The sequence below is a fragment of the Grampus griseus genome (genome assembly GCF_964374135.1).
Source record: "Grampus griseus genome assembly, chromosome: 3".
NCBI lineage: Eukaryota > Metazoa > Chordata > Mammalia > Artiodactyla > Delphinidae > Grampus > Grampus griseus.
Window position 1 is genome coordinate 109,008,522 of NC_139019.1, and position 72,089 is coordinate 109,080,610.

The window sequence follows — 72,089 nt, forward strand, 5'->3', positions numbered from 1 at the left end:
CAATAAAAACCTTGTATCCAGAATATATGAAGTATTCCTACAAATGAGTAAGAAAAACTACTCAATGTTAAGTTGGGCTAGAGACTCAAAAAGAACTCATAAAAGGAGATATCCATATGGCCAATAAAAATATGAAAAGTGTTCAGTACCATTCATAATCAGAGAAATGCAAAATAAAACTACACGATACAACTACACACCACCAGAAGGTCTGAAATTTAAGAGTCTTACAAATACAAAATATTGGTAAGGATTGCAGTGCAATCACATGCCTGGTGAAGTGAAAATACAACTGTTCTGAGAAAGTGGCATAATCTAACAAATTTCAATGACCCAGTAATTCCATTTCCATGAAATAAATAGTAATTTCATTCCCATGAACTGAATAGGAATTTGTGTACAAGAAACAAGTACAAGAATATTCACCAGAGTCAAAGCAATCCTGAGAAAGAAAAATGGAGCTGGAGGAATCAGGCTCCCTGACTTCAGACTATACTACAAAGCTACAGTCATCAAAACAGTATGGTACTGGCACAGAGACAGAAATATAGATCAATGGAACAGAATAGAAAGCCCAGAAATAAACCCACACACATACGGTCACCTAATTTATGACAAAGGAGGCAAGACTATACAATGGAGAAAAGACAGTCTCTTCAATAAGTGGTGCTTGGAAAACCAAACAGCTACATGTAAAAGAATGAAATTAGAACATTCTCTAACACCATACACAAAAATAAACTCAAAATGGATCAAGGACCTAAATGTAAGGCCGGATACTATAAAACTCTTAGAGGAAAACATAGGCAGAACACTCTCTGACCTAAATCGCAGCAATATCTTTTTTGATCCACCTCCTAGAGTAATGAAAACAAAAACAAAAAAAAACAAATGGGACCTAATTGAACTTAAAAGCTTTTACACAGCAAAGGAAACCATAAACAAAAGGAAAGACAACCCACAGAATGGGAGAAAATATTTGCAAATAAAGTGACTGACAAGGGATTAATCTCCAAAATATAGAGACAGCTCATACAGCTCAATATCAAAAAAACAAAAAACCCAATCAAAAAATGGGCAGAAGACCTAAAGAGACATTTCTCCAAAGAAGACATACTGGTAGCCAAAAAGCACATGAGAAGATGCTCAATATCGCTAATTATTAGAGAAATGCAAATCAAAACTACAATGAGGTATCACCTCACACTGGTTAGAATGGCCATCATCAAAAAGTCTATAAACAGCTACCAAATGTAAAATGGATGGCTAGTGGGAACCTGCAGCATAGCACAAGGAGATCAATTTGATGCTTTGTGATGACCTAGAGGGATGGAACAGGGAGGTTGGGAGGGAGGCTCAACAGGGAGGGGATGTGGGGATATATGTATATATATAACTGATTTCACTTTGTTGTACACCAGAAACTAACACAACATTATAAAGCATTTATACTCCAATAAAGATGTGAAAAAAACCCCTACAATCAATAAATGCTGGACAGGGTGTGGAGAAAAGGGAACCCTCCTACACTGTTGGTGGGAATATAAATTGGTACAGCCACTATGGAGAACAGCATGGAGGTTCCTTAAAAAACTAAAAATAGAGGGACTTCCCTGCGGTCCAGTGGTTAATACTCCACACTTCCACCGCAGGGGGCACTGGTCCAATCCCTGGTCAGGGAACTAGGATTCTGCATGCCGTGCAGTGCAGCCATAAATAAATAAATAATTAATAAATAAATAAAGTGTTCCCATATGATCCAGCAATCCCACTCCTGGGCATCTACCCAGGAAAAAAAATATAATTCAAAAAGATACATGCAGGACTTCCCAGGTGTCCCAGTGGATAAGACTCCACGCTCCCAATGCAGGGGGTGCAGGTTCAATCCCTGGTCAGGAAACTAGATCCCACATACATGCTGCAACTAACAGTTTGCATGCCACAACTAAGGAGCCCACGTGCCACAACTAAGGAGCCCACCTGCCTCAACTAAGACCTGGCGCAACCAAATAAATAAATAAATAAATTTAAGACAAAACAAAAAAAACATACACACACCCCAATGTTCATTGCAGCACTATGTACAACAGCCAAGATATGGAAGCAACCTAAATGTCCATTGACAGAGAAATGGATAAAGATGTGGCATATATATATGTAGAGAGAGACAGAGAGAGAATGGAATGTTGCTCACCCATAAAAATAAACAATAAAATAATGCTATTTGCAACAACATGGACAGACCTAGAGACTATCATACTAAGTGAAGTCAGACAATGACAAATAACATATGATATCACTTATATGTGGAATCTGAAAAATGATATAAATGAACTTCTTTACAAAACAGAAACAGACTCACAGACGTCGAAAACAAACTTATGGTTACCAAAGGGGAAAGGTGGGGGGGAGGGATAAATTAGGAGTTTGGGATTAACATATATGCACTACTATATATAAAAGAGATAATCAACAAGGACATACTGTTTAGCAAAGGAAACTCTACTCAATATTCTGTCATAACCTATATGGGAAATGAATCTGAGAAAGAATGGGTATATGTATATGTATAACAGAATCACTTTGCCGTACACCTGAAACTAACACAACACTGTAAATCAACTATACTCCAATATAAAGTAAAAATTAAATTAAAAATAAAAAAGAACTTCATTTAAAAAAAAAAAGAACATTCATACCAGAGTTCATCATATCCCTAAAGTAGAAGAAACTCAAATGTCCATCAACAGTAGCACAGATAAAGAAAGTATGGTATACCACAGTTTCTATCCAATTGAATACCACAGAGTACTTAAAAGGAATGAACTACACATATTACACAAGACACACAAAAATAACATGGATATATCTTAAAAATGTAACACTGAATAAAATAAACTAGACCTAATAGAACAGTGTATGAGTTCATGAACATAAGCTTTTAAAAAGGTAAAATTATATTGCTAAATTATAAAATTGAATTATCTCACAAGACCATTACATTTAAATATTTAGTTGTATATACAAAGAACAGAAAAATCTTGGATTTCTCTGGTGGTGCAGTGGTTAAGAATCCGCCTGCCAATGCAGGGGACACGGGTTGGAGCCCTGGTCTGGGAAGATCCCACAAGCCGTGGACCAACTAAGCCTGTGTGCCACAACTACTGAGCCTGTGCTCTAGAGCCCACGAGCCACAACTACTGAGCCCACAGGCCACAACTACTGAAGCCCACATGCCTAGAGCCTATGCTCCGCAACAAGAGAAGCCACCGCAATGAGAAGCCCACACAGCACAATGAAAAGTAGCCCCCACTCGCCACAACTAGAGGAAGCCCATGCGCAGCAACAAAGACCCAACGCAGCCATAAATAAATAGATAAATAAAAATCTTCAAGACATATTACTAACAAAAGTAAACTGCAGAACAATATGTTTAATATGATTCTATTTATATAAAACATAATTTATTTGCATGATATATACCTGAGGCATTGTTCAATAAAACTTATTGCAATAATGGAAATGTTCTATAATCTACTGTTCAATTCAGTAGCCACATGTGGCTGTTGAACACTTAAAATGTAGCTAATACAACTGAGGAACTGAAGTTTTAATTTAATTTGAACTACTTTCAATTTAAACAGCCTCATGTGGCTAGTGTCTACAGTTTGGACAGTGTAGTTATAGATAAATATATAATGATTACCTCTAGAACAGTGTCTCTCAACCTCGGCACCGTTGACATTTGGGACCCAATAATTCTTTACTGTTGGGGTTACACACTGCAGATATTTAGAAGCATCCCTAGCTTTTATCCTCTAGATGCCGATAGTATCCTCTCAGTAATGATAATCAAAATTATCTTCAGACCTTGCCAAATGTTCCCTGTGGGGCAAATAGTGTCCAACTGAAAGAGAACCCTTTTGCATTGTTAGTGGGAATGTAAATTGATACAGCCACTATGGAGAACAGTATGGAGGTTCCTTAAAAAACTAAAAACAGAACTACCATATGACCCAGCAATCCCACTACTGGGCAAATACCCTGAGAAAACCATAATTCAAAATGACACATGAACCCCAATGTTCATTGCAGCACTATTTACAATAGCCAGGACATGGAAACAACCTAAATGTCCAACAGATGAATGGATAAAAAAGATGTGGTATATATATACAATGGAATATTACTCAACCATAAAAAGGAATGAAATTGGGTCATTTGTAGAGATGTGGATGGACCTAGAGTCTACCATACAGAGTGAAGTAAGCCAGAAAGAGAAAAACAAGTATCGTATATTAATGCATATACGTGGAATCTAGAAAAGTGGTACAGATGAACCTATTTGCATGACAGGAATAGAGACGTAGATGTAGAGAAAGGCTATGTGGACACAGGGGGGAAGGGGAGGGTAGGATGAACTGGGAGATTAGATTTGACATAAATACACTACCATGTGTAAAATAGAAAGCTACTGAGAACCTGCTTTATAGCACAGGGAGCTCAGCTCGGTGCTCTGAGCCGACCAAGATGGGTGGGATGGGGGGTGGAGGTGGGAGGGAGGTCCAAGAGGGAGGGGATATAGGTATACATATAGCTGATTCACTTCATTGTACAGCAGAAACTAACACAACATTGTAAGGCAATTATACTCCAATAAAATAAAAAAATAAAATAACTGTAAAAAAAAAAAAGAAAAAGAAAAACAAGTTACTGTGGACCACACTGTAAGAACCCTGGGAGAGACTTCAGAGTGATCAATAGAATAAGCCAATAAATACTAAAAAAAAAACGAAAAAAAAACCCCACTGTATTAAAGATAGGAGGAAAATGGGGGGAGGAAACATTGTAACTTTTTTTTTTTTTTTTTTTTTTTTTTGCGGTACGTGGGCCTCTCACTGTTGTGGCCTCTCCCGTTGCGGAGCACAGGCCCCGGACACGCAGGCTCAGCGGCCGTGGCTCACGGGCCCAGCCGCTCCGTGGCATGTGGGATCTTCCCGGACCGGGGCACGAACCTGTGTCCCCTGCATCGGCAGGTGGACTCTCAACCACTGCGCCACCAGGGAAGCCCCATTGTAACATTTTGCTCTATTTCTGTTTTGCCTAAATTGTTTAGCAGTAATATGTACATACATGTTCTTTATGTAATTAATAATCTAAAAACTAAGGCTATTTTCCCATGGGTAAAAATGGAAAGTACATACCTAAACTCCAAGGTTACTGTAAATACTAAAAACAAAATGGAAACAAATCATCAATTTCCTGGTGCAGTAAAAAAAAAAAAAAAATGAAAGTTAGAAAGTTCACATGATTAGTTATGAAGAGCAGTGGAGAGAGAAGATGGAATCTGGGATCTCACAGGAGTTTGTAGCTAGAGAAGTGATCAGTTATTTTTGCCATTCACAGAGACAGGCAAAACAGAAACAGGAACCACTTAAAGGAAGTATAATGAATCTGGTTTGGGATATATTAACATGGAAGAACTTGTGGGCCCTTTAAGCAGAGCTATAGCTGCTAGCTGGAAAGCAATAAAAGCTACAATTAAAGATTCAAGAGTTGTCAATACATAGGCAGTATTTGGAAATCATGACCCTTCAGGGGAAAGCAAAAGTGGCATAAAGAAACTCTGGGCCATAACTAAGGATTGACAAGGAAGGGCCAGGGGAGAGTCGAGTAGTTGTAGTCAAAGAGATAGAAGAAAAAAGCAGAAGACAACTGGTTTGGCTTCCCATGGAAGCCAAGAGAACGTTTTTGTTTTTGTTTTAAAGTAGCTAATGTTTCCTTAGATCTCATCTCTATTAAAAAAAAACATATTCCGTAGACTATTGCCACAAGAACGAAAGAGATGAAATAGATTTAATTCAGGAGAGAGTGGGGTCAGTCTCAAAGTAGCACTCACTGACCATCAAGGGAATAACTCTGGAACTGAGAAACCATTTATCACTGGCCCTATGAATCATCAAAGGAAGGTTCTGCTAAAACAACAACAACAAACCTGAACTCTCATGCACCTCTATCATTCTTGCCTCCTTACTCAAGGGCTTTTGCCAAGCACCAGGCCTCAGACCTGTACTCAGAGGAGAGGAGCAGGCTACACTCTCACTAGCAAGCACTTTCTGAAAGGTCTGCAGCAGACCCTGATCTCTGACCAGGCTAAGGTAGATCCCATTTGGACTGTGATACACAAAATCTACATAATTAATCAGAAATACTCTTCTTTGGGCTCCTGGCTTTTCATTCTTGATTCTACTTCTAAAGACCAAGTTTCTATAAATAAGTCTGATGGATTAATTTGAGTTATTGGTCAATGGAGAATGGAATACAATGTATTCTCATGGAAAAGCTCTAAATCCGATGTATATCTATGAAAACACACTTTCTCATTTTATCATCACTTGAGGAAACCCTAACTCAGAATCTGAGATCTGGAACTGTAGCAGGTCTGGCAAGTTCTGAAGCCACAGGCAAAAATTAGTGTGCACCTTTTTAGGGAGAAAGTCCTCAATTTCATAATATTCGCAAGAGGGTCTGTCACCCCAAAAGTTAATAGTCACTATAACTGTATTTTTTTTCCACCTTAGGCCCTATTTATGATGATTCACTGCATAATTTGTGACATCCATTCCAGACTTATGTGCGAGGTCCAGGTAGATATGTCCACTAGGAAGCTGGACATAAGGGTCTAGAACAGAATTCAAGAGAAAGATTTGAGAGCAGTTTAATAAGTCATAAGCACATAAACGACTGTTACAGCACTGAGAGTAAATAAGATCCCTCCTCCTACAGAATAGTATTGCGAAAAGGAAACATGGACTGGGGAACATACACAGGAGAAATGTGGCCCAATGAAGAGAAGCGAGCAAGGGAGGCTGGGAGAGAAAGAAAAATCAAGAATCATGAAGCTATTTTTCCTTCACTTAAAAAAAGTCCAAAGTGTCTACTGAGTTTGGCCACTAGGAGGACCCTGAATACTTCAACAGACAATTTCAGGGAATTAGTTGTGGTAGATTTACTATGCCAAAAAATAAAGAATGGGAGGTGAAAAGACAGTATACTATATAGTTTTAAGTAGCTTGCCAATGAATCAGGAAGACAGACAAGAGGACATCTGTGATCCCATCAGAGGTTTTGGTTATGATTTCAGCGAGGCTCAGTGGCTGCAAATTCATGAAACAAGGGAAAGAAAGAGGCTGACTTTTCAGAGAAGAGAGTATTGTCAGGGACAAGAGACCACCTGGGGGTTTGCTGATCCCCTATATTATAAAAGCACTTTCAGAAACACACCGAAAAGTTACTTTAAAACACGAAGCTTCGGGTTTGCCAAATACCCGTGGCCTTTTCCTTCCACTTATTCTCTTAACTCCCAAACACTTCACACACAAAAAAATTTCCCCGAGTTTAGAGGAATAAAAAAATCTTCACAAAAGTTTAAAAAACCTCTTCAAAGTGGCCTCAGCCTCGTAAATGATGTCTCATAGAGCGCTGGGCACTCCCCAGCCCTCCCTCAGGGCGCGCACTCCACGCCACCTGCACTGTGAGCGCCCCCTCACAGGGACACAGCCCCACAGGCCCACTCAGGACCAACCTGGCCCTAAGAGCCTGCTCCGACAGGACTGGCCTGAACAGACGGGCGGGCCAGAAGCCCTAAAACAGAGTGGCTACACAGACTGCCTTACCCTCGAGGCCCGCAGAACCAGCTCGCACCGCCTCACCTCTGGGATCACGCGCCACACGCCCAAATCCTTTCGGAAAACCCCTAGCCCCGCCCTTCCTGCAGACTGCCACAACAAGCCCCACCCCTTCCCAAGGCTGCTCACAGGCCCCTCCCCATCCAGGTACTTAGCCTCATCCGGGTACTTATTTCCCTCCGGATGGCCGCGCTTTATCGACTCTTGAGGGAGGGCTGCAGGTAGTCAAGCGCCGTTTGGGGCGCTGGCGATAGAGAAGTGGGAAGACAAAGCTCCTTCCCTTAGGGGGTTCCTGTTCGAGTTGGGTTAAAACCTAATGCACAAATAAGTTTGTCATTTAACGGTGGCGGTGTGTGCTATGAAGAAAGCAGAGCGGGATAGGGAAATGACGCAGATCTTCACGGAAGTCTTGAAAGGCCTGTCTGATGAGATGCCTGAGAAGGTGGAACTTGGTCAGTCGGAAGGGAATGAGGACAGAAACTCTCTGACTACCTGCGGGAAGAACATTCCAGGCAGAGGGACCAGCAAGCACAAAGGCCTGAGGAGGCCAGTGTGCTGGAGCGCAGGCATAGGGGAGGGAGGGTGGTGGGAACGGAAGGTGCTCTCCGCCTTCGCCAGCCGCTCGCCCTCCGTGAGGGTGAGGGCGCGGGGGTCCCTCTACCTGGAAGGATTGGACGTGCCTATAGGCCGCTCAGCGTGACTCGAAGCCAGGCAACTGCCCCTACGAGCCCCAGTCACCTCTGCATAACCAGCGGTCAGGGTGACGAGGCGGCCATGGTGGACCCAGAAACAGGCAGGCAGCTTTCTCGCCCATGTAGAATAATGATGTTTAGGGTGGGAAGATAATATACAGGATGCCCAATTAAATTTGAAGTTTGGATACGCAACGAATAATTTTTTAATACCTCTCATGCAAAATTATTCGTTGTTTATCTGAAATTAAAGTTTAACTGGGTGCCCTGTATTTTTGTTTGTTAAACCTGGCAATCCTAATGTTGAAGTTCAGATGCTAGGTTTGGAAACTTAAGCACGGTGCTATGCCAAGCCATATTAGAACCTGAGACAGAAGAAATCGCGTGCCCCTCATATACATGTTTTTGTGTAGTTTTGTTAGTGTTCCCAACGTAGTAAATTAGTTGAAAATATTGCAAAATTGAAAAATTGGTATATTAAAATTCACATTATTTTTAAGTATTTTATTTATACCAAAAATAAAAATTACTATGTTCTATTTTCCTGGTTTTAGTGGAGGCAGACTCGTCAGTAAAAATTACAAAATTTACCTCTCTTGACCAAATGCAATCTTAAGTCATCTTAAATTAGCTTCAGTTTACTGAAACTTTTTTTTTAGATACATATATTTTTTAATGCTTTTCTCTTTTTTTCAATTTATTTATTTTATTATTATTATTTTTTTTTTGGCTGCATTGGGTCTTTGAAGCTGTGTGCGTGCTTTCTCCAGTTGGGGAGAGCGGGGGACCACTCCTCCCTGCGGAGCGTGGGCCTCCCACCGCGGTGGCCTCTCTTTTTGAGGAGCACGGGCTCCAGAGCGCAGGCTCAGCAGCTGTGGCGCACAGGCTCAGTCGCTCCGCGGCATGTGGGATCCTCCCGGAACAGGGCTCGAACCCACGTCCCCTGCACTGGCAGGCGGACTCCCAACCACTGCGGCTCCAGGGAAGCCCTGAAACTTCTTTTGTAGGATGCCACTGTGACTGGTATTTAGAATAAAATTCCCTAGACCACTTCCAAGTTTATATAAGATTGCGCTAAGAAAAATTCGTGAATCAGTTTTAGAGGATCCAAACACAATGCTGATTTGATATTACAAATCATTAAAACTACTTCAGGTGAAATGTCCATAGTATTTAAATTATCAGACTATTTAACAGGCTGCTTTTTGTAAATCAGATGTATTCATAGAAAGTAACTTTTCTCCAGGTAAAAATTCAGAATATCTGAAGACACTTCACTTGGTAAGTCCACATCTAGGATATCTGTAATCTCTTTAATTTCTATTTGATAAACACTTTTTTATAATAATTGATAGACTCATTCAATAATTTTTACATTCCTAATTTCTTTTCATTTTCAAATTCAGGAAGTATATTCATACCTCTTGCTAAAGTTTAACATTAATCAAACATACTTTCAGTTACTTGCTCTCATTTGTTATAAGCAAAGGGATAGAACTTCTATTAAGCATGCAGCTTTGTATATAGTCGTGATTTTTTAAAAACTATTTTTAGTTCAAAATATCATCCCAAACATATAAGTTGCATAAAAATTTGTAATCTATTTGCACAATGATGCTTTATGTTTCAGCATGTTGTATTTTGTCGTTTGATGTTATATCTTTTAACATTTGACAAACATCTTTAATTTGTGTGAAGTGCCTTGATTGCATTTGATCTTGATGCCCCTCAGGATTAGCATTTGTATTTTAATGTAGTTTTTAGAACAGTCATAATATTCTAACTGCTCAATGAATTTTATATATATCTATCTATATCTATCAGTATATCTGTATCTTCTGTACAGTACTGAAAAGGTTATATTTGAAGTCACTGAAAGCAGTCTTTTTGCACATTAAATTATGAGCTGAGCAAGGCACAAATTTGGCATAATCATTTTTGGGGGAAATAGTGGCTTGTATACCCTATATACACACCTGCAATATATGTTCCATTAACATAACTCTGGCCTCAAAGATATTTTATTAAAAGTTTCATTTCATAAGATAGCTCATATCCCTTAATCTCTTAATCTCTTCAGTAAAATCAAAATTTCTTCTGTTATATTCTTTCTTATTAATATTTATTTATTTATTTGGCTGCGTCAGGTCTTACTTGTGGCACACAGGATCATCGTTGTGGCATGTGGCATCTTTCGTTGCGATACACGGGCTTCTCTCTATTTGTGGCACACGGGCTCCAGAGCACGTGCGGGCTTAGTAGTTGCAGCGCACAGGCTCTCTAGTTGTGGTGCATGGGCTCTAGAGTGTGCGGGCTTGGTTGCCCTGGGGCATGTGGGATCTTAGTTCCCCGACCAGGGATCGAACCTGCATCCCCTGCATTGGAAGTCAGATTCCTAACCACTGGACCACCAGGGAAGTCCCTGTTATGATATTCTTAATGCAGACATACTGAAAAATCTGACACACTTGTTCATGATGGGCTACATCTGATATACAAAAAGTAAGGGAAAGTATTTTGCCTCTTTTATTCCCAATAATGTTGCAGATCTAATATGATTTCCTAGCAGCATTATGTACCTCCCCGAAATTCATACGTTCAAGTCCTGACACCTAGTACCTTGAAATGCAACTGTATATGGAATTAGGGCCTTAAAGAGGTAATTAAGGTAAGATGAGGTCATATGGGTGGGCCCTAATCCAATATAACTGGTGTCCTTATAAGAGGAGATTTGGACACAGACACATCGAGGGGTGACCATGTGAAGATACAGTGAGAAAGTGACTATCTGCAAGCCAAGGAGAAAGGCCTCAGAAGAAACCAAACTTCCTGACACCTTCATCTTGGACTTCTAGCCTCCAGAACTGTGAGAAAATAAATTTGTTTTAAACAACCCAGTCTGTGATATTTTGTTTTGACAGCCCTAGCAAACTCACACACATTGTAAATTTGTTTTGAATTTTATTAGACAAATAAGGCACAGATTCCTTTTTACGATAGCTACATCAACATCATAATGACTTAAACTAAGATACATACGTAGTTTTTGTTTTCCAACTTTTAAACTCAACTTATCCTGGATATTAAAAGTGTCCAAAGTATAACTGACACAAGTTGGGAGGTAAAAAGGCATGTGAAAGCTAATTTTATATGTTAACTTGGCTAGACTATGGTGACCAGTTGTTTGGTCAAACACTAGATCTTCAGCTCACATACTAAAATGTCAGAGATGTTACCTTAGGCTTACAGAACAAAAAAGACGTTTGTGTTACCAGGCAAAGAAGAAAGGACTGTAGCTATCAAAAAGTGACAAAGGGAGGGGGAAAGATGTAATGTAGGATAGTGAATAAAGCTAGATGATCATCTCTCAAATTTCTAAAGTGGAAAAATCAAGAGACAGCACTTTGTAAATCTATGCTTTAGAGTCAGAACAATTAAAGACAATTGAAAAAGTTCCTCTAAGAAGGGGGACCACAGGAGGAGAGAGTAGGGTGGGAAAGCATTATTCATGGTAAGCTCTTCTGTTCCTTATTTTTTACGCCATGTGCATGTATTTCAAACTGGGATAGCAGAGGAAAAAAATTTCTATTTATACTTCAAGACCCAGATCTAATGTGGTGCCAACTCCCTCGTTAAATGAGACCTCACTCTCCTATGCTACTTAAGCACTAGGTTCTCTGTTATCAAACCTCTCAAACTTTACACATCTATTTATGCATCTGTTCCATTACCCAAAATTATTTAAAGATAAAGGCAGTATTTATCTTTGCTATCACATCAAATCTTTAATAACTGTTGAATGAATAAAAATATAAATTACTTTTTTTAGGTCAAAGGCTTTGGAAAGCTGCCAGATCAGGGTCTGATTTCCAAGCCTTTCACTAACCAGCAATGAGACCTCATGTGACCTCAGATACATTATCTAACCTTTCTGACCTTCAGCTTCTTCTGTATCTGTTCTAAGGAGTTGTGAGTTTGAAATAACAGACTGCAACATTCCTAGCGCACTACCTCACGCACACTGAAATGTTCAACTCTTTGGTGCCATAGTGAACATGTTAATACTTAGCTAAGTAGGTTAATAAAGATTACTGAAAACGATGCCATATCTCTAAGGTTATCTTCTGTTTGTTTCCAGGACCATACAGGGGTTGACAGGAAGGCAACAACACATAACAGATTCCTTAATAGCTGATTCCATGCTTAATGCAGGAAATGTTTAAGATGAATGTGGAACATCTTATTATACCAGGTAACAAAGGAAGATATCAAAGGCAAATGATATCTGTATTTCATTTCACATGAATATTAATGTCAAAAACTCAAATGAATAAGAGAATTCTACTCCTAGCTAAGATGGAATAGCTTGTGGTAGATCAACTTTCATGTCAAAAACAGCCATGAAAGCTGGATAAATCTCTTAAAAATCTGAAGACATCAACAGACTGCTGAAGCAAAAAAGGGCTTAAGCATCAAGATCCAGGGGAAGGATGAATCTCAGGTGGGTGAGCCAAAAGTCTGGCCTCTTTTATCCTTTGATCATTTACTGATTCTAGGCATAGCATAAGAGACTGAGGATCCAGACAAAGGACCCAAGCAATGGGCAACTGCTAAGAGACAGAGAAACCGGCAGAGGTCTTGGTGGTCTCAAAGCGCACTGTAAGACAAAAATAAGACTAATTTTTTTAGCATATTGAATATGAGGGAGGGGTGTGGAACTTAGTAAACCACTCAGACTGTTTACCCATTAGGACATTTTCTGAAATCTGAAGCCATGCACAATGGAAGATTAAGAAGCTAAGCAGAAAACATCTGGGAAAAAAATGGATTTGGGGGGCAGTGTCTAGATACTGAGAATACAAGGATTAGAAGTGTAGAACTGCCAGTGAGACAGATCCAGGGAACACTCTAGGCTGTCAACTAAAAAATCCCTGGTGGACTATATCCTGTAAGGGGGTATTGGGGCCCAGGGTAGGCCACCCCAAAATGTACCTCAATGGCATATTATTTTGAATCAAAGTTACTTAAGAAATAGACATCATAAGGGGGACACTTTGACCCTCCTTTCTGTCTCCCTGAAAGCAGGAAATAAATCTCTCGTGTGAAAGGTGCCCTCCTTGCATCTGGAGGTAGAAGGACACCCTTATCACCAGAGTTAAGTGATATCATTATCATTCAGACTGAGGAGCCTGCATAAATGTTGTTACTTATTTAATTTACCACCCTAAGTCCAAATTCTGTTTTGATTTTTTATTAATTGAGCACCCAAAACCTAAGTTTCTTTGTCCTGCCAATGCTTCACAACTTTATTGTCTCTTTGTCTAAAAGGTATAAAAGCTGCCTGCTTTGGCCACTTCTTAGATCCCATTTCTATGAGACCTCTGTATGCATGATTTAAAATGTTTTTTTCTCCTGTTAATCTGTCTTATATCAATTTTATTATTATACCAGCCACAAGAACTCAAGAGGAGAAGAAGGGGAACTTTTCCCCTCCCTGACAGGGGATAACAAGGGTAACCCAGAGGTAGTGTCTGAAGAAAACTGCAACCCAGCCTTAATTAAGTCAGCCCAGGCCCTGACTGGATTAAGGTGATCAGTCCTCACTCTGCCTAGTAGGAGAGTGGTGTAGGAGGTTATCACCATCCAGAGCCTCTATAATTTGTCATACACTGTGTCCAGCATTCAATCAAAAATTATCGGGCATACCAACAGAATGGACCAAATGACCAGAAACCACAGGAAAAAAAGACAATAGAAAGAGATACATAGAAAATCTAAATCATGGAGTTATCAGACAAGAACTTTAAAATAACTGATTCATTAGTTAAAGAAAAACATGGAGAAAACAAAAGGTAAATTCCCCAGAGAATTAGAATCTATTTAAAAAAACTGAAAAGACATTCTAGAACTGAAAAATAGATGAATGAATTAGAAGACAGATTAATAGAAAATATCTAGTCTGAAGCACAAGGGGGAAAAAGAATGGAAGATACAGAAAAGGAGACATAATGAAACACAATGAAAATCCAGATTACTGGGACCCCAGAAAGAGAGGAGAGACAGAAAATGAGACAGAAACAATATTTGAATAATGTCTGAGAAACTTTCAAAACTGATCAAAGAGATCAACCCACAAATTCCAGAAGCTCTGTAAATGCCAGGCCAGAAAATAAAAAGAGAAACTCACACTAGATACATCATAGTAAAACTAGTGAAAACCAAAACAAAGAAAAATTTTTAAATTCAGATAGTAGGGAGAGGGTGGGGGGGAAATTACTTTCAAAAGAGCAACAAAATGACAAGATTGCTGAATTTTCAACAGAAATAGTATAGACAGAAAAGAATGGAATTACATCTTTAAAGTGGTTAAAAAAAAAACCTCCTATATATATTTAATAGAAATGAATTAGTATATAAGAAGACAGTTGTAAAAATTACCCAAAAACATAGCATAGATATTAAAAATATGAAAGACAGCTTAAGAGATAAGAATAGTACAATATACTCTAATTTACATTTAACCAGAGTTCCAGAAGGAATGCAGAAAACATTGAAAGAGAAAAGGATTGAATAATTATCCCAAACTGATTAAAGATACTACTGCACAGATTCAAAAAGCCCAAAGAATCTCAAACAGGACCAAAAACAAACAAACCAACCCACCTAGCTTGCCAGTAATTTTTGTTGTTTCTCAGCTCTAAACTCATTTTTCTATACTCTGCTGTTATACTGGAGTTGCAACTCTCTACATTTCTCAGATTCCCTTACTAGCTGGCTTCCTGTTAGGTTCTGATGGTGGAAGGCACTACAGGGAGATTGCATGGCAGAAGATAGGTAACAGTTGCCCTAGAGCCAGTGATTTTTTGCATGAGAGAGAGTTTTATATATTAAGCCACTGATATTTTGGGATTATTTTATTACTCTAGCATTAGCCTAGCCTAGCCTAATAAAATATGTAAAAAGAATCTTTTTAAGTAGGCCCTTGCACCTCATATACAAAAATAAAACCTAGGTATATTAAAGATACAAATGTAAAAGATAGGACTATAATGATTTTAGAAAAGAATATAAGAGAGCTTCCCTGGTGGCGCAGTGGTTGAGAGTCCGCCTGCCGATGCAGGGGACACGGGTTCGTGCCCCAGTCCGGGAAGATCCCACATGCCACGGAGCAGCTAAGTCTGTGAGCCATGGCCGCTGAGCCTGCGCGTCTGGAGCCTGCGCTCTGCAACGGGAGAGGCCACAACAGTGAGAGGCCCGCATACCGCGAAAAAAAAAAAAGAATATAAGAAATATCTTCATAATCTTGGGATACAGAAGAATTTCTTAAACAAGACATAAAAACCATAAATCAAAAAAAAAGCTTGATAAATTTGACATAGAAATTAAGAACTTTTGTTCATCAAAAGACAGAACTAGGAGTGAAAAGACTAACTAGAAAAAAGATATTTGCAAAACATGTAACCAACAAAGAGCCTGTGTCCCTAATATGTTAAAAATTCCTGTGAATTAGTAAGAAAAAGACTTTAATAGACAAAGATGAAACCTAAAGACTAATAAACATACAAAAAAGGTGTTCAATAATCATGTTAAAATAGATAACACTATACACATAACAAGCTAGCTAAAATGCAAAAGTATGATAATACCAGATATTGGAGAAGGCTGGGATAACAAGGACTCTTATTTACTCCTGGTGACAATGTGCATAACCACTCTGGAATACATTATATGGTAAAGTTGAAGACACACCTACTTAGACTCAGAATTTTCACTTCTAGAAATACATTCTACAGAAATGTGTTTATTTGCACCAGAAATCACATATAAAAATGCAATGGCAGCCTTATTCATAATATAAAAGACTGAAACCAACTCAAATGTCTATCAACAGTATATCAGCTATAATATGGTGCTGTCCTACCAAATACACTAACAGAACTGAACTACACGAGTTAACATAAACTACAGCTGCACAGTAACATGAAACAACTGTAAAATAAATGAAGCCAAACACCCCCCAAAATATACTGATTCCATTACAGAAAGTTCAAAATAAGGGAAAACAAATTTTTTATTTATTTTTATTACTATTTATTTAGTAATAAAATTTTTATTTTAAAATAAATTTTATCTAAAATAAAATTTTTATTTATTTTTTATTACTATTTATTTAGGGATATAGACACATATAGTAAAACTACAAAGAAAAGCAAAAGCATGACTACCACAAATCACTAGACAATGGTTACCACTGAGGTATGGGGGGAAGGTCAGAAATGTGATCATGGAGGGACTCACAGCAGGTCCTGAGGTGTAAATTTGAAAATAATCTCTTCTCTAACCCAGGTGATGGTGACATGGGTGCTCATGCTCACCTGCATATTCTTTAAACTGTACGTCTATGTATCACAAACAATTGTGTGTATATCTCAAATTTTTAAAGTTAGAAATTTCAAATTATAACAGCATCACAATCATGGACATACATGATCTCTATGTTCTCTGAGATGCAAGGAGGGACTGTCTCCCTTACTTTGCAGAAAGGACACTGAAGCTTAGAGAAAAAATAAGTGTTGAAACCTGGTCTAGAACCTAACTTCAGGTTTGCCACTCAAGTATTCCTTACCTAGATTCTGCCTGTACAGAGAAGATGCATAGGAAATGGTGAACTTGGTAAAAGCTCCCCGTCTTAAAAAAATACTCCAAATAAGGCTCTTTAAGGCTTCTGGCAGGGACATTTTATTTTTTGGTTAAAGCCACATTAATAGAAATTCCATAAAAACAAGCATGTAAACAAGGTATCAGAACTTTGGTTCACTGAAACATGTCACACCTAAAGCACCTGAGGTACAAAAGCACCTTGCTAGGTACTAGACCACCTGACTCTGCTCCAACCCTACCCTTGCGGCCAGAGATAGCTTGACAGGTGAGGCTGGGACCCAGGTCACCCAAGTCACCCAGGACCTTCCCCAGGACCATCTCTGCTCCAGACAACATTCACGCCTCCAAAGACCCGCCTGACAAAGGCTGGAAAGTAGAGGGGGTCTGTCACGTTGAACTTGAAGACAACATGGGCTGTGGGGCCAGGGAGGTGAAGGGCAGAAAAGGATGTCAGTCAACTTCTGTTGATCCACATGGCCTCAAGAACTCCTGTCCTCGTTCATGGAACCACTTATTGGAGACTGTGAACAGATAGAAAGTATGTTACAATCCTGTTGGTTCAGCAGCCAAAATTAATGATTCCTTCTTGATGACTCCTACATTGGGCCTGGGAATCAGACATGAGTAAGACTTGGTTTCGGGCATCAAGTTGCTTATGAGCTGGTGAGAAAGAGAGATAATCATACAAAACTCTGTCAGTGACACACGACACATGTGTGTAGGTTGCTATGGAAACAGAGCCAAAGGGCATCTAACCATGTGGGGGAAGAGGAAACCCCAGGGCTGGGACTCCCTGAATAGGAGTTATCCAGGGAAGAAGATGGACAGAACAGGTGGTTCCTATACCAAGGGGGTCTAGGAAGTGGGAACAGGATGAGAAAGACATCAAGGCATGATCCACGCTGGTATGTGTCAAAGACCCCAACAAGTTTGATATTACTGGGATGTGGTGGGTGGGAACTCAGAGGTAAGAGACGAGGAAGCCTGTCAGGATTGTGGAGGGCCTGGATGTCAACCTCAGGAGCTCTGGGCCGGCAGATCAATCTTGTGTTCTGTGGGTAGCAGAGAAGCAGAGCTGATGCTAGCACTATCAACTAAAGTTGTGTCTTACATGTTCACAAACCACAATTTCACTTCTCAATATAGACTCTTTCATAATGAATGAAAAAACAAATTGCTTTTAATGTACTAATGAAGTCATAGTACTTTTAAAATACAATTAATAATAACTAATTTTTGTAAGTAATACACGAACTTAGTTGAAAAAATCAAATTGTTCTACAAGGCTTATAATGATAAATAGCAATCTCCTACCTACTCCTTTCCACCACCAATCCCCACTTCCTCTAACATTCAACTCTTGTTTCTTCTGATATTTATCCTCATTTTTCTAAAACATAATGTTATTTCTTGACTTCCAACTTTAGATCTTATATGTTGACAGTCTACCATAGAATATGGAGATTTGGAATTTTTTACACCACTCTTAAAATACATAGATCCCCCTCCCATCCCCCAATATAGTTAAATCACAAGTTCTAGTTAACTTAATATTCAGTATTTACATTATTATGTCATGTAAATATTACTCACACTTGAACTACCAAATAGATGATACAGCTCACCCTTGAACAACACGTTTGAACTGAGCGAGTCCACTTATATGCGGATTTTTTTCATTAGTAAATACTACAGTACTACATGATCCGCAATTGGCTGAATTTGAAAATGCAGAACCTTGGATATGGAGGAACCGTGCATATGGAGGGCCAACTATAAATGAGACACGGGGCCTTCCCTGGTGGCGCAGTGGTTGAGAGTCCGCCTGCCGATGCAGGGGACACGGGTTCCTGCCCCGGTCCGGGAAGATCCCACATGCCTCAGAGCGGCTGGGCCCGTGAGCCATGGCCGCTGAGCCTGCGCGTCCGGAGCCTGTGCTCCGCAACGGGAGAGGCCACAGCAGTGAGAGTACCGCGTACCGCAAAAAAAAAAAAAAAAAAGAGACACGGATTTTCAGCTGTGCAGAGGGTCAACACCCCTAACCCCTGCTTTGTTTCTTGGGGGTTTTTTCCAACATCTTTATTGGAGTATAACTGCTTTACAATGGTGTGTTAGTTTCTGCTTTATACCAAAGTGAATCAGCTATACATATATGTATATCCCCATATCTCTTCCCTCTTGTGTCTCCCTCCCTATCCCACCCCCTAGGTGGTCACAAAGCACCGAGCTGATCTCCCTGTGCAATGTGGCTGCTTCCTACCAGCTATCAGTTTTACATTTGGTAGTGTATATATATCCATGCCACTCTCTCACTTTGTCCCAGCTTACCATTCCCCCTCCCTGTGGTCTCAAGTCCATTCTCCAGTAGGTCTGCGTCTTTATTCCCATCCTGCCCCTAGGTTCCTCATGATCTTTTTTTTTTTTTAAATTCCATATATATGTGTTAGCATACATTACTTGTTTTTCTCTTTCTGATTTACTTCACTCTGTATGACAGACTCTAGGCCCATCCACCTCACTACAAATAACTCAATTTCGTTTCTTTTTCTGGCAGACTAATATTCCATTGTATATATGTGCCACATTTTCTTTATCCATCCATCAATGGACACTTAGGTTGCTTCCATGTCCTGGCTATTGTAAATAAAGCTGCAATGAACATTGTGATACATGACTCTTTTGGAATTATGGCTTTCTCAGGGTATATGCCCAGTAGTGGGATTGCTGGGTCGTATGGTAGTTCTATTTTTAGTTTTTTAAGGAACCTCCACACTGTTCTCCATAGTGGCTGTATCAATTTACATTCCCACCAACAGTGCAAGAGGGTTCCCTTTTCTCCAGCATTTATTGTTTGTAGATTTTCTGATGGCCATTCTGACTGGTATGACGTGATATCTCATTGTAGCTTGGATCTCCATTTCTCTAATGATTAATGATGTTGAGCATTCTTTCATGTGTTTGTTGGCAATCTGTATATCTTCTTTGGAGAAATGTCTATTTAGGTCTTCTGCCCATTTTTGGATTGGGTTGTTCGTTTCTTTTGATATTGAGCTGCATGCACTGCTTGTAAGTTTTGGAGATTAATCCTTTGTCAGTTGCTTCATTTGCAAATATTTTCTCCCATGCTCAAGGCTGTGTTTTCATCTTGTTTATGGTTTCCTTTGCTGTGCAAAAGCTTTTAAGTTTCATTAGGTCTCATTTATTTTTGTTTTTATTTCCATTTCTCTAGGAGGTGGGTCAAAAAGGATACTGCTATGATTTATGTCATAGAGTGTTCTGCCTACGTTTTCCTCTAAGAGTTTGATAGTTTCTGGCCTTATATTTAGGTCTTTAATCCATTTTGAGCTTATTTTTGTGTATGGTGTTAGCGAGTGTTCTAATCTCATACATTTACATGTACCTGTCCAGATGTCCCAGCACCACTTATTGAAGAGGCTGTCTTTTATCTGTTGTATATTCTTGCCGCCTTTATCAAAAATAAGGTGACCATATGTGCATGGGTTTATTTCAGGGCTTTCTATCCTGTTCCATTGATCTATATTTCTGTTTTTGTGCCAGTACCATAGTGTCTTGATTACTGTAGCTTGGTAGTATAGTCTGAAGTCCAACAGCCTGATTCCTCCAGGTCCGTTTTTCTTTCCCAAGATTGCTTGGGCTATTTGGGGTCTTTTGTGTTTCCATACAAATTGTGAAATTTTTTTTCTAGTTCTGTGAAAAATGCCAGTGGTAGTTTGACAGGGATTGCACTGAATCTGTAGATTGCTTTGGGTAGTATAGTCATTTTCACAATGCTGATTCTTCCATTCCAAGCACATGGCATATATGTCCATCTATTTGTATCATCTTTAATTTCTTTCATCAGTGTCTTATAGTTTTCTGCATACAGGTCTTTTGTCTCCTTAGGTAGGTTTATTCCTAGGTAATTTATTCTTTTTGTTGCAATGGTAAATGGTAGTGTTTCCTTAATTTCACTTTCAGATTTTTCATCATTAGTGTATAGGAATGCAAGAAATTTTGTGCATTAATTTTGTATCCTGCTACTTTAACAAATTCATTGATTACCTCTAGTAGCTTTCTGGTAGCATCTTTAGGATTCTCTAAGTATAGTATCAAGTCATCTGCAAACAGTGACAGCTTTACTTCTTCTTTTCCGATTTGGATTCCTTTTACTTCTTTTTTTTCTCTGATTGCTGTGGCTAAAACTCCACAACAATGTTGAATAATAGTGGTGAGTGTGGGCAACCTTGTCTTGTTCCTGATCTTAGTGGAAATGCTTTCAGTTTTTCACCACTGAGGACAATGTTGGCTGTGGGTTTTTCATATATGGCCTCTGTTATTTGAGGTAAGCTCCCTCTATGCCTACTTTCTGGAGGGTTTTTATCATAAATGTGTGTTGAATTTTGTCAAAAGCTTTTTCTGCATCTATTGAGATGTTCATATGGTTTTTATTCTTCAATTTGTTAATATGGTGTATCCCTTTGATTGATTCATGTATACTGAAGAATCCTTACATTCTTGGGATAAACCCCACTTGATCATGGTGTATGATCCTTTTAATATGCTGTTGGATTCTGTTTGCTAGTATTTTGTTGAGGATTTTTGCGTCTATGTTCATCAGTGATATTGGCCTGTAGTTTTCTTTGTGACATCTTTGGTTTTGGTATCAGGGTGATGGTGGCCTCGCAGAATGAGTTTGGGAGTGTTCCTCCCTCTGCTATATTTTGGAAGAGTTTGAGAAGGATAGGTGTTAGTTCTTCTTTAAATGTTTGAGAGAATTCGCCTTTGAAGCCATCTGGTCCTGGGCTTTTGTTTGCTGGCAGATTTTTAATCACAGTCTCAATTTCAGTGCTTGTGATCAGTCTGTTTATATTTCTTCCTGGTTCAGTCTCGGAAGGTTGTGCATTTCTAAGAATTTGTCCATTTCTTCAAGGTTGTCCATTTTATTGCCATAGAGTTCCTTGTAGTAATCTCTCATGATACTTTGTATTTCTGCAGTATCAGTTGTTACTTCTCCTTTTTAATTTCTATTGATTTGAATCTTCTCCCTTTTTTTCTGGATGAGTCTGGCTAATGGTTTATCAATTTTGTTTATCTTCTCAAAGAACCAGCTTTTAGTTTCATTGATCTTTGCTATTGTCTCCTTCATTTCTTTTTCATTTATTTCTGATCTGATCTTTATGATTTCTTTCCTTATGCTAACTTTGGGGGGTTTTTGTCCATCTTTCTCTACTTGCTTTAGGTGTAAGGTTAGGTTGATTTATTTGAGCTGTTTCCTGTTTCTTAAGGTAGGATTGTATTGCTATAAACTTCCCTCTTAGAACTGCTTTTGCTGCATCCCACAGGTTTTGGGTCGTCATGTTTTCATTGTCATTTGTTTCTAGGTAATTTTTGATTTCCCCTTTGATCTCTTCAGTGATCTCTTGGTTATTAAGTAGTGTACTGTTCAGCCTCCATGTGTTTGTAATGTTGACAGATTTTTTTCCTGTAAATGATATCTAGTCTCAGAGTGTGGTGGTCGGAAAAGATACTTGATACGATTTCAATTTTCTTAAATTTACCAAAGCTTGATTTGTGACCCAAGATATGATGTATACTGTAGAATGTTCCATGAGCACTTGAGAAGAAAGTGTATTCTGTTGTTTTTGGATGGAAGGTCCTATAAATATCAATTAAGTCCATCTCGTTTAATGTATCATTTAAAGCTTGTGTTTCCTTATTTATTTTCATTTTGGATGATCTGTTCATTGGTGAAAGTGGGTTGTTAAAGTCCCCTACTATGATTGTGTTACTGTCAATTTCCCCTTTTATGGCTGTTAGTACTTGCCTTATGTATTGAGGTGCTCCTATGATGGGTGCATAAATATTTACAATTGTTACACATGCACATGTTACACATACACAAGCACATGGATATCTTCTTCTTGGATTGATCCCTTGATCATTATGTAGTGTCCTTCTTTGTCTCCTTGTTTTAAAGTCTATTTTGTCTGATATGAGAATTGCTACTCCAGCTTTCTTTTGATTTCCATTTGCACGGAATATCTTTTTCTATCCCCTCACTTTCAGTCTGTATGTGTCCCTAGGTCTGAAGTGGGTCTCTTGTAGACAGCAGATATATGGGTCTTGTCTTTGTATCTATTCAGCCAGTCTATGTCTCTTAGTTGGGGCATTTAACCCATTTACACTTAAGGTAATTACCAATATGTATGTTCCTATTCCCATTTTCTTAATTGTTTTGGGTTTGTTATTGTAGGTCTTTTCCTTCTCTTGTGTTTCTTGCCTAGAGAAGTTCCTTTAGCATTTGTTGTAGAGTTGGTTTGGTGGTGCTGAATTCTCTTAGCTTCTGCTTGTCTGTAAAGGTTTTAATTTCTCCATCAAACATGATGAGATCCTTGCTGGGTAATCTTGGTTGTAGGTTTTTCCCTTTCATCACTTTAAATATGTCCTGCCAGTCCCTTCTGGCTTGCAGAGTTTCTGCTGAAATATCAGCTGTAAACCTTATGGGGATTCCCTTGTATGTTATTTGTTGTTTTTCCCTTGCTGCTTTTAATATGTTTTCTTTGCTTTTTTTTTTTTTTTTTTGAGGTATGCGGGCCTCTCACCGTTGTGGCCTCTCCAGTTGTGGAGCACAGGTTCCAGACGCGCAGGCTCAGCAGCCATGGCTCACGGGCCCAGCCGCTCCTCAGCATGTGGGATCTTCCTGGACCGGGGCACGAACCTGTGTCCCCTGCATTGGCAGGCGGACTCTCAACCACTGCGCCACCAGGGAAGCCCTGTATTTAATTTTTGACAGTTTGATTAATATGTGTCTTAACATGTTTCTCCTTGGATTTATCCTGTATGGGACTCTCTGTGCTTCCTGGACTTGATTAACTATTTCCTTTCCCATATTAGGGACGTTTTTCAACTATAATCTCTTCAGATATTTTCTCAGTCCCTTTCTTTTCTCTTGTTCTTCTGGGACGCCTATAATTTGAATGTCGGTGCATTTAATGTTGTCCCAGATGTATCAGAGGTCTCTGAGACTGTCCTCAATTGTTTTCATTCTTTTTTTTTATTCTGCTCTGCAGTAGTTATTTCCACTATTTTATCTTCCAGGTCACTTATCCATTCTTCTGCCTCAGTTATTCTGCTATTGGTTCCTTCTAGAGAGTTTTTAATTTCATTTATTGTGTCGTTCATCATTTGTTTACTCTTTAGTTCTTCTAGGTCCTTGTTAAACGTTTCTTGTATTTTCTCCATTCTACTTCCAAGATTTTGGGTCATCTTTACTATCGTTAGTCTGAATTCTTTTTCAGGTAGACTGCCAATTTCCTCTTCATTTGTTTGGTCTGGTGAGTTTTTACCTTGCTCCTTCATCTGCTGTGTGTTTCTCTGTCTTCTCATTTTGCTTAATTTACTGTGTTTAGGGTCTCCTTTTTGCAGGCTGCAGGTTTGTAGTTCCCGTTGTTTTTGGTGTCTTCCCCCAGTGGCTAAGGTTGGTTCAGTGGGCTGTGTAGGCTTCCTGGTGGAGGGGACTAGTGCCTGTGTTCTGGTGGATGAGGCTGGATCTTGTCTTTCTGGTGGGCAGGTCCGCGTCTGGTTGTGTGTTTTGCGGTGTCTGTGACCTTATTATGATCTTAGGCAGTGTCTCTGCTAATGGGTGGGGTTGTGTTCCTGTCTTGCTGCCTGTTTTGCATAGGGTGTCCAGCACTGTAGCTTGCTGGTCATTGAGTGGAGCTGGGTCTTGGCGTTGAGATGGAGATTTCTGGGAGATTTTCACCATTTGATATTACATGGAGCTGGGAGGTCTCAGATGGACCAATGTCCTGAACTCGGCTGTCGCACCTCAGAGGCACAGGCCTGACACAGCCGGAGCCGGAGCATGAAGACCCTGTCATCCACACGGCTCAGAATAAAGGGGAGAAAAAAAGAAAGAAAGGAAATAATAATAATAATAAAATAGAATAAAGTTATTAAAATAAAAAATAGGTATTAAATTTTTTAAAAAATTTAAAAAGTAATAAAAAAGAAAGAGAGCAACCAAACCAAAAAACGAATCCACCAATGATAACAAGCGCTAAAATCTATACTAAAAAGAAAAAAAAAACCAGACAGAACCCTAGGACAAACGGTAAAAGCAAAGCTATACAGACAAAATCACACACAGAAGCATACACGTACACACTCAGAAAAAGAGAAAAAGGAAAAAATATATATATCGTTGCTCCCAAAGTCCACTGCCTCAATTTGGGATGATTTGTTGTCTATTCAGGTGTTCCACAGATGCAGGGTACATCAAGTTGATTGTGGAGATTTAATCCGCTGCTCCTGAGGCTGCTGGGAGAGATTTCCCTTTCTCTTCATTGTTCACACAGCTCCTGGGGTTCAGCTTTGGATTGGGTGCTGCCTTCGCGTGTAGGTGGCCTGAAGGCATCTGTTCCCCACTCAGACAGGATGGGATTAAAGTATCAGCTGATTAGGGCGCTCTGGCTCACCCAGGCCGGGGGGGAGGGAGGGGTACAGAATGCTGGGCAAGCCTGCGGTGGCAGATGCCAGCATGATGTTGCACCAGCATGAGGCACGCCGTGTGTTCTCCCAGGGATGCTGTCCCTGGATCATGGGACCCTGGCAGTGGTGTGCTGCACAGGCTCCCAGGAAAGGAGGTGTGGATAGTGACCTGTGCTTGCACACAGGCTTCTTGGTGGCTGCAGCAGCAGGCTTAGTGTCTCATGCCCGTCTCTGGGGTCCGCACTGATAGCCACTGCTCACGCCCGTCTCTGGAGCTCCTTTAAGCAGTGCTCTTAATCCCCTCTCCTTGCGCACCGCAAAACAAAGAGGCAAGAAAAAGTCTCTTGCCTCTTCGGCACCTCCAGACCTTTTCCCGGATTCCCTCCCGGCTAGCTGTGGCACACTAACCCCCTTCAGGCTGTGTTCACACAGCCAACCCCAGTCCTCTCCCTGGGGTCTGACCCCCAAAGCCCGAGCCTCAGCTCCCAGCTCCCACACCCCCACCCCCTGGCAGGTGAGCAGACACGCCTCTCGGGCTGGTGAGTGCTGGCCGGCATCAATCCTCCGTGCAGGAATCTCTCTGCTTTGCCCTCCGCACCCCTGTTGCTGCGCTCTCCTCCGTGGCTCTGAAGCTTCCCCCCTCCACCACCCATGAAGGGGCTTCCTACTGTGTAGAATCCTTTCCTCCTTCACAGCTCCCTCCCACTAGTGCAGGTCCCATCTCTCTTCTTTTGTCTCTGTTTTTTCTTTCTTCTTTTGCCCTACCCAGGTATGTGGGGAGTTTCTTGCCTTTTGGGAGGTCTGAGTTCTTCTGCCAGCGTTCAGTGGGTGTTCTATGGGGGTTGTTCCACATGTAGATGTATTTCTGATGTATCTGTGGGGAGGAAGGTGATCTCCACATCTTACTCTTCCGCCATCTTTTTTTTTTTTCTGGCTGCGTTGGGTCTTCATTGATCCGCACGGGCTTTTCTCTACTTGCGGTGAGCAGGGGCTCCTCTTTGTTGCAGTGTGCGGGTTTCTCATTGCGGTGGCTTCTCTTGTTGCAGAGCACAGGCTCTAAGCGCATGGGCTTCTGTAGTTGTGGCTCACGGGCTCTAGAGCGCAAGCTCAGTAGTCGTGGCGCACGGGCTTAGGTGCTCCGCGGCATGTGGGATCTTCCCGGACCAGGGCCCGAACCCATGTTCCCTGCATTGGCAGGCAGAATCTTAACCACTGCATCACCATGGAAGCCCTCTTCTGCCATTTTGAAGCTCCTCCCCTGCTTTGTTCAAGGGTCAACTGTACTTATATTTGCTTTCTTATACAACTTTTTCTTTTCTCATTTTCTTTTTCATTTGCTTAATTTTCTCTGAACCTATCACTCTTTATCCCCATAACTCTCCAAGAGGGCTCTAAACTTATCTCTTTGTGATCACTTCCTGTCACATCCTGCTTCAAGCCTCTCTATGACTCACCACAGCTGCTTCCAGAATAAAGCTCAACTTCAGCCTCCACAGTTTGGTCCCAGGCTTGAGCCTCATCTCTTGGCCCCTGTGCCACGGGCCTCCCCTTGCACAAGAGACAAAGGCAGCCAGCCCCCACACCTATGATGCTGGTTTTAGCCTGTGTCTTGTTCCACGTGGGTTTTGTTTGCCTGGGACACCCTCTCCTCTCTGTTTCCAGTTCTCCCCCACTGCAACCTCAGAACCCTTGCCAGAGTCCACTTTTCTGGGGAGCCATCCTGGACCTATGATGCTTATGTAGCTATTCTTCCTTGGGGCTTCCTTAGCTCTCTAGGCATCTCTGGGAGTGTTCCCAACCAGCTGTCTTGGCACATAACTAGCTGAGTGGACAGCAACATGGCTGGGTGGGACTACCTGTTAGCAAGAAAAAACAAAAACAAAAAACCAAATCTCAAAAAGGGAGACAGTCTTGGCTTTGTGAAAATTTAGCAGCAACTGTCTCCCAGCTCAGAGTCTCAGGCTGACCACTAGAGCCCAGAGGCCAACACCACAGCTTAAGCCACTCACCCCACTTGCAGCCCACAAGCACGGGGCAGGCAGCATGTCTCGTTCGGTAGTCACCTTCCCCGCTCCGCAGGAGGTTGTACCAGAATACAGCCGTACCCTGGAAAGAGAAGCCCTGTCATACAACACCCTTAGATATTGGGCTCAACGATCTGACCCCGAGTACCAAAGAGCCCTCCCTGAGTAGAAACACCCTCACTTTCCCATGTCCAGGGGCACAGGGCTTTGGGACTCCAGTACAGAGAAGCTCCCCAGAAAGCACCTACCCTTCACGGTAGCGTGGATGTTTGGAATCCCACCTGGCCCTGAAGGGACTTCCCTCTCCATCCCATCTCGCCAGATGGAAGCTGAGACCACAGGTCAGGGTTCAGGCAGGAAGGGGCTAAGGCCCCCCAAAGTGATATTCAAGCAGGCCAGAGAATGGGACTAGGAGACATGGATGAGGTCTGAGTTCTGCACTTCAACTTTTGACCCACAAGAACCAGAACTTACCTTCTTAGGCCAAAGTGCAGCCCCCAGATCAGGAAAGACAGTGGCACCACCAGCTTCCACATCGCTCATCTGGGAATACAAGGCATAGAGCTTGGCCCTTCTACTCAATGCTCTCAGAGCAACTGAGCCACCAAGGACATGACAAAGTATGCAGATCACCCTCCTGTGAGCATGAACAACTCCACCACCAGCCCTTTGGCCAAGAAAGGCTCTTCCCACACCCTGCCCCTCCCTAAACCCTGTTTAATCTGTGTGGTTCATCAGGACAGTCTCCATGCCATGGAGAGATGTAGGCCTGCAGGATACCCATATCTTGGCTGTCCTCAAGTAGGAAAAATCTGAGCCTGTACTGGGAAAATGCCTGACTGACCCCACCCCCTTTATCCTCATCCAGGCTGGCCTGCCTAAGCCACTGTGCTCTGTGAGCTTCCCTGACCAGGAGCTCCCTGCAGCTTCTAACACCATCTGTGGTCCCAACTATGGATTCTGTTTCTCTGGCTTGAGTAACGTGCAGGTCTAGTCAGACCCTCACCTTCCCAGAACAACTACCGTCCCCAGGGCCAGCTAGGGCACTGTGTCTCCAGAAGGCCTGCTTTCTCCCACAGTAAAACCTCAAACTAAATGGAACACAATATTCACAGTAGCAAGGCTGCACTCATGCCCACAGTGCGTGCCTCAGCTCATGCCCAAAGCGCCACTTCTTTCTCATCTGTCTCTTACTTCAAGTTTTTTGCCTGTAATGTAATCAAACGTGGAGCTAAAATATTTCCACAGGACACATACCAGACAGACTGAAAGGCACCCAACAGACATATGGTAAATGAATAAGATGAAAATCCCTGATGGCTTCCCACCAGAGTGGGGATCAAATCCAGGCTCTTTTCTAGAACCTGAAGGTCCTGGCAGTCTCACCAGCCTCTCCCTCTAGCCACCCCAAATTAATGCACTATCTCTGAGACCCACAACCCTTTTTCTCTTTTTCCAACATCCCAATCTCCTTCCCTCTTCCAGGTGTCCACACATTCTCTTCTCTACCAGAAATCATGTTCCACCAACTAATTTCCACTCAATCTTCAAGTCTCAACCGACATGTTACTTCCCAAGGTAGGCCTTCTCTGAACCCCAACTCTGCACTACTTCTTCAAAGCACTTATCACTATGGTAACTAAACAATTACCTCTCCTATGTTTAAAAGCAAGTCTTTCATATTAGGACCGTAAGCCTAAGAGAGACCACAAATGTCCTGCTCACCAGCATGTTCACGGCAGTCCCCAGCACATAATAACCACATGATAAAAACTTAAACGAGACACCAAAGGGAAAAGTGGACACAGGCTTCTGTCTCTAAGTTACCTGACAGCTTCTATGCCTCTCTAGACCTGGCTGTCTCAGCAGAGGGGAGAGGACACTGTTCCTTGTGTGAGAGGTAAACCCAACAACCTGTGGCTGGAGTACAGGCAGCAGGTGGCAGGCAGGCAGGCAGGCCACTGAGCTCTGGGGAAACGAAGGCAGCTTCATCTAAGAGCACTTCCAAGCTACCTCCTCACTCTGCTGCCAAGCAGGGAACCCTCCAGGACACCCATCCCAAAAGTCCAGACTAGCTCTGGGCCATCTAATAGGAGCCAGGGATGTAAAAGTCACGGGGGTTGGGGGAAGCACACAAATGGGAACAAAGGGCAACTCCCTACTCCAGCCAAGATGGGCGCTGAGGGCCAGAAGGGCCCAGCCATCAAGCAACAGCTGGTGGTATCAGCTCTGACAGGAGTGGATATAACAGAGCACTCTGGACCCAGGCTCCCCTTAAGGCCCATACACTGCACGCGTCATACTCACGTAGTTTAAGAACGTGGCCACACGATTCCCCGTCCCTAAACGCTTGAAAGCATCTTGCTCATCCTTCTATAAAATTAAGTGAGAGTAAACAGTGGGCCTGTACCCAATACTTACATAGTTAAGAAACGTCGCTAACCTATTTCCCTCCGTTTTGAGGCCGCTGTCAAAAGGTCGCTGCAATAGATAACAACTTTCACCCGAGTTTGCAACTGACTTCACCCGCCACCCACAGGACTGGGGCCAAAAAGGTCAAGGGAAGGTACTAAGTATGTGTTCCATATATTGGCCTGGACCAGGGGCCAAGGCTGCAAAGGAAACCCTGGCCAGGCATGGGGGAGAGGGGGCAGGAACAGCTTTCACAGAGACCTAGTGAGGTCCTCTGCTTTAGAGTCAGGGCAAAGAATGGCAGGCTTGGGCCAGGGGGACTACTCCTGACCTCACAGGGGAAACAGCTGGGCTGCACTTGGCTCTGGACTTGGGCTTCTCCAGCAACAAAGAGGGGGCCCTGCTGAGGCAGGGGGGCCTGATGTGAAGGCCACAGTGCTCCTAAAAGCTCCAGCCTTCTCAAACCAGCTACAGCAGAGCCCTTGAAAGCACCTGTGATTTGGGCCTTACCCTAGAGAAGTCAAAGTGTGGCTCGTACTGTCCTCCCATTCCATAATTAGCAACCTGGTGGGAAAAAACAGCATTGGACTGTTAGCAGCATGAACCACCCTGAAGCAGCCCATCTCCCTAGGTAACAACCAGATCCCCAAGAGCAACCTCTCTAAGGAGGGTAACTATCCCCTGCCAGTATGGGCAGAACAAATGCTGCAAACAGGTCTACAGCTGTGTCCAAGAGGAAGGGTGCAGCACAAATGTGGTTTCCCAAAAAGGAAAAGATGGGCAAGCTGCAGATGACCACTGTGGAGAAGCTCCAGCCCTTCAGGGCAGCAGCAGAGGGAGCCCTCCTTGAGGCAGGCCCTGGCCTGGGCCCTGATTATTTGGAAGATAATGAGATGGTAATCCAGAAGAATGCCAACAACAAACTCAGGATTGGGGTTTTTTTTTAATGCTAGTTTGGAAGCTACTCAGTGCCTGGCAGTGCTCCTGTCACCTCTGTCACCATGCCCCAGAAGCTCTTCTTGGTCAGTCTGAATAGGACAAACAAATCCCACTCCATCTCACAGTGGTACACTGCACAGAGTAATTCTGCATCCAAGTGAAGCAGCAGGGAATGGGCGGCTGGCTGCAAGGGGACCAAAACTGCTGCTCTACCTCAGTGCCCCCAGTGGAAGCCTGGACCTGGAATAGGGCCTGAGCCACCTCAGGTGCCACTAACTGGATTAGAAATCATAAATGCCTTTATGAACAGTTTATCAGCACAATATAAGTCCTAAATCACAATGGTTATTTTAGCTTCAGTAGCTAGATGAGAGATGAAGTTCAAGACAAAATACAGAATCTGACATGAAAGCTGATGTACCAAATGGTACCACCAATGTCCATCTGGGAACACTTGGTTACTGTATCTTAATGAAACCATACACACCTTTGGAGTTCAAATATTAGTCCTCAGAAAATTGATTTTGTATATCCGTTTTGGCAATTCTAACAGGTGAAAGATGCTGCAAAACTGGCAATAATGGCGACCCATGGACATGAGGGAGAGAGAGGAAGGGTGAGCTTTACAAGAGAGAAAATCCTCCTCTTGGAGTAAAAAACAGTATTTATCAAATGTGATGAAATGTGGATTTTCGGCAGCATGATTTTTCCATGTCGAAAAAAATTAAAATGTTGATATGAAGAATCAGAATCAGTGAGAAAATATGCTGTCATATACTGCTTTAGCCTTCAATATTCCCACACCAGGGGCTTCCCTGGTGGCGCAGTGGTTAAGAATCCGCCTGCCAATGCAGGGGCCACAGGTTTGAGCCCTGGTCAGGGAAGATCCCACATGCCGTGGAGCAACTAAGCCCATGCGCCACAACTACTGAGCCCGCGTGCCTAGACCCCTGCTCTGCAACAAGAGAAGCCACCGCAATGAGAAGCCCGTGCACCACAACGAAGAGTAGCCCCTGCTCGCAGCAACTAGAGAAAAAGCCCGCACCCAGCAACGAAGACCCAATGAGGCCCAAAATACATACATTTATTTTTTAAACAATTAAAAAAAAAAAAAGAGTCCCACACCAAAAATAGCTAGAAATCCTATCAACAGTGCAAGGAGGCCTAGTGCAAGGAGGTCAGCAGGTGACCCTAAGCCTGGAGGTTCATCTAAGCAGGGAAGTTCTAGAGCAGTTGATGAAGTGACATTACAAATGCTTTTTCTTTGGATCCACTATAGTCGAGAACTTGAAGAAAATTTTAAACATGACTGTGATCAATTTGCCAGTGCACTCAGGAAAATTCATTTGCTGCTTGCTGTTGGAGCAGCAGGGTATGACTGCATTTTCCAACACTCCCACTTGTTGGATGGAGTGCTTAAACTTTCACTACCTGGGGATAATGAAAGAAGCTGTATTGTTAACAGCTGGCTCATCTTTTAACAGTTTTGGGAATCACATTTGATCATGGTGCTAAAGCTATTACACCTATACTATTTTAATACTGTGCCCAAATAGTACAAGTGTCACGGGAACTTCCGGATGTGCAGCCATCAGAATCACCATCTGGGAAAACTCAGGGCCACAGACCCATACCTTTAATAACAATCAAAACTGATTCCTGGGAGGAGGTATTCATTTGTTACAAAAGTAGAAGAATCAGTCCTTTGAAAAATGTGGGTATTTATGGTACTGAGGTCAGAATGAAGGGGAAAAATGGTTAGAAATCACTTATTTGGTGAGGCTGACACATCTAGTCGGAAGTGTCTTCAATCTTCAAGAATTCTGGCAATGTAGCATCTCTTCCACTCTTAGGCCCTCATCCAATTCAAAAGAAAACCTCTTTTGCCCTTTCTTCCAAATAATCTATAGCAAACACGCCGACTACAGATGAAAGAGTGTCAATAGATAGCATAAAAACCAGTTCATTTCCAGAAGCCTGTAGGGACCCTGGTGAGAAGGCTGTTGCTGGTGCCTAGGCATGTATCACACTGCATGGAATGTGGAATGAGCACAGACAGGTACTGAAACCCAGGTTCCTATCCTCAGACCATGTAGGATCAAAGGTTTCAACAATGCTGGCTGGCAAAGAAAATGCCAAGACAGTTCCTAGAGAATGAAAGCAAACAAAAATGGTGTCTCAACCTCCTGGCAGCTGTGGTCTTCTTCCAGAAGAGCCCTGACCATAAAAGCCCCTCCACTGGAGTTGCGGCATTCAGATCCCATTCATCAATTGAGTTACAACATGACAAGATATCAGTTAAGATGAAACCAGGGTTGTGGCAGAGAAGCCAGTCCAAGCACGAAGCTGCTGTCTTCTGGGGTTGCATGTGAGATAGGGTTCAGAGGGTGCAGCCAGGAGAGCAACAGGGGCACAGGTCCTGTACACTCTTTTCAGCCTCTTGGCTGAAACCAAGAAGAACATCATCCTCAGTAAGGGCCACAACAGTCCTAACAGGCTCTGATATGCAGTGGTAGATGTCTTAACAACAATAACAAAGCTGCTCCAGGAAGATATGAATCACAACTACGCCAACAGGGATGCACCCAGGGCATGGAGAGCCCCTATCGCTCTTGAAATGGTGGTGTCCTCACACGTAAGAGGAAAGTGGGAGACGTGGCAGAAGTCCTCTCTTGATGTGCTTGTCTGCAGAACTTACCCAACAATTAGGCTTACAAACTCAACACTAAGTTGAGTTGAAATGAAAAAATTATATTAAAATTTCACAGGACTGTAAGATAATCAGCATGTTTTTAAAAACTCTGGTGGACTTCACATAAATTCATAAGGAGGACCTTCAAAATTGGTTTTGATTGCTGACACAGCTATGGGGGGGGGGGGGGGAAATGAGTGCTGATTTGCTTGTATGTGTCCAGGCAAAAGTTCAGAGAATCTTTTCCAAGTGATCTCAGTTCAGTATTCTACTGAAGAGCCATGGTTGATCAGGTAAAGTGTGATATTCTTAAATACACGGGAACTCTGGCCAAACAGACAGATCCAGGGGGCTCAAGAAAAATGCCATTGAAACTTCTCTGGCAGTGTCTCAGATCGTCATTTTACAGCAGAACCCAGAAGTTGGGATGTTCAGAAGGGAGTGTGGCCAGTACTGATTTGAACTCAACAGAACAGACAACACATTAGTAGGAGCTTTACCCAAAATTTTCAGCATGGTGCTACCATGTTTCTTCACAATCACCTCTGAAATGCAAAACAGGAGGCCAGGGTCCCAAGGGGGTACTTAGAAAGGAGCATTCCACCTTCACAAGCCAACCAGTCCAGGCCTCTCAATGCTACCAATGTATTACAGAACACTTTACCTCCAAGTGCATTTGACTATGACTCAGAACCATGACCCATGAAGATATTTATAGCTCTTAGAGGTGTCCCTGAAACAACTTAGGATTTCAGCTTCTGTAGTCAAGAAGACATAAATGGGCCTGCCATGCCCACCAATGATCCCTAGGTCCGAGTATGATACTTGGGCACACAAAAGACATTCAGTTGACATTTGTTCAATGCTAATTGTTGAATGCCAGTGGGCATACTTAATTCTGGCTTCCCAACACGAGGCCACTCCATACTCATAGCATCCTGCAGTCCTACCGTTTACTGGGTAAGCCTCCCTATGTCTGGCCCTGAGCACCCTGGAAGAACATCTAGCTAGAAATACTCCCTTCCCAACTCCAGGGTTCCCAGAAACAAGCCATACCTGCAACAATTCTGCAGTCTTTACTGTTAGGCCTGTGATGTGCTGCATCCGAAGATTCACCCGAGCCACAACTGGGTCATCCTCCTCCTCCAGCCAGGAGCTAAGCCAAAACAAGAGGGAGAGAAAGGAAGGTGGGGAAGGCAGGTTTCGATGCGGTTCTACACTCTCTCCCCAGCATCAGGGCCAGCACTAACAGGCAGCACAGGATGAGTGCTCCATGTAGGGGAGGTGCCAGCAGGGAGGACAAGCCAAGCCACCCTCACTTCAATAGGAACTGGGAGGCCCAGGAGTTGGGGCTTGAGCAGCCACCCCGCCACCACCATCACCTTTGCTAACCTTTTGGAAACTCTGTAGCTGGCAACAGTGAGAACACCTGTCTTGGGATCACGAACAGTGGCTCGTGCAAGCTGGAAGGCAGGAAGAAAGGGCAGACGTATCATTCTTTGCCTTGAGTATTTTTTTCTTGGAGAGACTGGGTCCTGATCTGTCAATCAGGCCAGTGCGGGAAGGAGCTCTGCAGTCAGTGGCTCTAGCCAAGGCCCCATGATCCTGCAAGCCAGGCCAGGGCAGTGGTCTGGGGCCTCCAAATTCCTGCTCTATCAGACCCTGGCCACTACCCTGCTTGGCTGCTGCCTGCCCCTGCTCCCTCCCAGGTCCATGCTGTCTGCAGAATTATGCCTATGGAGTCTGCTTTGTCCATCTGCCCATCTGCCTGGACAGCCCCTTTCTCACCAGGCCCATCCACCACACCTTCCTGCACCTGGCTGCTCCTACCACATTCAGACTGTGCTGCCATCCCTGAGCCTCAATCTTGCATGCTCCTCTCAACGTGGTCAACTACACTCTCCTTCTGAACCTCAGCGGCCTTCTCTGCCCAGAAACCTACCCAAACACTCTCCTACTGCACCAGCCCATGCTGGCCTCCCACTGCTGCAAGGAACAAAAAAAGAAGGCACAGTTTTCACTACCTTGGGAGGCCTGCGAGGTCAGATGATAGACTAGGAAAGGAATCTACAAGGTGCAATAAGTAAACTGCTGCCTGGAAGCCACCTCCACATACTCACTCATACACACACACACACACACACACACACGCACACACACCCCACCTCACCTACCTCATATCGCCCCAGTCTCCACAGACTGGTGCAGTGATACTCCCAGGAAGGACCTGCTGCCTGGAGCCAGCCCCCAGTGCTTCGGCTGTGGACTGTCCTAATGAGTGCTTACTATGTGCCTGGCACTGCTGGGTGACTAAGACATGGCCCCTGCCCTCATACAACTCAGTCAAGTGGGGAAGGCAGAAAACTAGCTGGGTAATCACAGCACAGCATGGTAGGTGCTGGGAGAGGGGAAGCTCAATGTCTGTGGGAGCTCAGTCTACAGGGTCAAGAATGGTTTCCTACAGGGGGGACCACCTAGCTGAGATCTGAAGGGTAAGTAGGAGTTAGCCAGGTGGGAGAACATTACAGGAACAGGGAAAGAACAGTGATGCAGACGCCCAGAGGTGAAAATGGATGTGGCACTATGACTGTGGGTTAGAACTCAGAGCAAAGAGATGAGAATAGGCTGAGGAGGCAAGTGGGGGTTGGGCTGGATGCAACCTATGACCAATGAGAAGCAGGGAAGGCTTTATGCAGAGGAGGGACACCACAATCTGAATGTAAGAAGGATCACTGTGGAGACATCATGGAGGGCTGGCTAAGGAGGCGTCAAAGCAGGAAGAAGGAGGCCAGTGAGGATGTAAGGGAGAGGTCAGGGCAAGAGGTGGCAGAAGGGATGGAGGGGGTGGATGGACTAGAAGACTGGCCAGGAGGTGAGATCAACCAACCTGGACACGAGCTGCTGCAGCACATTCTGGTAGGATGGCACTGCACCCAGAGCAGAGAGCTTCCCTGAGATCGTATCTACGGTTCTTTCCTGATGACAACTGCAGCTGCAGCTAGACCCCACCCAAACATGTGAGCCACAGCACTGGCCTGACACCCACAGGGAGGCTCTGGGCAGCTGGGGCTCTGCTCCCAGGGACAGACAGGGCTATTTTGAAAGCAGACCAGAGACCCACAGGCAGCTGCCAGGCATTCCCCACAGGACAAGTTAAGCTCATGGGCCCTACTTCAAAGCCAGCATAGCATCTGTCCCTCACAGGCTCCGGAAAGGAGAGGTCAGCTTGTAATAGCCAACATGTTTGGCTCTTCACATGGCTTCTGTTCAAAGACAAATTTTCCCAACACGCTCCTCCCTGCCCACACTGCCCAGCCACACCCATGTGCACACATGCACCCAACATCAACACACACACACACACACACAGCGATGTTTTAGTGCTTTGGTCGGAGAGACAAGGGAGAACTCTCTCAGGAGGTTATGGCACAACAGTGCCTCTCCCACCTGACAGCCAAGAAAGCAGTTTTCTTTCCTGGAGGAATCTGGAGCTGGTCCAGGGAATGGAAGCTGGGGGGCAGGAGGCGAGGTGTTTCTGGTCCCCATTCTCCACACACACTGGCTAGACCCTCCCTCAGCGACATCAATGACACTAAGAACTGACTCTGAGCCGTAGATGTCCTAGTATCTCAAGCCAAGGCTGTTCCAAGATACAGTCCAGGGCCTAGGGTAGGAACCTATTTTAGATCTCTCGAGGAGTGCTGGGCCTCCTGGCCTCTACAATTCTATTAGGAGCAGAGCAATAGAGGATCTCCAGCTAAATCCTCCCTTCTAATCACCAGTGATAGGAGAAGGATGGGGATATGGCAGAAAGTAGTTCTCTTTGAAAGATGTCAAAAAGGAGAAAATCTTTTATGAAATAGAAATAGAAAAATAATTTTATAACATGATGAATATATACAAAACCAACAGCCAACTGCATACTTAGCAATGAAATACCAAAAGAATTTCCATGAAATTCATGAACAAAACAAAGATTCCTATTGTAAAAATGCTCTAGAAGCTCTGGGCAGTTCAAGAAGACAACAAAAACAAAAGAACTGTAACTATTAGGATGGAGAAAACAAAATTTTTCTTATTTGCAGATGCTAATACTATCTGGACAACCCAAGATGATTAGCTAAAATCCAAATGAAGAATAAGTGAGTTCAACAAGTAGCTGTGATCTGCACCATGTCTGTTTCCTTGCAGGTAAAATGAAGATGATGACAGAGCCTGCTAAATAGACATAGCAGTTAACATATGTTAAGGACTTAGAAGAGGGCCTGCCAGGACTTCCCTGGTGGTGCAGTGGTTAAGAATCCGCCTGCCAATGCAGGGGACACAGGTTTGAGCCCTGGTCCGGGAAGATCCCACATGCCGCAGAGCAACTAAGCCCGTGTGCCACAACTACTGAGCCTGTGCTCCAGAGCCCGTGAGCCACAGCTACTGAGCCCGCGTGCCACAACTACTGAGCCCATGTGCCTAGAGCCCGTGCTCCACAGCAAGAGAAGCCACTGCAATGAGAAGACCGTGCACCTCAAAAGAGTAGCCCCCGCTCACCACAACTAGAGAAAGCCCGCACACAGCAACGAAGACCCAACGTAGCCAAAAATAAAATAAAATAAATAAATTTACCAAAAAAAAACCCCAAAAAAACCCAGGGCCTGCCACACTTCTCAACTCAGTAAACATCAGCTATTACTATGAAATATATTTTTACAATCAATAGTTTAGTATATAATAGTAAACTAATTTAATAAAGTAACCAGTAAAAACATAACGACGAAAGAAACAGTTTTTTGTGAAGTTACAATAACAACAAAAAAAAAACACTGCCTAGGAATAAATTTAACAAGAAAAGTGCAGGGCTTAGGTGAAGAACAATTTTAAAGATATGAATAAATAGAGAGACCCAGAGTGCTCTTGGATGAGAAGACTCAATACTGTAGAGATGTTCGTGCTCCTCCAAGTCAATCACTTCTTTGCAATCCTAATCAGGAGACCCACAGGACCCAGCTTGGCAGTGCCCCAAGGCATAACTTCCTAAAAACTAGCCCACACACCAGCCCCCAACACGGTGAGGTGACACTTCTCACTGTGGGCTTGCCCTGCTTCCAGTGTGCCCTTCTATCACAGCTCTTTTCTGTCCATACTGGTTCCCTCAATTTTCTTCCCCCACTGGACTATGAACCCTCAAGGTCAAATTGAGTCTGTAGTACCTCAGTACCCGACAGTGGACTCATGCAAGACATAAGCAAAGGCCAGCCGGGTAAGCAACCAAACTGCCCCATGGTACCAGGAGTGAGTGGCCCAAGAAGGAACTGCAGAGACACCTACTTTGGGTTTTGCAACTTCCTTGATCCTCTCGATTTCCTCGTCAGACATGACATCGTAGTACCTGACGATGTGTGGACTGTCCCACTCATCCTCCTCTTTGAAAGGGGCGATGAGCAGCTGTGGCGTCCCGTTGCCATGGTGGTACCTACAGAAAAGCCTCTTCTGCCTTCGGGGTGTCTGGGGAGCACAGAGCAACAAGCCCTGAACTGAGTGAGTCCTAACCCTCAGTCCCAGGCTAGCCGGCTGCAGACACTGGCCTCACACCCCATGTCCAGCAGCCGCTCCCTCCCGCCTCACCAGAGAAGAAAACAAAAGCCCCTCAGTTTGACTGGCATGAAATGATACCCCACAAATCATGCAATGTTTCTTCCCTCCCAAGAATACCTCATGTTGACAAGTCCTGTAGCAGGGTGTAATCCCTGGCCCCTCTCACAGAGATGTGAGTAGGTCAGGAGGGCTAGGGCCAGGGAGAAGTCTTTCTAGACAGAGGAGCCAGTGGGAGCCAAGCAGACATGGGCATGGAGAAGACCGAGAGACTGTCTCACACCTGAGCCTCCTTGAGGAAGTACTGGGGTCCAAGGGCTCTCAAAGGCCAGTGATACCCCACACCAAACTCTAGCAACTGCCTGGTCTTTGCTAGAGATCATGACTTCAGTGGAGGCCCAAGGCACATCCACACTCATGGCTTTCTTCAGAATAGTGAGTCAAGTAGAAGCTGCCCTGTTGGGGGGGGGAGGGGAGCTCAGTAATAACTTAGAGGATTGAAACTCTGCCTAGGACATCAGGGAAGACAAGTCTCCTGTCCTATACCTCAGAGCACACCCACGTGTCAGCCTCAGCAGATGCTACCAAGAATTGAGAAAACTACCTACAGACAGAGGAACATCTTCCTCAGATCTGCCTGTCCAGAGCCAAAGTCTAGGTCCACAGCCTGGGCCCTGACCCATCCACGTGTCTCACCAGTTTGACACCCTCCCCACGACAGAGGCTCTCGTAGATATCCCTCTCGGGCAGGTAGTCCACAGGCCTCTCATATATGCCTTCCTGGGGTGCTAGTTCAGCTTCTGTGTGATTCAATAACATTTTTTCTCTTTCTTCCTCCAACAACCGTTCAAAGTAGTGCAGATTCCCTCCAGCTCGTTCATGGCTTGGGTCTAGAAAAAGCAAAGAAGAAGAAGCAAAAGGAAACCACAAACATCTGTTAGATCATTTAGAGAAATTATTCTGTAAGTGGTTTTCTCTCCCAGCAGCTCACTCGCACGCAGCATTCTGCCTTCCACAGCACCTAAGCACAGTTCGCTGGTCGTAGAGGAAAGGCCAACAGAGGTTCTCCCTACTCTGGTCAGAGATGAGAAATGAGCAACAAGAGCGGGGCGCAGGGGACGCTTAGCCACCAACACGGCTCTCCTCCGGAATTCCCTGGAAGTCCCAAGGACACAGCTCCAGAGAAGCAGGCCAGAGTTCTGCCTCCTCCTCCCCACTTGGCTGTGTGCTAGTTACAGCCGTCCCCTAGAGTATATCCACTACTGGTGACATCACATGCTGGCCACAGCTAGAAGGCAGGCTGAAACACCGGCGGCAAGAAGGGTCACATGACACTCCCACAGCTTTGTCCTGTGGGCCTCACAACAAGAAGGAGCAAGCTTGGCAGGATTACTGTGCTACCCCTCAGATGAGGAAACTGCGGCCCAAAGATGTTACAGATTAAGGTTAGGTTATTCAGAAGAGGAATCCAGGTGTCCTGACTCCCTGTACAAGGCTCTTACTAACACGACAGAGTCCAAAAAAGCTCTCTTCCCACATCCATCTTACAGACATTCACACTAGCTGGTCTCAGACCCAAAGCCCATGAAAAGGAGCAGTGAAAGGAAGTCTTTGCTGGTCTGTGAAATCTCAGACTATGATATCCCATATATGAGTAAGAGGTGGAACAAATGGGTTCTTAAGACACAGTGCTTTTGATCCCCTTCAGTCTAACCCCACAGGACAACTGAAATCACCAAAGCCATGGCAAGTCCACCAGTTAGACCTCAGGGCTCTAACAGGTCAGGTCACTGTCACTGCAGCAACCCTGAAATACAGCTTGCCTCTCAAGCTATTCCTGACGCAGTATAGGCTCCACCCTACATAGCAGCAGATGCACTGAAGCACTGGATTCGTATTTAGAAATGGACTAGGAATCCATGTGTAGGGCCACGGGTGCCATAGGCCTGAGTGTATCCATCAGTGATTGGGCAAGGGCTAAGCCAGAACTACAGTGGGTAAAGAGCTAGCTGGCAGCTGGACTGCGCCTGAAAGCAGCAAAGCATTAGTCAGTGGCTAGGCGGCAGGTCAGACTGGCTCAGTTCCTGGAGAGCAGTCAGGTAGTGGCCAGCAGGGTGACCAGTTCCCCTGCTACCTCCCCCTCTGCATCTGACCTTCCCCTAGAACCTCCTTACCAAGGGAGAGCAGTCGGCGGGTGAGCTCCAGGGCACGGTGCAGGTCACCCAACTGGAAGACGGCATAGCTCAGATAGTCCAGCACCTGGGCCTTGGATGTGGTGGCCTCCTCCCCTGCATCGAGCTGCTTCAGCACCTGTTCCATCCACAGCACTGTGTGGTAATAGTCTCCTTCATTGTAGGCCGAGCGGCCCATCCCAAAGCAGTCGTCCACGCTCAGCACTGCCTGGTACTTGGTTCCTGCAGCAGGAGAGGCAAATAGTCAGGCTCAAAGAGCCTCTGGGTTAGGGAGAAAGATTCCCCCATTGAGGGAGCCCGGGTCCCTGGGTCGGGGGCATCAGCCCAGCAGAGCCCCACCAGAATTTCAGACCACACACCTCCAAGGGCCATTAGTACGGAAAGCACAGCCAGGCTGGCCCTGCCTCGGGCTGGGGTGCACAGCCTACCTCCTAACTTCAGACTCCCCAAATGGGAAGGGTCCTTTGTTACGGAAGAGCCAAGGAAGCCCAAGGAATAGTGTTCAGGAAAGTATAAAGGTCCTGTGAGCCACATGGCAGATGTCTATGAGGCAGCTGGCCATTTGAGACTGGAAGTCAGAAAAATAAGTTAAATATAAAAAAACAGAACTTAGGTGGCAGGTAAAGCCATGGATGAAGATAATCACTTCCAGAAATAGTGTCAGGAAAGAGTAGAGAAGGTGGCTGAGGCCAGGGCCCCAGAGACCACCTATACAGAAAGGACAGAGTGAATAACACTGAGAAAGAAACAGAAGGAGCAGGAGTGATGTGACAGATGCCAAGGGAGAGCAAGAGATAAGACTGCAGTGCCAGCTTTGACCACTAGGTGGTGGGGCCCTTGGTGAAGATCAATTCAGCAGGTCCTGTGACTACAGGTCATCTGCTGTTGGCTCAGTACTGGAAAGTGACCAAGAAGAGAGTTTCAAGTCAAAAAGGAGATGTGGCGTGTAAGCTATGGGGAGATACAGGGTTTAGGCTGTGACCCTCCCTGGAAAGCAAGGGAGTTTCCCTACAACCCCATCAAGAGCAGCCTAGGCATGGCTGACATGGAAGAGTTGCCTCAAAGCAGGCTCTTGCTGCCTGATGTCCAAGATGTCCAGGATGAAACCCCTGATGCAATGTGTTGGCTGCTTCAGAGACCAAGCGTTGCTCGCCGTGATGGCTCAGGAACAGACAATGTGGGACAGGAAGATGGGGAGAGTAAACACAAGACAGAGCTAGTAGGCAGACCACAGATTGGGGTGGGGAGGTCCTTGAGTCCCTGTTCACTCTCCACGTACCTCCACAGATCTCTGGCTCTGTAGGCCGAGGGACTAAACACTGATGGAGGCAGTATAACACAGCTGAGTGAGCTGGACAAAACAGGGTCTGTGTGGGCCTAACTATGGCACCCCACAACTGTGTGACTATGGACAAGTTACGTAGCCCCTCTGATTCTTAGTCCCTTATCTCTAAAGAGAGATAATACCATCAGTTTTAGAGGACTTGCGCCAAGAATTCAACAAGACGACATATGAAAGTGTCTCCTATGATTCCCCAGAGTGGTAATAATCAGTAGCTATTATCAACATGTCTCACAGATACCAAGAATGTCAAGAATGGCTCCCAGACACTCAGCATCCTTCCCAGAAGCCAACTTGAAAGTCTGCTCCCTAGAGAGTGTTCCCTGGAGAATGCCAGCAGAGCTGAGGGCTGAAGGGCAATCACACGTGATGAAACCCAGCTGAAGGGGGTAATGGTATTCCTGCAGAGGTTGTGGGATGAACAAAGAAGCTGAGCAGTGGCAAAGCTTTAGTACAACAGACAAGGAAGCCAGGGAGATGGTGCCACACAGGACCACAAAAACCACACATTAAGAGGAATTTGGTTTAGCCCTAAAAGTTAAGCATTGTGATCAGGAACTCATGTAAAAAGATATGTGCTTAAGACCACATGGAGGATGATTTTAAGGAGTGAGCTGGAGGTATACAATAAATTAGAATAATATTTCAATAATCCAGTTGAGAAAGAAGTGACCATGAGGCTGGAGTTAGGGCCTCCAAGTACAAAAGACATTGTAGGGAGGTAGAATCCAGAGCAGCCAGTGGATGGAGTGCTTTTTGCTGATGTAAGGAGGAAAGACAGTAGACAGTTCAAAAAGGGATGAGGATTTCAGTTTGGGACACGTGAATTTTAAGGAGTCCAAGGAACATCCAAGTAGAGATGTCCCACAGCCATTTGCCTGCACTGGTTGAAAGCTCAGAAGACAAGCCCTGACAGGGAACACAGATCTGGATGTCATCCATGTACAGGTGATACCTCAAGTGATGGAAATGGCTGGGCTCACTTGGAGAAGGTGCTTAGGGAGACACCAGGTAGGGGTGGCATCCTGGGGAACAACTCCCATCCACCCCTCATTTCCCCTCCAGGATATGCACGGGTCTGTTAACTGAATGTAAAAGGTCAATGCCTGGCTCTCTCTTCCCACCAACCATTCTCACAGCTACAGGGTGAAAATATCCTGCAGGTGCCCCAAGTCACCTTCTCTCTCTGGCCTCATTGCCTGGCTTGGTCCAAAATCTGACTGAGTGAGGATTAAGGAGAAGTCTACACTCCTTCCTGTTGGCTCACTGGACTCCTCAGTACCAAGGCTCCAGGCCCTGACCAGCCGGCAACACAGTGCATCCCTCCCCCTCACCGTGATTCCCTCCACTGTGCCTCCTACAGGGTCCCCACGGGTGAGGTAGCATCCAAGGTCTAATGGAGTCTAACTGAATCCCTGGGTTTATTGGCCTTTAATAGCCCCCAAACCCCAACACGTCTTCTTATAAACATACTGAGGCAGACAACCGAATTGAAAAGGGGCCTATAAAAAAATGAGAGAGAGAGGAGCCAAAAGAGAAACAGCCAAGATCAGTGCCCCAGCATTCAAAGGAGGGGAGACTATCAGGAAGAATGGGGCAATCAGTGTGCCAAATGCTGCTGAAGAGCTAAAGAACATTCTGCCTGAAACCTGTCTACTGGCTTTACCAGCCAAGTGGCCACTGGTGACCTTGCAGGGGCAGGATTGGCCAATGGGGGGGGAAAGATGCCAGACTTTGCGTGTTCAAGAGGACATAGGAACCAAGGAAGTAGAGAAAGAGTGTGGATGACTCTCCAGCTGCCTAGCCAGGAGGGAGAAGAAATCAGTCAGCAGCAGAGACTCAAAAGGACCTTGGATCCTGAGGGAGTGGTTTGTTAGATAAGCAAGAACAGAGCATGTGGAGAAGAGTCCAGAGAGGTGGACACAGAATGAACAGGGGCAGAGACTGTAACTGAGGGCACACAGGACATGGGGCAATGAATCCAGAGATCAGTCTTAGGCAAGATGAAATCGGAGGGTGGGGAATAGAAGTGGGTGCGGATGCAGACCTGAGTGGTGCCCTGGGGACAGAGACCAAGGAGGTCCTGAGCAGCAACCTCGGCATTCTCTGAGCTGAGAGAGGACAGGCCTGGGCTAATACCGGAGGGAGGTGGTGGGGCAGGGGCTGAGGGGAGACAGTTGTCATGGGAATAGAGGACTGACAGCAACTGGAAACCTAAGAAAGAACTACAGCCAGAGGTCGTGGTGAGCCTGAGCGTAGAGACCATGAGTCAGCAGTGGCTCCATCCTTGTCCATACACCACAGCAGACACACAGGCTGGACAGGCTTTGCATGGAGTGGTGAGTTACCTGGAAGCTCGCCTTTGGAAATTGTGTCTGGGTCCAGTTTGTATGTGTCCTGAAGTCTCATCAAGGCCTTGGCGGCTCCTGTTTCATCTTCATCAGTGGGAAAGAACTGTCGCTGCACTGACAGGTTGGCAATAAAGCCTTCCAAAGGAGAGAGTGAGAACAAAAGGTTACCCTGGTCCAGGGATAGAATTCCACCTGGAACCAGACAGGCACCCAGCGGAGGGTCTCTGGCTAGTGCAATCTCCCTGCCCCTTCCCTCAAAGGCTGTTTCCCCTTCCTCCAGGAAGCCCTCCTTGATGGCTCCAGTCCAGGGAGACCTCCCCTTTCTCACTCCTCACTGTACCAACTGCCTGTGCTGCTCATTTGGAACTGAAGAGAAAGGCCCCCTAACACTAATTAACACATGGGAATCTGAGAGTCTTGGCGTGGAGATAGAAGGAAAAGAGGACAGTGAGGGTAACTGACAGGGACACAGGAAAGGACTCAGGGAGGACTTGCTGACCACTCAGTGGAAAACAAATCACATGGAAAACCTTGATCCAGGATTATTAGCCTGGCCAGGTAATCACAGATTCCTAGCCTACATCTCAGGTTGAACAGCCCAAGGGACAGAAGTGGTCAACTCAGAGAGCCCAGCTGGCCACTCATTACTGACCACTGGCCCTTATCATCCAGAAGGGTGATGATGACAGTCCTGGAGGTGTTTGGTGCTGTCCCCATGCCAAGATTAGGGACTGGAGAATCATCTGACCAAGGTCAGTATTAGGTGGGGCTGCATAAGCCCGGCATGGTTCCCCTGAGAGACCACACTGGGCCTTGCTCTGCTTACTAGGGCACTCCTACCACTCAGACCCACAATGAGCTCAGGGCATGAGTTCCCCAACTGTGGTGCTCAAGACCACAGCCTGGAGCCTGGGAGAGCCCCTGAGCACAGAAGCACCCAAGGAAGCTGTTTGGGGACTCCAAGCCCTAGTTGTAAAGCAAGATATACACCTCCTGCAATCTCAGGACTCCAGGTGGAGGCCAGGCCCTCCCATGCTGACTCAGAGGCTTCAGTTGTGCTCATAAGCTGAGAATTAGTAGGGGAAGTCCAAGGCCATTTCTTCTCTGGCCTCTTCCCCAGAGCAGCAGGACCCATAGCCACCTACTCTCACGACCTCAGGCTCAAACACGCACTTGTAGCCCTGCCTGGGGACCCAGGGACCAAGATGCTGCAACCCTGTCTTCCTCACGGCTGCATGGTCAGGGACTCTATGAGTTTACAATCCAGGGGAAAAAAATGCTTCCAGAAAAAGCCACATTGTTAGCATGTCTCCCTGCCTCCCCCTCTCCCCATTTCAGGGGAAAGAACTCTGAAAGAAAGAGGTGAAAACAACGTATTGCTGTCTGGGGCTGTCCTGTCTCCCTCCGGGTAATTATAAGGTTTTCCAGAGGAACCAGATGTTGACGGTGGGGGATGGGTATGAAGAACAAGACTTGAGAACAGAAGATCATATGGGCAGGCTTATTCTCCCACACTGCAGGCAGGACAGCCAGTTCTGAGCTACAGGCTCAGGCTGGGAGGCAGGGTCTGGGAAAGGCAGCCGTGGCTTCTGGAGGCAGTGAGCTCACTGGGCACAGCTCCGCCCGGCTAAGCTCACCAATCCCTGCCCGGAGGCCACCCTGCTCCCAGCCAAGCCCAGCCCAGTCTGGCCATAAGGGCTAAAACGCCTCAGCCCCCGAGAGACAACGATGAGTCTGAAGTTAATCAGCACTTCCAACTCAGGGAGAAGAGACAGTGAGTCCAGGGGGGCTGGGCTCAAGGCTGGAATTAGAAGGGCCCACCTCCAGGCCTGCCCCACCATCTCCTGCTAAGAGGAAAATATCAGAGCATAGAAAGTACTACCATAGTAAAAGACTAAGCACAGTTAAAGCTTTAAATAAGTTCATACTCTAACCTGCAAATCCCACTTATAGGAATTTATCATGAGAAAATAATCAGAGATGGGCATAAAGATATGAGTAAGATTGCTGATAATCTGGAAACAATTCCACATCCACTGACTTGACCAGTTTTACACTACACCAGTATGACATATTACTGTCCAGCCATTAAAACCATGTTGCAGAAGGACATTTAAAGGACATATAGAGAAGTTGAAAAATTCAGGAAAACAGTATATGCTTATGTCACAAATCTGCCAACAGATAATGTTTTCTTTCTAAAAGATATGAATGGTGGGCTTCCCTGGTGGCGCAGTGGTTGAGAGTCTGCCTGTCGATGCAGGGGACACAGGTTCGTGCCCTGGTCCGGGAAGATCCCACATGCTGCGGAGCGGCTGGGCCCGTGAGCCATGGCCACTGAGCCTGCGCGTCCAGAGCCTGTGCTCTGCAGTGGGAGAGGCCACAACAGTGAGAGGCTCGTGTACCGCAAAAAAAAAAAAAGAAAAAAAGAAAAGAAATAAAAGATATGAATGGGAATGAATTTAGGTGAGGCCCGTGCTCCCCAGCTTGCACTGGTCCCACCACTTAGCCCACTTATCTTACTTTTGTTAATTCATTTGGTCCCTCGAAGCAAATAAGTTTGCATTCCACGATATATACGTATGATTCCATTTTTTTAAATGTATATACATGTGTAAAAAGACTAGAATTTTAACAGTGATTATCACTAGGCAATTGGATTAAGAACTGTAATTTTCTTATACGATTGTTTTTGTGTTTTCCAACGTTTCTATAAATATGTATTACTAAAGCGTAATTAGAAAAAAGTCACTACCAAAAAAAAAAGGGACCCAAAAACACTAGGAAAAGGCAAGAACTGATTTTTTTTTTTTTTTTGACCACGTAGCACGGCATGAAAGATCTTAGCTCCTGACCAGGGATCAAACCCGTGCCCCCTGCAGTGGAAGCTCGGAGTCCTAACCACTGGACCACTAGGGAATCCCGAAGAACTGATTATTATAACATATTAAAAGCAAGGACAGACAACTGCCAGGTCCCCACAGAGATGACAGCCACTGGACTGGCAGGCTGCACGTTCACACACTGCACGTGCACACCCCGACCCAGGACAGTTTCAGACCCACACCCCCCAGGTGCCAGCACACACACATACTGGCTCACCCAACCACCTGCTCACTGTCCCTCACCTGCAGCTGAGTTCTGCAGGACAAGGTCCTCCAGCGCAGGCCAGTCTGTGTTTAGTCGCTTCACCAGTTTATAGGCATTCACAGGGTGGGACAGGTAGCCTTCAGGGTCAGCAGCTGACTTGCTGGTCAGGGCTTCCATTTTGTTGGCCCAGCTGTGGAACCAGAGAAAAAGGAAGGTTAACACACGGATCTTGACCTATGGTAATTTTCCTGGTGAGATTCAGGGGGTCTCTATTTAAAAAGGAAAAAGCAGTGAGTCCTTAGCCCACATACTTAGCTACTCTGGGAGACTGGCATGAAGTAACCTCCAGGCCAGCCCCACATTGCCTCCTCAAGGGCTTCCTCTTATGGGCACCCAGGATGGGTTCTGGGGGTGGGGGGTGGGGCAGGGGAGGAGGGCTGGCTCAGGGTGGGTGTGGGGATTTAGGACATTAGACACCTCTTAATCTTAGAGAGCTTGGCTTCCTCCACCAAGATGTACTCCTTCAGGGACAGCACCAGGTCCTTCTCTGCATAAATCAGGTCTGTCATGTGCCCTGCAAGGGAGAGAAAAAAGGGCCAGTAAGAAATGGATGAGGGACATCCAGCTCCCAACCTGAGGCACAAAACATCAGCACAGAGGCCAGCCCCCTGGGCCAAGGGCATATCAACTCTCTTGGGATCATGGGGACCTAGAGTTAAAGGAGGCCTAGACATTCGTATGGTCCTGGCCCCCCGCTTCAGGAAGAGAGAGGCAGAGGCTCCAAGGGAATGTTAAGTGCACTGAGGACACCTTAAGGAAGAAACCCCAAATCTCATTCTCCCACTGCCACCCAGTTGGGTCATGTTATGGGACACAGACATCCTGGGGGCTTCTCTGCTCAGAACTACTCTCTAGTCCAGGAGAACGTTGGTCAGAAATGCCAGGCAGCCCAGGAGCAGCCTGCACTACCCAGGGTGAAGGCTCAGCTGAGACAGCTGGCTCCCAGGAAGGACATCCAGGTCATCAGGGCTCAGAGGGGGAAACAGCAGCTCTCCCCAGATCTGGTCAAAACCAGTGGATGAGGCCATCCCACCCTGAATGAGAACAGGCCTCAGGCAGTGACATTCCCTGGCACATGAGCCAAGGATTGCTCAGGTAGACAACAGTCCTGTTGGCACATACCAATAGAAGTAAAGAATTCAGCCTGCACACAGCCCAGGACACCAAACCAGGCCACCAGCAACATGGATACCCAGAGTTTCATGGTCACAGAGGGCAGTGTCTGCAAGGCATTCAGTGATAGTAGTCATTAGATCAACAATGGTAAAAAGCAACTTAAGTAAGGATACACATACACATGTGCACATATATACACACATTCAAACATGCCAAAATCCTGACCTAACACACAGAAGCCAGGGAAAATATTCAGGACCACCAGTGGAAAGATGCCAGGGTATAGAACCAGAGATGTATGCTTAATTCTGTCCCCTGCTCTGGGAGGCCAAGTGCCCTTGGGAGAGACTCTGCCTTTCGACTTCTGGTAACCACTGACAGCACGGGAAGGCTGAATGGAGGTGGAGGCCGTGGACAACAGTCACCTCTGGGTCTAATAGTCTGTCAGTTCAAGATTCTGGCCCAGACCTCTTCTCTGTTTCTGTCTTTCCTTCCAACACAGGTGTGAGGACAGTGCCAGGTGCTGAGGACCCAGATGTAACACACAGTCCCTGCCCACAAGAAGACAAAGTACAGGAGAGACAATGACAGAAAGAGAACTTGACACAATATGCCCCAGGGGACCCACACCCAAAATAAGGTGCACAGCAGATGGTGAGCCCGAAGAGAAATCAGACTGCTCCCTGCTGGTCTGCACCTGGCCACAGTTAGAGCAGACACTGCTCTTCCTGCAGTGAGCTCCTTGGAAGACACTGTCCTCATAGAGAATCACCATTCGCAAATATTTACTAAAGACCCACATATGCCAGGCACTGAGCTACGCACTCGGGATACAAAAATGAATCGGCCACACAGGGCCAAAACCTTAGGCCAGGCTGGGTTGCTGACATGAGTAAGAGGCCAGCTGCTGTCTTCTCATCAGCCTAGAAATAGCGAGACCCAGCTCTGAAGGCAGCAGGCACACCATGGGGCAAGCCCCACTGGCCGTGGACCCAAGTACACAATGGAGACTTTGGACATCATCTCCAAGCTCAGCCATGCAGCCTGGAGCACGCTGAAGGAACAGCACCCACGTAAGCCCCAGTTCTGTCAGTCCCTCCTCTTCCTGCTCTACTTCAGCCAAGCCCCACTGGAAATTTACTGAGAGAAAACAAGGACTATAAAGGAAATACAAATGCTTTCTCTCCAAAATGTAAGCCTTATCTCACAGAATTCTAAGTCTGAGCTAACGCCAGCTCAGCGGTTTTTTGCCTGCGATGATTAGATGCACAGTCACGCCCACCATTCCTCACCTCACCCTTTCAGAAGAAATTCCAATCCACTGTGGTTCCAGATTAGGCTCAGAGAAGCCCAACCACGACCCCCACCCTCAAACGGGTTCCTATATGAGGAAGAGGAGAGAATAAGTGAGTGTCCCCATTTGTTCATCCCTTGCCAAATGTCTGCAGAGCTGACATCATGCCCATCAATACCCTAGGTGTCAGGGGCCCAGAGATACACAGAACAAGATCCTTCAGCCCACAACCTACTGCAGGGTAGGGAGTATGGGCTAAGGGATCCATTATAAAGTTAGGGCAGCAGATGAAAGCAAGTCACCGAGAAGAGGTGAGACGGCCCAGCCTAGCCCCAAGGTAAAGCCCAGATCCCCCTTTTGCCAGCCACAAATCTGCTCCCAGGTCTCAGCATACCACATCTCCACCCTGGGATTCCAGAAGGCCTCTCTTCTTGCTTACATAAGACCCATTCACAGGGTTAGGGTCTGCTCCTTGTACTTCAAGAGGCTTCATCAGCTCAGAAGAACACCTTCTGTATGTGTGTAGGGAGGGAACAGTAAAAACCCAGAGCCAGGAGGCTGTATCTGTGGACAATGAGGCATCAGCCAACTACCCATCAGGCTGGGGTGATGGGAGAGCAGTGCCCAGGCAGGAGACCAGACCAAACACGGTTGGAAGTTGGGGGGCACCAGTGTTTGTTCCCTGTTCCGTCACCAGTTGCAGCGGCATGCCCATTCAGAGATCAGGTAACAAATTTAAGGGAGGGAGAAGACTCTCTGTTCCTTTCAAGTCACCCTGGTGATACTGCCCATGGTTCATGCCTTACAGCACTCAGGAAAAAGCAGCCAAGTTCCTTCATTACATGAATACCAGCTGTCATTTCTCTGGAATGTGCTATCTGGCTTAGACTGAGCCTATCGACGAATCCCAGCCTGGAGGCAGAGCCCAAAGAATCACAGATGGGATTCTGGGCTGACCAAGAGCCTACGAAGTCCTGCTCTGATGGAGGAGGGGGATGACAACCCTGCTGGTCCAGAGAGCTAGGCGCTCCCACGCAGCCCCCAGACCACCACAATCAACACTGCCACCCCAGGCAAAGGTACACTAGAGTCCCAGCCTATTTCTCCTGATCCTGAGCCCCCGAACACTAATTTGTATTAGGTGTACAAAAGGCCATCTAATCAGGGTCAGGCTGGGAGGAGGCAGTCTCCAAGAAAGACTGTGTGCCACAGAATGGGAAAAGCCAACCACCTACATGCCCCCCATCCCATCTCATACCTATACCCAGAGCTTGCTTATGACAGAATAAGTGGGAGCATGTATGCCTGCCCAGTGCCCCCACCAGTGTCCAGTGCTGTCAAAAGCCCTCCAGGAACCCTCAGAAATCCATGCTGAATAGGCCTAGAAATGGACAACATTGAGGCCCCTTTTATGAAAATAAAGTATCACCAAGTCTGAACAGAAAACCAACACTGAGTTTTTTCTGAGCTGCATCCCAAGTTCAGAACAAAGTCTGGCCCAACAACAACAGCAAAAAAAAAAAAACCCTCACCACAGACTTGTTCATTCCAGGAAACTGTAACAACAGAAGATGTTACATTTCTTCCAAACAGTGGATTGTTATGGATTGTGTAAAAATGGACACTGTGGGCACATTAACATTGAGAGAAGATCAAAGCATCCCGTTAAGTGAGAAAAGCAGGCTCCCAAACAAGATATACTCTGTGATTTCATTTTTATAAGGAAAAATGTTTATATATGGAAATTTACATACCTGCATATATATGCAAGCGGAGAGTCAGAAATCTAGTTGTATATTGGTGAAATCATTTTATTTTTCTCTTTATGTTTACTTTATTTCCTAATCTTTCCACAAGGAGTTCTATGGGAAATTTAAAATATATTTCATATTTAAAATGAAAAGAAAACAAAGCAGGCCCTCTCAAACGGACTCCAAAGCGGCCCAGCAGCCTGAGTTTGGACCCCCACAGGGAGGTCCTCCAAAGCCTGCCAACACCCCAGTGACAATAAATCACCCACCAGGCGACCGACACTATTTCTAAGCACAGGACAATTCCAAGACATACAATCACAGGCCTTAGCACGCCCGCTCTTTGGAAAGGACGTTTACAACCTGGCCAAATAACCATGAAAAGATGTTTCCAACTGCAAACCAGCAGTGTCCTTAGCTTCTCCCCTTACCTCATCAGGCAGGAACTTCTGCCAAGCTCCCAGCTGCAACCCAAATGCAACAGCTTGAGTTTTAACAATGTATTTGTCTGGCTTAGCTCTGAACAAGAGGCTGCCTGCCTTCTGTGAAGGGGCAAAATGAGCCTGAACAGGGCTCCCCGCAGCGGTCTTACCTCCCAGTAGTGTGGCCAACTCTGAATGGCAGAGCCAAGAGGACCTGCGTGCTCAACCTAGGAAGAGTTCAACAGAGGCTCCAGGAGGCCCTACCTATCTATGCACATGGCTGTCCATTTGGGCCCATAAGCTGCTCTCACTGGCACCTCAGGGAAGCATGGGCGGCACCCTACTCTCCCTACCTGATGTCATGCCTCAATCATCACCCTGATTTGAGCCACCCCTACGTCCCTCTTGCAGCTACACTGGCCCCTACCTGCACTGGTCTCTCATCTTACGTGGCCTCCCTCCCACCTCTGCTCTACAAAATAGCCATCACAGGTTACTACAGCTCCTCATTTGGTCTCTTTCTCCCTAAGAACCCTCCAAAGGCTCTCCACTACTCTCAGGACAAAGTCCAAATTACTTAGCCCTAAGGGACTTTTTGACTCTGCGTGACCTGGCCCTACTGCCCTCTCCAGCCCCATCTCATGACTCCAGGTTTCATACCTTCAACTACCACATCACATGAAAAACATTCTCCTTCACTGAGAACCTAACAAAGCCTAGATGTGCATGCATACCTATCCTTATGCAGTTGTCCCTCAGTATCCACAAGGGATTGGTTCCAGGAGGCCCCGCAGATACCAACATCCACAGATGCTCAAGTCCCTTATATAATAGGTGTAGTACAGCCAGCCTTCCGTATCCACAGGTTTTGCATCTGCGGATATGGAGGGCTGACCGTAATTTCTCTATCCAGTACCTGGACATGTTGACTTGTACTTCCCACGTGGGTACCATCAAAACTCCAAAGTCTCCTGCTTCAGTAACTAGACAATTAAGTAGCAGAAAAGGCTGTATAAACCAACATGCAAAAGCCAGTTGGGTTTTCAATCAGTCTTGGCAAAGACTTGGCAGTCCAGGTAAGACTACCTTATAAGGAACTACAGGAAAGAATAAAATCCACACACCACTATACTGGATGCATCTGATATACCACCTTGTACTCTCCTGGCCTCACCTGCCTTCTGGGCCCTGGGCCACTTGCTCTGCCTCAGACCCAGTGAAGGAGACTGTGCAGTCCCCAAATCTCTGACTCTCCCTGCTACTTCCAGACTCCAGCGAAGCACCACGCTGACCTCCCCAGGGGCCCTGGGAGTGCAACTGAGGAGTGAGCATGGGGGAATTAACTCCTCCTGGGGCAACTGTGACTAATGAAGGACAGAAACAAGAGGACGTCAGCAGATAAATTCCCTCTCCAGGCCTTCACTGAGAAACTGTTCTGCAGCACGGGGCTTCTGAAGAGTTCACCCAGAGATGTCCTTCATGGCTGAGCAACTAGTGTATCTCTGTGCAGACTGGCCAGCTTGCTAATGCACCACCTTGTATATGCTTCGCCTCCTTCTCGACCTCACTTTTATTTTCCCTTACCCTTGCTACTCCACAACCGTACCTTCTAACAAAGCGTTAAGTACTTAAGCTCTGCCTTGGGCTCTGTTTTCTAGGCTAAGATAACCACTATTCATGTTTCCAAAAATCTTTCATTTCTACCATCTAATCCTCACCAACACCTTGTAAACTAGATAATCATCTCCATTTCAGATATAGATATATGATACATAACTGAGACTGAGAGTTTCCTGCACACCTCACATGCTACAGGAAATTAATGGCAGAGCCCAGACTCAAATCCAAAACATACTTTCTACTATATATTGCTGTCTTCAATCCTACTCAGTAACATCTGTTGTCTTATAGCACAAGGACTTCCCAAAAGGAGGAGCCACACTTTGGCCTAGCAGAACAGGCCTGCCCAGGTCAAGGACTTTATTGTGGTTCACAAAGCAGCCTCATGACGTCCGTGGCTGGATCCCACCAGACGGCAGACAGCAACATGGACCCAGAAGACAAAAACATGGTGCTTCAAGTCCAAGTGAGCAGTCACTCCTGCCCAGACACCACAGCACTCACAAATGACCGAATGGCCCAGATCAGGGCAAGACAGTACAGTCTAGTAGGGAGGCACACCCACCCTGGGGTCAGAGACCCCCAGAATTAAAGCTTAGCTCCACAATCACTTCCAGGCTTTGGGGACTTAGACAAGTTACAGGGTCTCTTTGAGCCTCAGTTTTCCCATCTATTTAAGAGTTAAAATAATAGAATCTGCATATCATAGGGCTGTTTTCAAGATTGAATAAGATGACAGATGTCAGTGGGCAGCCTAGCACCAGGCACAACTTATACCAGTCAAGAGCACCAAGGGTACTAGAGGAACGGCAATAGACCTGAAGCAGCCAGCTTCCTAGCTGATCCCTGGAGAGAAAGGAGGTCCAGTCTAGGGGACAATGAAGATGAAAACAAGACAGAAATTGAATCTCTTAACACTCCATGTCCCAGGAGTGTTAAGAGATTCAGCAGAGGGTGGAGTCAGGCGTAATGCAACATATTGACCATCAGGGAATAACTCTGAAAACTGGTCTATCACTGGCTCTAACTCTCAGCAAGGAAGGAAAGTTCTCTGGCAAAAACAGGTGACTGGACCAATACTCCAGAATCTCACGTATTTCTACGTCTCTGACCTGCTCACTCCGAGTTCCTACAAGTACCAGGCCTCAGGATCGCGGCCACACCCTGGGCCCTCAGGAATGCCGGGTACAGAGCAGGCTATGTTTTAGCAAGCACTTCATGAAAGGTCTAGAGCAGATGCTGGTCTGTGATCAGGCTCACATCCTATTTGAGCTGGGGAACTCACTACCCAAACATTTAATCCTCTGCCCTGCAATGACACCACTTGAACAAACACTCTCTCCTAGGTCTCCAAGACCTAGGTCTCCTCGGTCTCTAATCCAGACTTTTCATGCTCCTCTGCTCCTTCTGAGAATAAAAACTATATCCCTCATTCCACATTTCCAGCTCTAACCCCAGAGACCACAGGAGCCACCAGCCCTCTCTGCTCAAGAACAGACTGATGTCCCATCCTGGTGCCCTTCAAAAGTTCAAACTGCTAGATTTGAGCAACGTTTTCAAAGCTTAACTCTCACTCCAGCACCCTGTCTGGGCTTGCACGTGCCTGCATCACAGCATCTCCTGCCAACTTCCATCTGCATAGAATTAAACTCTTGAGAGATCCCAGGAGCCAGGGACACACCGGCCAGCCCAATGCACACTACAGCCAGCGTGGCCACACACTGGCCAAGGTCTTCCATCCAGTCTCAGACCCTCCCAAGGATGTGGGAGGGCAGAGTCAAAAAGGGAGGTTCTCTCAGGAAATGAGCAGACCCCCGATTCTCTCACCCCACTCATTCCTCAGGGCTGTACCCATGCGGTCTCCCCTTCTCACGAGCACTCACACTCTGAGCTCCTCCCTGGCACATGACCACCTGCCAGCGTGAAACAGCAATCTCAGAGAGACTGTGAGCCACCCATGGGCAAGGACAGTGCCACCGCCACTGCTTCCTTTCCCTCCTCCCTCATTCCAGCCCCAGGTACACTTTAAGCAGAAGCCCAGCACACAGGAGGTACTCCAGGAATGAACAGAGATTGGCTGTGGCCAGGCTAAATCAGTGACAAAGTAGGCACTCTCCTGGGCACACCCATTTCAGAGCATTGGACAGGGTAGAAGGGCCTATCACAAGCCACAGACAATACTCAGTCGCCACCATGTCTGCCTGCTGACCTCTCAGAGCACTAGGGTGGCCCACTATGACAGCATCTCTGGGATGAGGCCCCCAGCCAACACACTCCAACTCTGCTACGTGGCTTCCTTGGCTGGGCCACACAGCGCGTGGGCTTGGCCGTCTACAAATGATACCCAAGGATAAAAGGATTCAAAGCCCAAACGTTTTATAAGTAGGGAGAACTGAACAGAGAGGCTGGCCCTTGAGGCCCAGAATAAAATGAGAGACTGCACCCTGGAAGCTTCAGGGGCTGTTTAAGCACAAGCCAAAGGAAACCATGGTTCATTTAACGGAGAACTAAATCATGGAACCTGCTATCCCAGATGTGATACGGGCAGCAGCTTGCAAAACCATTCTATAAATTCTTAGGTGGACAGTGGATCTCTGCAAAATCAGGGACATTTGAGAATGCCCTAAGCTACAAAGCAATGTTCCCCAACTCCTGCTCTCAGGGCCAGGATCTCTTGCAAAAGCACTGAGGTTGCTAAGCTTCAGATGGTTTACATCAAGCAGCACAAGCCTTAGGTGTCACTCTACAGCAGAAGACACCAGTCTCAGCCTTGGGAGGGGCTCGGATGTTCTTCTACACCACCTTTAAGGTGTCAGATTAGAAAACAGAGGCCAGGGGCCTCTGCCCTGAAGAAGGAGGGTTTATGCTGATCCATGTTTATGGTGCAAGGGTTCACTGAGCATCCTCCACATACAGGGCACGATACCAGGCACTGTCCTCTCACTTGAAGCTCTTTGGACAGGGTCCATGGGCAGCTATTCCCTAAAGTGTCCCTTCCCCCATCACCTTGCTTCCACTAGAGTGCCCAGGTCTGCTTCCACTCACACATGCTGTTCCTCTGTCCGGCTTACCCTTTCTTCTGCCTTCATCTGACCACTCCAGCTCATGGGTCACCTCCTCCAGGAAGCCCTCTGGCTTGAAGCATCCTGTCCTCTACCAAGTACCCACAGTCCGGTGCTCCTTCCCAGCACAGCACTCACCACACTGCCCGGGGCCTGGCCTTTCCTGGTCTTCCAGTCTGCCTGCCCCACTGGGCTAGCAACTCCTCGCAGTTTCTGATACGCAGAAGGGTCCGTTTGTTGAATTAATTAACTAGTTACAAGTCTCCGCACCTGCTGAGGCAAAACCATGCAGGTTAGAAAAGGATGTCTGGGGGGGGGGAAAGGAAAACAAAAACAAAACTTTCTCATCCAACAGCCTGTCTCAATGGGCAGCAAGCGGGGCCATGGCCGCAGACTCCCAGCCCTTTGGAGGCAGGATGGTGGACCTCCCTAATACTAAGCGGCCCCTCAGGGCCTGCCCGGCGCCCCTGCCTCCGCCTCCAACCTCTGGCAGCCTTCGGGCCAGGCCGCCCCTTCCCGGGAGCCTGACAGGCGGGGCGGCCACGCTGCCCGCCAGGTCCGGCCGCCCCGAGGGGACTGGAAGGAAGGGTGCGGCTGACCTCACCACCCTGAGCTCGGGGAGGCGACGCGGCGGCGGGACAGGAACCCACACGGGTGTAGAAACAGAGCGGAGGTCGCGGGGCTGCGGCCCGGACGGCGCGACGCCCGGTCCCCAGCTCCCAGCCCCGCGCGGGCAGAAGGCTCGAACCGGCGACCCCGGCCCGCGCCCGAGCTCCGCTGCGGACCCGGGGGGCGGGCGCGCGGGACGCTCACCCGGACACGCGCTGCTCCCGGCTTTTCCAGAACCTCCCGCGGCGGCACCCAGCTCGCTCGGGCCCTCCTCCCTCGGCGGCTCCACCTCCCGCCGTCGCCGGGCTCCGCCCGCTTGACCGGCAGCCACGTCCCCACCTCCCGCCCCGCCCCCCGCTCCCCCGCTCCCCCGCCCCCGGCCCCTGGCTCCGCGCCCAGACAGCCTCGGCCAGGGGTCACCACAGCAGACAGCGACCCCCGGGAAGGCCGAGGCCGCCCGGCCGCCCGGAAGCCGGGAGCGGGCCTGGGGCCGCCGCTCGCGCCCTTCATGCCGCCCGCCGCTCGCCGCACGTACACGGCGCCCGCCTCTCCTTGGCGCTCGCACCTGTGGGACTCGGCCCGCCCTCCTCCCTGGCCCCTGGGCGGCTGGAGAGGGGCCCACGACCCGATCCTGAAGCCGGTGCTGTCGGGGGGGGAACCCTGATTGCTGGCCAGCTACCCTGGCCCCAGCTCATGCCCATTTCCTCGGTGGTCCTGCTGTATACACGGCTCCTACTGCTGCCTCCCCATCATCACCACCATCAGGTTACAGGGGGTGGGGTCACCCGGGCCAGGAGCTGGATTCTCAGGGATGGGGACAGTGGAGAAAGACCTTAAGAAGACTGGAGACCTGGCATCCACCCCCAGGGCCAAGCTCCCAAAATGATTCAGACTGTCCCCAGCTCCTGGATCCGACACTCCTCCTGGGGGCGTGGGGGGGGGGGAAGGGGGGGCACCCTGGATCTAACCTTCGTTTTCCCCAAGCCCTTACATACAACATGGGCCAAAAACAGTAGACACTTCTTTCAGCCAATCCAGGCTGGGAGGGAGTGAAGGCAGGGATGCTGCAAATCTCAACCTGGGCTAGAGGAATCCCTGGCCGCCAAGCAGGTTCCCACGCCTGCTCTGTGAACCTTCCTAGTCATGAATGAGGGGAAACAGTGTCTGAGAATCTCATCAGAGAGCTAGGCCAGAATGGGAGGTGCTCAGCCTCTGCCCAGTCCAGTGTGGGGATATTCCCTATGGCACACCATCCAGGCTGGCAGCCCAGACCTGGGGAAGGCATGAACACGCAGAAAAATACACACAAGACATATAAAACACAGAATGAGCCACTGTTCTGCCCTTCCTCAGCCACCAGCTGACCTCCCCAGAGCTCAACTAAAACCAGACAGAAATCTTCCTGCCTCTGCTACATCCTGTTATGCCGCAGGAGTCTCTCTCAGTCTGCTCAGGTTCTCCCATCCTCTCCCCCTTCTCAGGAGCTTGCCCTGTGAATCATCCCTTCTCTCACTTGAATGTTCAACCTCCTCTCCTTAAATGGATACATCCCTTGACCTGTAAATATTTTCAGGTCTCTAGTATGGAAACAAAACCCTCATTAGACCCCACCAACTATTGCAGTGTCTCTCTCCTTCTCAACCACAGCAAAATTCCCCGAAAGAGCAGTCTGTCCTCACTTTGCTCCCACCCCTCAGAACCCTGCAGTGGGCCTTCTGGCCTCCCGACAAGACCAAACCAGATCTCAACAAACTCTCTATAACCTCCAAGTCTAAATTCAACAGCCACTCTTCAGTCATCATCTGCCAAAGCCCCCAGCAGCACCTGACACCCCAGCAGTGTTTGGCCACTGTCTCCCTTGAACACTTTTTTCCCTCGGTTGCCACTAACCTCTCTGGCCACCTCTGCCCAGGCATCTTCGCCCCCAGCTCACCCGCCTTTCTCTCTCTCCCCATTAGTCGATAAAGGTTGGGGGTTCCTCAGAGTTCAGGCCTAGGCACTCTACTTTCCTCTCCTCTTTCTATAATTTCTTCCTATACACAGATGACACAAATTTCTCTCTCTACCCTTGCCCTGACTCCTGAGCTCCAGACGCGTATGAATGGCTGCTGAGTCTACGCCTCCGCTGAGTGTCCACAGGCACCTCAATCACAATGTGCCCAGCACTGAGTTCATGCTCTCTCCCCTTCCCCCACCCCCATACCTCTCATATTCCCTGCTTCACTGAGGGAGCCACCCGGCCCCCTGCACCACCACCAGTTACCTAACTAGAAGCCTGGGAATCACCCTCAGCACTTCCCTCTGCCCCGCCCCCAAACCCTGTCCTTCCATATCCCACGTCCATTCAATTCTACCACCTAAATCCCTCTCTAATTCATTCATTTCTCTCCATCCTCTTTCACTTGAATGATTGCAACAGTTTCCCGGCTGACTGTCCCCCTCCATTCTTACTTCCTCCCGTCTCTCTTCCACACGGCAACCACAGTGACCTCCTCAGAATGCAGATCTGAACCCATCACTCTCAGCTTCGAAATTGCATTGTTCTTAGGAAAAGTCCTGAAAGTGGCCTATAAGGCCCGGCATGGTTTGGTCCCTGCTCACTCCTCTAGCCACACTGACATTCCTCTCCAGTCCCTCTAACTGGTCATTCTCCCTCCCCATTCCACTCCCAGGCCTTTTCACATGCTGTTCTTTCTGTCTAGGAAAATGTCCCTCCTCCCCAATTAAATCCTCCAGGTCCTCCCAGAGGGAATTTCCTCACTTCCCTGGCCAGGTCAAAATCTCCTATAACAGCCTCTCATGTCCTACATGCTTCCTAACACTTGCCACAGTTGAATGTTTGTTTGATTCATGTCTGCCCCCCTCCCCCCACACACACCACTGGCCTGGGTGTACGTAAACAATGTGTGTTTTGTCCATCATGACATCCTCAGCAACTACGACAGAACTGGACTCAATAAATATTTCATGATTATGTGAAGGGATGGGTGTCTCCTTAATGCCTTGCTCCACAAAACCATAGCCAAAGTTCTGACTAAAGCCTCCACAGAGCCTCAGAGTCCTGGACCCCACTCATTCCTCAGTGTCTGCTTCTATTCCTCTTCTGTCTCTTATAAGGATACTTATTGGACTTAGGACTCACCTGGGTAATCAGGATGATCTCACCTCATGATCCTTAAATTACATCTGCAAAATTCCTCTTTCTAAATAAGGTCACATCCACAGTGTCCAGGTATTAGGACATGGACATATCTTTTCAGGGCCACAATTCAACCTACTACACTTGACATGCCCTCATGCCCTCCAGGGGCTCCTGGGCCCCTTATAAATCCTTGGCTCTTAGTTCTCCAGCCCAGGCCCACTCCAGACCCACATAGCATTTTCTTTGAGGCCACTTGATGGGTGAACTCATTATCTCCCCACACTCTACCTCACACCGCCCACACTTCCTTCCACCCCAGCATTTCCCATATCTCAGGAAGCAGAATCAACATCTCCTGGTCATTTCCATTTTCTTCCCCACCACATTCCCCCATTGTAGATCTTACCTAGTAGATCACTCAATCCATTTACTGCTCTCCATTCCTGTAGCCACAGCTCAAATTCAGGACACCACCATCTCTTACCTGGACGGTCCATCCTGGCCCACAGCTTTCACTCAGTTCCTTCCATCCTTATTTCACACCACAAGCAGAGTGATATTTTAACAGTGTGATTCTGATCATGTCATTTCCATACATAGAACCTCTCAAAGGTGTCCCTGCCACAAGGATAGACACAGATCTCACCAAGTTTGCCAATCCCCTTTATACAGCCCTGATGGCCTCTCTTATCATGTGTAGCCTCAAACTTGATGCTCCAGCACCTGAGGCATTTTTCAGTTCCCTGACCTTTGACTGTGTCATTCTTCCTGTCTGGAACACTCCAAAAGGTTTTCCCTTTGGACCAAGCCTGAGCCAGGTCCCTGCATAGACCCCATAGCTCCTTGTGGATGAATTTCATGCAGGCTATCTGACTCTCATGTCTACTTCCTTCACCACTTTGCCTTCCTAGGAATGGGGGCTGCTTCTGTCCTGTTTACCACTATGTCTCCAGCTCTAGCATAGGGTCTGGAATCCAGGACCTAGAGAGGGAGTGGGGAAGAAAAATACATGAATAAATGAATGAATAAATGAATGAATGAACATCCTCCACTAATGTGGCCTCCAGCAGGCCTCACTAAGCACACCCATTTTGGGTCCCTTAATAAATCAACAGCCATCTTGAGCAGCCATGTCACACTCCTTTCCCCCAAATCTACTGTGTCAATAAAGTCACACCTCCCTTCTGGTAATGGCTCTACCCTATTCATTCATGCATTCATTCCACAAACATTTGCTGGGCACCAGTTGAGGCCCTGGCTGGGGATTCAGGGACCATGAAGATCAAAGGGCTCTGTCTAGTGGGGAAAACTGGCAGGTGAACAGAGACCCACAAAGCAAACTTACCCAGGGAGGGAAACGCCCAGCCATTTCCAACTGGTGACAGAAGGTGCTACCTGCCTAGTCCCAGTCTTAGAGACCCTTCCCAGGCTCAAGATCAGGTATGCACTGCCACCACTGACCCCAGCCTGGCCAGGAGCATTGCCAAATGAAGCCCTAGCCCCACGCTGTCCCTAAGTGACAGCCCTGGTCAATGGCTACTCAAAGCAGGCTAGACTTGTCTGCCCACCACCCTCATCCCAGGAGAAGAACCTGGTATCTCTCCAGAAAAGGATGGCAAAAATATCTGTGCTGGATGGACAGGTAACTGGATGAATGGGAGGGCAGGTGTGGTGCAGGCTCTCCCTCTAAACAGAGGCATCCTCAGCTTGCCCTGCTCCTGCCTTCGCCCACTCACCTGTGACCCCTGCCCTGGAGAAGAGGAAGGGACAGCTTCCACTGCCTGACACTGAGGCCTCCCTGACTGCTGATGGCACTTTCAGGTCCTGGTAACTACCACAGCATGTGGAAGCCTGGCCAGGGTTTATGAGCACCTGGTCCCTTCATGGGATTCCCCAGAGCAGGGCTCCCGGGATTAACGAATGCCACAGAAGGTATTATACATACACATCTGTACCTTTCAGCACCGTCAGCAAAGAACTGTCCATTGGACCTTGGGACCAACCCTCCCCTCCAGGTTCCTCCCTTAGGGGCCAAGAAAAGACTGGATGTGTCCCAATTGACCAGCACTTTTGACTCAAGGCCAGTGAGAGAGGGTGCAGCTTGAGTGGGGCCACCTAGTGGTGGCCTTACTGCTTCAGAAATAGGGCCTTGCCAGGTAGTCTGGTCTTACAGCCTTGTGTAGGACACTGGGGTAGAGACAGAGAATCTGGCAGAAACCCCAGGAGCCTGCCATGCCAGCCCTGGACAGGGCCAAGTGGGTCCCCACAGAGTGCCCACCTGGCACATGCAAAAGATGAGGCAGGCCTGAGAGAATGTCAACAAGTCCCCTCCCAGCTGCCTCCCCCATGGACCCCTGCAGCCCAAGCAGAGCCAGCACAAGCTGAGCTGTCATTACAGGGTAGAGAGAGGCATCCAGGGCCTCTGGGAACCATAGTTATGCAGCAGGTCCAGGACAGGCCCTCAGGGTCGAGTCAGTGGGCTTTGACTTCAGCTTTCCTCCTCACCACACTCTCCCCACTTCCATCTTGAGCAAGGAACTTCTGGGCTGGTGCAAATACCCAGAAGGCCAGGAGTTAGCTAGGTATGGTGCTTACAGATCTTGATATTTTAATGCATACAGTGTAAATATGTTTTTAAAAATTATTATTATTACAACACAGAAGCTCATCCCACCCCCACTCCCATCCCTGTCCCTCCTCCCCCAGCCTTGGGCTGGGTAGGGATTAGGGATGGGTGAGGAGGAGGTGAGAGTGGGGATAGTTATTGGACATCTGACTTAGCTACTGTTTAAAAGGCCGAACGTTCAGTGGTTTTACTATTTTTTGCAGGTCTTGTCAAAATGTCAGGAAGCCAGTATAGCAGAGGGTAGAGGAGAAGCAAGAGGTGAGGCTGCAGAGGTCCCGGGGCAGATCATCCTTCGTGGGCCCCCCAAAATGGATTGGGATGTCATGCTGAGGGCAGGGAGCAGCCACCCCAGAGGGAAAGCTAGGGAGGAGTGGATCCCATTTGGGATCCAGGAAGAGCACCCCGCCTGCCTACTGTTGGGGAAGGGGGAGAAGGAAGAGCAGAGCCCGGAAACGACTGGGGACGGGGCTGGTGCAAAGTCTACATGACGGCTGAATGGTGATCTGAAGTAGGGAATGGCAATGCATAGAGAAAGAAGGGGGCAGATTTAAGAATTCATAAGGAGGTAAAACAGGAAGTCTATGTCCATTCATTTATTCAGCAAACATTTATTGAATGCTCTGCTCCCCATTCTGCGCTCCCTCTTCGGGATGAGGCCCTACTTCACATCCAGAATGAGGTCTTTTCACCCTTGGCTCCCTCAGCCCTGCCGTTGCAAAGCAGGCCCTGCTAAAGGAAATCAGTGGCAGCCCTCAGAAAACACAAGAATGGGGAGCAAGTTGGTTACCCCCAGAGAACACACCAGCACCCTTTGGAGTTTTAGACTGACATGGAATCCTAATCACAGCGTCTGGTTTCCTCAGTCGTGAGGCTCCTTCTACAACAAGGTAACCACCCAGTTAATGATGGTCTTGGCACTAACTTACTAACATCACCCTTCCTCTCCCTGTGCTTCATTTCCCCCTCCTATTTTTAATCAATTAATTATTTATTTTGGGGGGTAAATGTACTTATTTATTTTTGGCTGCATTGGGTCTTCGTTGCTGTGCGCGGGCTTTCTCTAGTTGCAGCGAGCGGGGGCCACTCTTCGCTGCGGTGCGTGGGCTTCTCATTGCAGTGGCTTCTCTTGTAGTGGGGCACAGGCTCTACATGTACCGGCTTCAGTAGTTGTGGCACGCAGGCTCAGTAGTTGTGGTTTGCGGGCTCTAGAGCGCAGGCTCAGTAGTTGTGGTATACGGGCTCAGATGCTCTGCGTCATGTGGAATCTTCCCGGACCAGGGCTCAAACCCGTGTCCCCTGCATTGGCAGGTGGATTTCCAACCACTGCGCCCCCAGGGAAGTCCCCTCCTCCTATTTTTAAATGAATGTATTTCTGCTCTAGTGCTACATGTTTCTAAGGAGCCTTATATCCTTTTTGTAATGAGATGGATATCCATCCATGAGTGACCCTAGCCCAGTCAAGTTGTGCAACTTCTGTGCTGCACAAGCCTGGGGCTCCATCCACATCACAGACATTGTAGATTTGATTATTTATTACAACTTACCAGTAGATGGAAATAAAGTGAATTGCAAATGGAGTATTCTTTGCTGATTTGTAAAAAATCACCATATGATTTGGTACATCTACCTCCACATAATCATAGGATCCTGAGTCACCCTTTTCGATAAGGCCTTAAGGACCCCAACTCCTGTAGGCTCTCTCCTGTTCTCAACTATCCTGCCTGTATCAGCTCTGGTTGTGGCTCTCACTCTCCCCCAGCCCCTTGAGTAGACACAGTCACCTGAACTTACTGGTGAGCCCTGTCCTCTGCCCGAGGGACACTGCCCAGGACTCTGACCCACCACAGGGAGGCCAAGGCACTCATTCCTCTGGATGCCTTGACTACCCCACACCACATCAAACACACTGCAGTACACCCACCTCTCATATAAGTACATTTTATACTTCCCCAGTAAGAACATGGCTGAGTCACAGTTAACTAGTTTCCATGACATAATGTTATATTTGCTAGCATTTAGTACTTACATTTTCTTTTTTGTGGTTTTCTACATTTTTTCCTGTCTCCATCATTTGCATGAACCTGTGAGAAGCTTGATGATCCCTGTGCCTCTAGTGCTGAAAGACAGAATGACTTGGCCACAGCCTTTGGTAGGAGAATCTTTACCCACTGGACACGCAGGCACACACACACATGCAACACAGGGATGTGCAGGCATGCACAAGCCTGTGGAACTTGGCCTCTCACATGAGGAGGAGGAGGTTCTGTGATCTGTACTCTGGCTCTGCCCTTAAGCTTGACTCTCTCTCACAACTTAATATTAACTTTGAAACAGAATCTGACCTTATCCCTGACCTTGAACCAGTCAGCTGAGGCTTGGAAACAGAAAGATGTCTACTTCCATCATCTGCAGAAATCACACCCCCAAAGGGATCAGGGATGACTTGGACAGAGTATCTCCCTGGCTGAAGAGGGAGTGATCCAGATGGTGAAGGCGGAGACATGGCTTTCCCACAGTGTCTAGCCATCAGACACTATCATGCGTCAACAGTCTTGGAAGCAAGCGTTATTCCCTCATCCCAACAGTCACCCAATATCTGTAGGCCAGGCTGACACCCTGCCTTCATCAAAACCTGGGGTTTTATCTTTACTCCATCCCAGGACAATAGCAGTTATCTGTGTCCCTGGGCTAAGATGCATGGGGCCTCAAAACCCTTTGGGAGAATTCTGCTGCTCTGGTCCTGCCCAGAGCTGCATCTGCAAAAATGAGGATGGCCAGCAGAGGGTGCATGGAGCCCACCATGGGCCACCCAGTCAAAGGAGCAGTCCCAGCCTTGCTGAAAAAGCTCCTGAGTTCTTGATCCCATGCTCTACCCCACCAAGCTGCCAAGGTTTAACTGGGACCCTTGCCTAGAACGGCATAATCATGAGCAACTGGGGCAGATAGAGATGTTTACCAGGCCATAAGGAATGCCTCCAATGCTGGGACCTCTAGTGGTGGGAAAGGCAGGGAGGATGTTGGGAGGGTCCCAAACCCCTTATTCAGCCATGGGTGACCAAGGCCCTTCACATCCAATTAAGCTGACTTGCAGCCTTGGGGGAGACTCAGGCCATAGGAGCCAATAGGCCTAAAGAAAAACCAAGGGTCAGTAGTGCAGTGAAGTTAGGTAAGGAGATGGGGGAGGCCACTGACAGGACTCTGAACGTACCTAGAATATCATGGCTCCTGTTGAGATAATTCCTTTAAAGAGAGGGGCCAGAGGAGAAGGAATGGGCAATCCTCATCTGGGTTCCCCTGATGCTCCAAGTGCTTCTGTAATAGGGCAGCTAATGGAGGGAGCGTTCTCCTGGTACCAAGTGTAACCTAACACTTCGCAGACATCGTCTGTGTTGGATGGCTTCTGCTGGCTCCTTCAGATCCCTGTCTCTCTCCCTTCCCTTGCTCTGTGCTCCTGGCTGCTTACCCATATGGATGACATCAACAGGTGCTCCTGCCGTGTGACTCTTGATTAGATTCAACCAATGGGGAGTACCAAGAAATGGTCAGCCAGAGGGAGGAAACGGACTTTGGGGAAGTTGCCTGCAGCCTACACTTGAGGGCCTGGCTCAGTGACCTACTCAGCCTCAGGACTGTCTTTGAGCTGCCCTGGCTATACTGAAGGGCAGCCAGGCCCATCTGCTCTAGAAGGGCATTCACACTGGATCACTCAGCCCGAGGACTCAGAAGCCTTCTACACCCTCACTTACCCATGTTAATAAATATTTGCTGACACCTTCTCTGTGCCCAGTCCTAGGTGCCCAGGGACATAGATACAGAGATGAGTCTAACAAAGGCGTCTGACAGAGCTAAAGGTTTTTTTTTTTTTTTGAGGGGGGCCAAGGACACAGACAGGAAACTGACAATGAATCCTAGGGGTTGAGGGAAACTGCAGAAGGGGCATCTCACCTGCTGAGTGGTCAGGTAAGGGAGTGGGGTTTGGGTCTCCCTGAGTAGTCAGCCAGGGGGAATGTTGGAGGTCTGGGAGACAGAAGGAACAAAGGCTGGGGTGGGGGTGGGGGTGAGGGAATTCCCTGGCGGTCCAGTGGTTAGGACTCTGTACTCTCACTGCTGAAGGCCCGGTTCAATCCCTGGTCAGGGAACTAAGATCCCACAAGCCACGTGGTATGGCCAAAAATTAAAAAATGAAAAGGCTGGGGCAGGGGATGACTAATTCACATGGAAGCCTGTGGTGGCCAGGCAGGGCCTCATTCCACCCACTGGAAAGCTAGTATCTCCTGTTTGAACCTCACAGACCCCTACTAGCAGGGGTGGGATGGCATGGGCAGCCAGTTCCATTTTAAACTTTTGTTTAAAAACTTCTTAATAAGATATAATTAACATACAGAAAACTATACATATCTTAATATATAGCTCAATGTGTTTTGGATATATATAAATTCATATAAGCATCACCTAGATCAAGATATAGACTATTTCTGCAATATCAAAAGGTTCCCTTGTACCCCGTGGTAGTCAATAAAATCTCCCAAAGTTGACTACTATTCTTTCTTCTTTCTCTTTTGATTATTTTTGACAGATTTTGAATTTTATAAAAGTGAACATATACACTGTATACTTTTATGTCTGCTTCTTAAACTCAACATTATGGTTGTGATAGCAATCCACCTTGCTGCTTTTGGTAGTACATCATTCTATTTCATTGCTGTGTGGTATTCCAGAGTTTGAATATATCACAATTTACCCATTCTATTGTAGGAGAACATTTGGATTGTTTTTAAATAAAGCAATAAAGCTTTTAAATAAAGCTGTTCTGTATATGTTTGCACATGTATATTCTTAGCATACATTCTTATTTCTTAGTGGAAATAAACATTCATTTACGTAGAATATAAACCCAGGAGTGGAATTGATAGGTCATAGGATATGCATATATTTAGCTATAGTAGTTACTTCCAACTATTTTTCTAGGTGGTTGCACAAAATTACTCTCCCAGCAGCAATGTATGAGAGTTCCCGTTGTTCCATGCAACAATGTGGGAAATGCCCCCAGAAAAAGCCAGGGTAAGTGTGGAACTCACTACACATTATTCCCTTTCTCAAGGATCATAATCCTTCAATTCTTACCTGTATTGGTTGTTCTCCAGTACCCTCAAATAGTTGTTCTTTATATTTTGTCCAATTTTCATAAATGTTTTTGGCAAGAGTATTAGTCTGATACAACCTACCACCATGGCCAGAACTGGAAGTTTTATTTAGTCCAATTCTGATGCCAGATTAGAAAATACTGGAAAGAGATAGGCCCCACTGGCCCAGCTGCTTTCAGCTCCAGCTTATATTCTTAGACACCTGTGGTATCAGATCCACATTCTGAATTAGGGCTCCCTGTTTTCCTTTCTTCTTTTAAAATTTTATTGGATTCCAAACACGGGTGCGTAATTGGTAATAGACTTACTTCTCCACCTAAACAACTATAAAGCTAGATAAAACATTTATAGCAACTGATTACAGGCACTGGACATCAAATAGACTTCGTCCTTGAGAGAAAGGAAACACATGAGGTGAATTCCACATTCACTAAAGTTCTTTGCCTAGGGCATTTTCTCAACTACGGCAGAGGCAAGTGGAGCCCAAACAGAGCAATGGTCTCCCTGAGTAAAGGAAACAGAGATCAGAGATAGAGGATACTGAGGTGGCTGAACTTCGGGGGCAGGGTATTAAAGAGGAGGGAGCTGCATGGAGAAGGAGCTCTAGAAATCTGCATAGATGCACTCTTGAGGCTTTGTCTAAGTTGTACATGTGCAAGGAAAGAATCTTTGAGGCCTGATGGATAAAAACTCTGAGTCTGTGAACTAAATGGGGATTCCAGAGTTAACACAGTGCTGAGACCCGTTCTGGTCAGAGTGGAAAGACCTTGCTGAACACCCTGAGCATTTAATTAAAATCTTAGAAAGTCCGTACCTTAGGAATAGGGCTACTCTAGCCATACAAAATGCGTTAGTTTTACACCTGTTCTAACAAAGCCTCAACAGGATCAAATTAATCCTCTAGTAGATTTACTGCCTAGTGGAACAAACTCAACACTCTATAAAGAAGAGCATAGTCCAGACTCTCAACAATGTATTGTCCACAATTCCCAACATACAATCAAATATTACCAGATATATGAAGAAGCAGGAAAATATGATCTATAACCAAGAGAAACAATAATGAATAGAAACAGATTCAGAGATAACACAGATATTGGAATTAGCAGATAAGGACTTTAAAACGTTCAAGAATTTTGAGTAGTAAGAGAGACATAATAAATGAACAGATGAGCCATCTCAGCAGAGAAGTGGAAACTGTAAAAAAGAACTAAATGGAAATTCTAGAACTGAAAAATATAATATATAAAATGAAAAATTTACCAGGTGGTCTTACGAGCAGACTGGACACTGCAGAAGAAAAGTTCAGTAAACTTGAAGTTAAGTCAATAGAGACCATCTAAATGGAAACATAGGGAAAAAAAGGACTGAAGAAATGTGAATAGAGCCTCGGTGAAGTGACCTGGAAACAATATCAAGCAGACTAGTATACATGGAACTGAAGTCCCAGAAGGAAAGGAGAGAAAGAGATTGCAGCAAAACTTCAAAAGAATAGTAACTGAAATACTAAATTTGATTTTAAAAATTATTAACTCATCATCCTCCAAAGCTTAGGATAATAAAACCCCAGGCGGGATAAACACAAAAGAAACCACGTCCAGGCAAATCATAATCAAGTATCTTAAAACCAAAGAGAACATCTTAAAAACAGTGAAAGAGCACAAACACGTTACATTAAGAAGAGCAATGATAAGAATGAACATTTATGAGTCATCAAAAGTAATGTAAGCCAGAAAATATGGAAACATAAGACGATATATTGCATATTAAATATGTTATTAAAAGCAACCTAGAATTCTATGTCCAGAGAAATTATCTTTAAAAAAGAAATGAGAAATAAAAATATTTTCAGATTAAAAAAAAAAAGCTGAAAGAATTCATCACCAGTGGGCCTGCACTATCAGAAATGTTAAAGGAGGGGACTTCCCTGGTGGCGCAGTGGATAAGGCTCCACGCTCCCAATGTAGGGGGCCCAGGTTCGATCCCTGATCAGGGAACTAGATCCCACATGCATGCCGCAACTAAGGAGCCCACCTGCCGCAACTAAGACCTGGCGCAACCAAATAAATAAATAAATAATTTTTTTTTTTTTAAATAAAGAAATGTTTAAGGAAGTTCTTAAGGCTGAGGGGAAATGATACCTGATGGAAATTTGGCTCTAAACAAGGGAACAGACTTGTAATAAGTAAATATAAAATATGTTTTCTTGTTTCCTAAATTATTTAAGAGACACCTGACTGTTTAAAGCAAAAATAACAACTCTTCATTATGGAGTTTATGACATTTGTAGAAGTAAATGTACAACAACATAGTAAAAAGGAAGGGGGGGGGTAAATGGAAGTATATTATTGTAAGGTTTTTACATTGTCTAAGAAGCAAAATTTATCCTTTTCTTCTTTATTTTTCATTTTATTATCTTCATCTTTCTAGTTATAAATACCATACAAATTTATTTATATAAAATTAAAACACTGTAGAAATACATAACCTGGAAAATGTAAATGTCACAAAACACTATCACCAGCAATAACTCTCAATAGTTTGCAGCATATTGCTTTGACTTTTTTTAATCTATATATAACAGAAAGCCATATTTAAAGTATTTATCTTGATGAAAAAGATATTATAAAATATTTATCTATAATTTCTACCAGCCCTTTTTTGTGTTTAAGTATATGAATAGTTTATAAGGACACTCAGATCAGAAAAACTGAAACATAATTTGTGAATCAGTTTGGAAGTCATTTTATAGTATGGAGAAGTATATAGTATACAGGATTATAACCATACTTTTTTGTATAGATAATAAATGACTCCAACATGATTTATTGAATAAACTACTATTTATCCTCTGAATTAAGATGTATCCTTTACCACATGCTATGAGCTGTCTTGTTCCATTGATATATTTGTCTTTTCCTATGCTGCACCACACTCAATTACTTCAGCTTTATCACATATTTCAATGCCTGTAGGGCAAATCTCTGGTTTTTGTCCATATTTACCCTTCCAGTTGATCTTAGAATCATCTTGCCAATTCTCCTCACCCAAATAAATTTTGATTAGAATTACTTTGAATTTATCAAT

General features: G+C 45.9%; 1 protein-coding gene across 9 annotated transcripts; it reads right to left on the reverse strand.

Annotated features, from left to right (window-relative positions):
* Positions 1–16,403: 16,403 nt before the first annotated feature.
* Positions 16,404–58,422, reverse strand: P4HA2 (prolyl 4-hydroxylase subunit alpha 2). Of its 9 annotated transcripts, none has more exons than XM_082651326.1 (17): positions 58,295–58,422; positions 57,620–57,751; positions 50,630–50,713; positions 49,339–49,438; positions 48,634–48,730; positions 48,195–48,346; positions 45,064–45,201; positions 41,356–41,595; positions 39,878–40,071; positions 38,918–39,094; positions 34,991–35,061; positions 34,655–34,754; positions 30,478–30,531; positions 29,863–29,928; positions 28,030–28,098; positions 27,541–27,637; positions 16,404–17,562 (listed from the first exon to the last, which is right to left on the reverse strand). In XM_082651326.1, exons 4-17 carry the CDS (start codon positions 49,418–49,420, stop codon positions 17,492–17,494), a joined length of 1,608 nt encoding a protein of 535 aa, XP_082507452.1. In that variant the 5' UTR covers positions 49,421–49,438; positions 50,630–50,713; positions 57,620–57,751; positions 58,295–58,422; the 3' UTR covers positions 16,404–17,491. The 9 variants fall into 9 exon arrangements, with proteins under 9 accessions (XP_082507452.1, XP_082507450.1, XP_082507451.1 ...); XM_082651324.1 differs by having other exon boundaries at positions 50,625–50,713; XM_082651325.1 differs by having other exon boundaries at positions 57,491–57,751.
* Between the last annotated feature and the right edge of the window lie 13,667 nt (positions 58,423–72,089).

Excerpts from the sequence above, each read along its gene's own strand:
- P4HA2 (XM_082651319.1), bottom strand. The coding sequence starts at position 57,526 with ATGAGCTGGAGTGGTCAGATGAAGGCAGAAGAAAGG. Across the intron at positions 48,731-49,338 it reads TGAATTCTTTACTTCTATTG|GGCACATGACAGACCTGATT; the intron begins GTATGTGCCAAC and ends TCTCCCTTGCAG. Across the intron at positions 30,532-34,654 it reads AGACTGCAGAATTGTTGCAG|GTTGCTAATTATGGAATGGG; the intron begins GTATGGCTTGTT and ends TTTTCCCACCAG.